We start from the raw sequence: 72089 nt of genomic DNA, 5'->3' as shown, positions 1-72089 counted from the left end.
CTTAGCCCAAGCTTTGCAAGCTAGAGTCACTGGCACGAGCCAGCTGCAGGCTTTTAATTGCAGTGTAGACATACCCTGGGAGATCTGTGCCTTATAAGGCTTTCGTCAGCGTGAGTTTAGGCTGGGCACATTACTGGTGTTGAAAAGCCATAGCGAAGCTATGCTGATCATTCCGTGAGTGCCAATAAAACCATTTGACATCATTACGTTGGGAACACTGGGGCATGGCCACTAGGTAACTCGAGGGGATGGAAGACCACGAGTGGCGATGAAGCCCCCTCGTACTAGGCCCAGGTGTCCTTGGCCCCCCTCCCACCTGGAGGCACTCGCAGCAGCTCTGCGTACTAGGCCCAAGTGTCCTTGGCCCCCCCGCCTGGAGGCACACATAGCAGTTATGCTGAGGATCTGCAACAATATGCTGCGAAGTCAGACTGCCTGAAACTAAGCAAGGCCAAACAGGGCAGATATGGAAGAACAATGCTGAATAAAGCAGCTTTATGTATAGTTTAACAGAGAATCAGGGAACTAGCTGGGAACTGGATTGGCTGGCTATATGGATACTTGGAGCAGCTTGCTATTGGATAAGTATGCTGGGAAAAAGGATGTATAAAAGCCTGTGTAACTTCCTGCTCTGGGTACAGGATTTGAGATTCAAATCTCCCTGTACCTTTTTGAAGCTTCAAATAAACTTTTCTGCTTCTCCACCCCGTTGTGATTATTGGGTGCAGCACACCGGGTAACGAACCAACTCAAGCTGTTGTTCAGCCTCTCGGTACTGGGTGCCGGCAACAGTTATACCCTCATGTATTCTGTATATGCTACTCATTTGAACAAAAATTTACTTTAGGAGTGTTTCTGAGAGTTTTAATGTTTTGCTGGTACTACTTTTATCCTTCTGCACAAGCCCCGAGAGGCTGAAAGATTGTAAATAACAAGTAGAACTGGCCAAAAATGGAAACCTGTTTTTTAAAAAATCAAAGCTTTTTCAATTTTGAAGTGTTCAAGGTGTGCCCATTTTTTTGCTTTTTCAAAAAATATTTTTTCCAATCTCACCGCCAAAAAAAGTTAACAGAAAACATTGAACATGTTATCAATTTTTTCAATTCTCAGTAATGCTTTCCATTAAAAAATATATTAACCATTCAATATTCAAAATGAAATATAAAAGGAAATGTTTTTTAAACAAGACCCTTTTTGAGTGAAAAACATTTTTTGTTTGAAAAATATTCATCATCTGTAATAATACATTTTTCAAAACTCTTCAACTTACCTAAAATAACTTTTATTTAGTCAGTAAAGTTACCATCTTAATATCTGATATCCTGGGCCATTCTATGGCTAGGATCAGGTGCCGTAGCTCATTGAAAAGCTGAGAAATCAAATTCAAGCTACACTTCAGGACCATCTTTAATTCTCATGTGGACATATTTTCAATTCATAAGTGCTGCAAAGGCATAGGGCTTCATTATTGTTAATGTGACGTTTGGCTTGCATTATACTGGGCTGGCTAAATTTCAGGAATTTAAAAAAACTCCCAGCCTTTCCTAGCTTTATTGAAATATTTGTTCTCTGTTATCCTCAGCATGCCATGACCTGTGTAACATGGAATGGTGATTTTTTGACGTACACATTGAAAAGATTTTTTTAGCTCTAAGAATAGTTGTGCTCCAATTTCCTTGAAAATAACTCACTGGGCCAAATCCTTGGCTTTTTGATGTCATTGTCAAAACTCTCATTGACTTTGGCGGGGGGAGGGGGGAATGGAGGGGGAATGGTACCAGGATTTGGCCTACTCAGTTCATTAGTGATGGTGTGAACCCCAAACAGCATTATGCTTCCTTTAAAGAAAGAGTCACTCTCACTTACTGTTTATATACTAACATAATTTCTCACACATTTATTGTGTTACTCTCCTTAATTTGGTGCCATGCTGTGTCCCTGTGGGATGCCACTCAAACACTATGTCAATGATCTCAAAATTGAACTCCAGTGCTTTATTTTACAAATGGCTCCTAGCAGATGTGCGGCACACTTTATTAACTTAAGTACCCATTAGTTGAAAATTTCATTAGTTTGGGGGAAAGGGATCAGTTTTGTCAATAGACCTGGTATGGGTGGATTCTTTGTGTCAACCTGACCCATATCAAAATGGATTATTGTTGTAAGTGAGACAAGTGACCTAATGTTCTGCCTATTATGCACACATGATCTATAACCTTTTAAAATACTAGTGTGGGAAAAGAGCACACTTCAGTGCATCCCCAAACCATGGATTCTTAACAGGTGGCAGTCCTTCTCTTAGCAACATTTGTTATAGGCTGTCTGTGTGAGTGTATGAATTATCAGGGGGTACAGTTTCCAACCAGGTAACCAGGGAAAAATCAGTACAGAGAATGAAACCAGAATAATGAACGGCATAACACACATTTTAATGAGTGTGGAGTGTTGCTGGTGGAACTTTGTCTATAGTGCCATCATCTGACTGAGCAGCAATGTTTCGGCTGAGGCTTTTTAAACTTTGCCAGGATCCTTCACGCTAATAAAGTCATAGATTGTTAAGCTAGATATCATTATAGCAATAACGTAGGGTACATTTTATTCCACTGTTTCAATGTTCTGATACCATGTGCTTCTTGAATGATGGCAGCAGCAGTATTTTCAATCACATTCATTTGACTGTGCTTTACAAGCTGTCTCAGGGCCAACTCAGAGGCTCTATGCAAAGCTATTCAGTTGGGCCACACATTCAAAGACCCAAGATGTAACATGCAGTCTAGTTATTTTATACATGCTTACACACCTGTGCCAAACTCCTTTCTCTGTTTGGATGGGGAACAGGGAATCTACCTAGAACTGGTATGTACATGTGGAAAGAGTTAGTGGAATAATAGACGGATTCCTATTAAGCATGAGTAGGGGGAGCATACAAGATACTACTCCCAGGGTTACTTTAAAGGCCTTAGGTGCTCAAGTTATTACACCAATTGTCCCAGTTAGCTTGTTCACCATACTATGTGGGACTGGCACATGAGCAGTAAGCACACTAATATTAACTTGTTCCTGGGCAGGTGAAGCTTTCATGGCCCAGCAATTCACTGCAGTTTCAGGCATTTTAGCATTGTATGAACTGGTCCTGATCTCTTCCAGAGGTTGCTCAGCTCTGCTATGTTCACAGGATTATATGCTGCCTTCTGCTATGTGCTGCATTTTGAGCTACAGCGCTTTAATGCGACAGAAATAAGCACAAATCTAGGACAGACAGGTAACTAGATAGGTACAGAACGATGCCGGGAAAGGTGGGAGAAGAGGAGAAGCTCTACTGCGTGCTCTGCCAGACAGCGCAATAGCCCCTCCATGCTGCAGGGGCTAGCTTGCTCACAAGTGAAGACAAGGACAGGGAATGCGGAGCAGCATGTTCCTTTGACTGGAAACCTGTCTGCACATCAGTGCTGGCTGAACCAGTCATAGCTCCTGTTGTGTCCAGTACAACAAACCTACAAGGTTTTGGCGCAGCTGCCAATGGGGAACAGATGGTTCCCGATGAAGCTGGGCTGCCATAAGGTAGTGAAGAACCTCCCCATGAAGGGGCTGACTCACCACTAGTACTTCCTTGTGGCCGGGCATGGTATAGCAGTTCTCTTTCCATCAGGTACATCCTGCTGGACATTAATCCTGGCCTGCAGTGGTCTGCCTCTTCCTGTGACTTGGTCCTTTGGCCAGGTCACTTTAAAGTCTCTCTCTTCCAGGGTAGTCAACAAACAAAACCAAGGGGCATTAATACATACACACAAAACAGACTGAGTTCACCAGTAACAGAGGGGAATGGTTCCCTCTCAAGAGGCATCTGTATCTGGGCCTCCTTTTCTTTAGGGAGAGGTCATCAGGCAGCAGTTGGCTGGGGAGCTCCTGAAATCAGTCAGTCCTCTCCTCAGGAGCTGAGTGCTGAAGGTCTGCTCTCTTCCCTGACCTGTCATTAACTGAGCTGGGGCTCTCCCTCTTCACTCTAATCCTGACATTTCTCACAAGTGCAACATGGCCTAGACACCTGAGCCCACATTAGCTCATTAACTCCATGTGTCCAGTGTGGAATTTGTAAACCCCACCAAAGACCCCATAAGGATTAGCATGGAGCCAATTGGCTTCAGCTCAGATGTCACTGACCTTTGTGGGGGTTCTGAGATGCATGAAGATCTCGAGACAACCTCAAATTTAGGGGGTAAAACACATTTTCTATTGGGGGAGGGGAGCAGAAGTTTCCCCTCTGCCCCAAATGAATCAGAGGAAACTCAACACGTTTAAATTTCCAGAGTAAGGTTTTTTCATGTAGAGGAAAATGTGGACGATAGTTTGTACCTTCCCGCTCTTATTTCCAGTGGCTATGTTTCATGGCAGTGTAGTGGAGTCTGGTGGGTGCCTCGCTCAGTTAAATCCTTGACATTAGACAGCATGTTGGTCTGAATGAGATGAAAAATATTGCAGCAGTGGACAAACTGGTGAAAGAAATCATGGTTTTGTAAAAAATGAAAACATATTGGTTTCTCCAATTTTTTCTGTTTCCTCAGTCTGATGAAAAATGTTTCCCCAATTTGGAGGTGAAAATTGTACTCATATTCAATAAGAAAGGTGTACATTTGGGAAACCAACACAGATTTCGCTTGGAACTATGGAAATTAAAGATAGTTCTTTACTGGACTTGGACCAAATCATTGGAATTATAACAACCCCCAAATTTTGTAATGGACAAACTCTGTATTACCACACAGCTCTAGTCAGCAGCTTTCCTCCACTTCATCAGCCTCACAGTTCCTACTCCTCCATTAGTCTAACTCAGTGGTTCTCAAACTTGTTCTATCGCTTGTGCAGGGAAAGCCCCTGGCGGGCCGGGCTGGTTTGTTTACCTGCCGCGTCTGCAGGTTCGGTCGATCGCGGCTCCCAGTGGCTATGGTTCGCTGCTCCAGGCCAATGGGAGCTGCTGGAAGCAACGGCCAGCACTTCCCTCGGCCCGCGCTGCTTCCAGCAGCTCCCATTGGCCTAGAGCAGTGAACCGTGGCCACTGGGAGCTGCGATGGGCCAAACCTGCAGATGCGGCAGGTAAACAAACCAGCCCGGCCCGCCAGGGGCTTTCCCTGCACAAGTGGCGGAACAAGTTTGGGAACCACTGGTCTAACTCATTCTTCTGTGTAGAGGCCTGAGAGTAGGGAGAGTTCCATGGTTCCAGTATGAGTTGATGGCTAAAGGCCAATGGAGAATGTCTGAGAGATTCATTCTGGACACTAAGAAATCAGCTCAGCGTAAGTGTATTATGCGATAATAGCTAGTACTAACAGCAGAACACCAGACAAGCTCTGACATCACTCTTACTCTACTGTCTTGCTCCTGATAGACAAACATCTTACTAAGACTTAATCCTAGTAATTATTTATGCCAACAAGTTGAGGTTCTCACTTCCAAATCATTGACTAAAGCATACCATTCTGCTTAGTACTTCAATGTTGATTAACTGCTTCATTGCAACAGCTTCAATATCTTTTGCTGGGAGGTGCTTCCTCACAATCTGCTCTACTAGGGATGCCAAACGGCATCCTTTCTCTTTCCATGCAAAGCCTAATATGGGCTTTGCAGCACTGCCAGCCCCAAACAACTGAAAGTCCTAAGGGTACTGGTAACATGAACCAGTGTACAATAGGTTATAGGGCCATCTCCTTATTAATGTTGAATATAGTATGATGGAAGTCATGTTGTTTTTTGAAAGATATGTTGGGGAAAAATTGTACTTGTAAATTTTTTTCCCCTTAATTTGAGTCAGCATTGCTCCAAATCTGAATGAAGCTATTTTAACCACATTAACATTAAACCCAAACCAACCTGCTGGTATGCAAATGTTTGAAGGTAGTGGACTCTTCCTGCCCTTGGCAGATTGGATGCAAACATGAACAGTAGGAAAACAGCCTGTGGCTTGTGGCTTTTCTTTGAAAGGTACAAGTTTTTGACACAGTTCAGTGCTGCTCGTGGAAATGTAATAAAAATAAACTATACTGACTGTAAATTCAGAGGACAATTTATTGTGTTTGGAAAGAAGAATAGTTAAGGAAAAGAGAAAGCTGATGGTCAACTTACATGTTGTTGTGCTACTTTCATGTTTGTTTCATGGATTCTCAGATTGTTATCACACCACCCCTCTAAAGACAATGTGGGAAAAGGAGCAGCAAGACATAATAGCACTAGCATTATAAGAGTCCACCTGTACACTGTCTATTCATGGCAAGAAGGGGCAGTACTCTTGAGAGTAAGCCCTTGGCTATTTGGACAGAATGATTCTTTTCTTCTGTTTAGATTCTTTTACACCACACGAGGACCAGCTCTTTGCTCCGTGCGTCCCCAGACATAACTGTGACAGTGTAATGCATTCAGGCCTCAATCCTTCCTCATGCTTCCACACAGCAACACATCTGAGATCACAAATGGGGCAAATACCAGACAGAGGGCCAAATCCTGGCCACAGACAGCAAATTGCAGTACGTAGTAAGTATTGTATTTGAAAAGCTCATTTTATTGTTCTTCCACGTATTCTGTCTATTCTAGGACCACCACCTACTCCACATGTGCAGTCCAGATCCCTGACAGTGGGCCTGGTTTGACCGAAAGTGGGAGTTTTCATTCCAGCTCAGACATTCCAGCAGTCATCGGAAAAATGTAGATCTGGGCTTGCGGAGGAGATTTCGTGACTATCAGTTACTGCCAAGTACTGTACAGTGTTTGAATATGTTTTATATAAAAGCTTGTATATCTTTGTGGCCAATAGGAAACTGTCAAGCTACATGAGCTTTTACACACCTAAAATCAGAGACCAGAATACTAACCCTAATGGTTGGGCACTGGAGATGGGTGAAATTTTCAGACAAACAGTTTTTTTGCTGAAAAATGCAGTTTCAGTTGGCCCAAGAATTTATGAATAGTTTTGACCAGTGTCACGGGGCACACTGCTCACCACCAGACTGGCACCTCCTTCTGGTACTCTGGTGATTAGCTCAAGACTGATACCCCCCTGTCTGCAGTTTGCACACTGTCACTCCGCCTGCCCTCAGCTCCTTCCGCAGCCTCAGGAACCACAGCATCCTCTTTGTGGCTCGGCTCTCTGGCTGTGTCACTGACCGCATTCCCCCCTCCAAGGAAGGTTTAGACCCTCAATAGTCCTGGGCAGTCCTCTCACTCACCCTGTGGCTGGTAGGGGAACCTCGGCCCGCCCTCTACCCTGAGTTCCAGCCCAGGGACCCTCAGCTCAGTAGTCTGGGCCTTCTCTCTCTAGCCTCACTGCTCTGGCCCTGAACTGCTTCCTACTAATGGTTTCTCTTTCTTTCCTAGGCCTACCAGTTCCCCAAAGCCTCCTTTTTCTTCCAAGGGAGTGACTGCAATTTCCACACACTCCTCCCTTTCTCCTGGGAGTGTCTGCTTTTTTCAAGCAACCTCCTCTCCTTTCAGCCTTTTTAGGCCCCACCAATTCCTGACCAGCTGAGCCTCATTAATCAGCTGCCTAATGGGTTAATTGGACCCATTGGGCAGTGGCCATGTGGCCTACATTAAGCCCTGTAGAGTGAGTGTGGGGTAGTCACCCAATCACAGCCAGAAAGAAAAATGTCAGGTTAGGTTCACAAAATGGCTGGAAGAGGAGGAGGTGGCCCCCACCTCTTAAGTTTTGCCTACTGGTCAGGGCACTCACTTTAAGATGTGGGTGAGCCAAGCCAAGTTCTGTTCCCACATTTGCCTGATGTGGAGAAGGGATTTGAATGTGGGTCTACCATCTCCCACACTGCAGGAGAGTGCACTAGCCACTAGGAGATGAGATATCTGGGGGAGAGCTTTATCAGTCTCTCCCATTGAAGCTATTCCACTTTGCATAAAATACTTGAACATTCACTGGGCTAGAGAGAGAGTTAAGTCAGAAAGACTTTATAGCATGGTCGTTCAGACACGCACCTGACATGGGAGACCCAACGTCATGTCCTTGCTCCAATTACTATTTAACTTAATCCTTCTCCCTACTATCCCCTCCTGACTCTAGGCCTGCATTTTGGACTGAACGAGATGTTTTGTTTGACCCAAACTGGACTTTTTGTTTCAGGTCGAACAGACTTTTTTTGATTGTAGGAACTGCCAGTGAACTAAAAAAATCTTTTTTTTTTTGCCCAGCTCTACAGGGGACATCATGTGAATTTGTGAGACACACAGGAAGACATGGGTTCTATACAATTATCTACTTAGGTATCCATCTTTGCTATTCATAATTGAGACGAAATTTTCAAATTACTGAGGACTAAACCATGGCTTAAATTGCCTAGGTGTGGGGAGAAGAAAGGGGAAGAAGACTTTTCTTCTCCCAGGTATACCCATACAGTAACAAGACCAGAGAGCTTTGGTTGGAGTCCTATCTATCACATAGAATCATAGAATATCAGGGTTGGAAGGGACCTCAGGAGGTCACCTAGTCCAACCCCCTGCTCAAAGCAGGACCTAATCCCCAACTAAATCATCCCAGCCAGGGCTTTGTCAAGCCTGACGTTAAAAACCTCTAATGAAGGAGATTCCACCACCTCCCTAGGTAACCCATTCCAGTGCTTCACCACCATCCTAGTGAATTTTTTTTCCTAATATCCAACCTAAACCTCCCCCACTGCAACTTGAGACCATTACTCCTTGTTCTATCATCTGGTACCACTGAGAACAGTCTAAATCCATCCTCTTTGGAACCCCCTTTCAGGTAGTTGAAAGCAGCTATCAAATCCACCCTCATTCTTCTCTTCTGCAAACTAAACAATCCCAGTTCCCTCAGCCTCTCCTCATAAATCATGTGCTCCAGCCCCCTAATCATTTTTGTTGCCCTTCGCTGGACTCTTTCCAATTTATCCACATCCTTCTTGTAGTGTGGGGCCCAAAACTGGACACAGTACTCCAGATGAGGCCTCACCAATGCCGAATAGAGGGGAACGATCACGTCCCTCTATCTACTGGCAATGCTCCTACTTATACGGCCCAAAATGCCATTGGCCTTCTTGGCAACAAGGGCACACTGTTGACTTATATCCAGCTTCTCATCCACCAGAACCCCTAGGTCCTTTTCTGCAGAACTGCTGCTGAGCCACTCGGTCCCTAGTCTGTAGCAATGCATGGGATTCTTCCATCCTAAGTGCAGGACTCTGCACTTGTCCTTGTTGAACCTCATCAGATTCCTTTTGGCCCAATCCTCTAATTTGTCTAGGTCCCTCTGTATCCTATCCCTGCCCTCCAGCGTATCTACCACTCCTCCCAGTTTAGTGTCATCTGCAAACTTGCTGAGGGTGCAATCCACACCATCCTCCAGATCATTAATGAAGATATTGAACAAAACCAGCCCCAGGACCAACCCTTTGGGCACTCGGCTTGATACCGCTGCCAACTAGACACGGAGCCATTGATCATTACCCTTTGAGCCCGATGATCTAGCCAGCTTTCTATTCACTTTATAGTCCTTTCATCCAATCCATACTTCTTTAACTTGCTGGCAAGAATACTGTGGGAGACCATATCAAAAGCTTTGCTAAAGTCAAGGAATAACACATTCACTGCTTTCCCCTCATCCACAGAGCCAGTGCTCTGTGAATCCCTTGAAGACATATAGCCTTCCGGAAAGATCCTTAGTTGTCTAGTGTACAGACTGAAGTCTTTTCAAGTAAGAAGAAGGTTCTCACAGCTGTAAACTCCACCTTGACTTGCTATGAATCATACTGCTCTGCCTTACTGATTATGATTTTATGATTCCTCTGTATTACCTAAGGTGTTTGCACTCTACAGTGTATAGGTGAAAACAGTGTATGTTCCTCAGAAAATGGTGATCACACTTGCTATTAGAGACAGTCCAACTTCAAGTGATTCAGCATTTAGGTTCAGTTATGTTAAGTGTGTCAAATTTTCAAATGTGCCTAAGACATTCAATGGGCTTTGTCACGGTTCCTCCCCCACTCTGAACTCTAGGGTACAGATGTGGGGACCTGCATGAAAAACCTCCTAAGCTTATCTTTACCAGCTTAGGTCAAAACTTCCCCAAGGTACAAAATATTACACCTTGGACTGGCCGCTACCACCACCAAACTAATACTGGTTACTGGGGAAGAGCTGTTTGGACGCGTCCTTCCCCCCAAAATACTTCCCAAAACCTTGCACCCCACTTCCTGGACAAGGTTTGGTAAAAAGCCTCACCAATTTGCTTAGGTGACTACAGACCCAGACCCTTGGATCTTAAGAACAATGAACAATCCTCCCAACACTTGCACCCCCCCTTTCCTGGGAAATGTTGGATAAAAAGCCTCACCAATTTGCATAGGTGACCACAGACCCAAACCCTTGGATCTGAGAACAATGAAAAAGCATTCAGTGTTTTACAAGAAGACTTTTAATAAAAAATAGAAGTAAATAGAAATAAAGAAATCCCCCCTGTAAAATCAGGATGGTAGATATCTTACAGGGTAATTAGATTCAAAAACATAGAGAACCCCTCTAGGCAAAACCTTAAGTTACAAAAAAGATACACAGACAGAAATAGTTATTCTATTCAGCACAATTCTTTTCTCAGCCATTTAAAGAAATCATAATCTAACACATACCTAGCTAGATTACTTACTAAAAGTTCTAAGACTCCATTCCTGTTCTGTCCCTGGCCAAGACGACTACAGACAGACACAGACCCTTTGTTTCTCTCCCTCCTCCCAGCTTTTGAAAGTATCTTGTCTCCTCATTGGTCATTTTGGTCAGGTGCCAGCGAGGTTACCTTTAGCTTCTTAACCCTTTACAGGTGAGAGGAGCTTTCCCCTGGCCAGGAGGGATTTCAAAGGGGTTTACCCTTCCCTTTATATTTATGACAGGCTTCAAAGTCACTTAGGAGTGTTAGAACATTTTTACTCAGCATCACTAGGTTTGGCTGCTTGTCCAAAGCTTATCTGGACTTATCCAAACCTCTTTGCTCTAGAAACCAACCTGGAAATTTCAAAATACTCTTATACTCTCATTAATTGCTTTTATGATTTTCCAGTTAAAATACCACAAGAATAGCCTCTCCTGCAGTATTTCAAGACCTTCTCTCAAGCCCAGCCAAAACCTGGAAGTGGAGAACTACAGCACGATTCACATGCTAGGGCATAGGGGATTGGCTGTGTAAATTTGTATACATCATTTTACCCCTCTTTGTTCCCACCTTTTGTCTTGTCTGTTTAGACTTAGCTTTTGTGGCAAAGATTGTCTCTCTCTGTTCGTTTGAATATGTAGCACATTGAAGGCCCATCACAGATTGATCTGGCTCTGTGGCTTCAGCTTCACTTGTGGCTGGTATAGCTCATCTCGCCGGTGAATGGAATTAAAGGGTAGACACGTGACAAGAATCATGTGCTTACACCAGGCCAGCTGGGAGATCAGAGAAAGCTGAGTTCAGCAGGGGAGAGTAGATCTGAAAGCAATTCTAGTGACAGTTAGGGAAGACTGTAAGTAGGGTGACCTGATGTCCTGATTTTATAGGGACACTCCCAGTATTCGGGGCTTTTTCTTATATAGGTGCCTATTACCACCCCCCACCCCCCGTCCCAATTTTCCACACTTGCTATCTGGTCACCCTAAGTCTAAGGAAAGTAGACTTGGGAGTCATTATTTAATTGAGAGCAAAAAAGCTAGTTGGGAAAGGGCTGATGAAGAGCCCTGGATGGACAGTGTATAGAAAAATGCCCTGGGAAGGAGAAGGCAGGGCAGTTTTATATTTTGGGCAAACAGACCAGTTGTTTATGGAACCCTTAGTAGAGGGTGAGCATGGGCATGGGTTCCCCCATATGGCCACCCTCTGAGGGAGTACAGTGACCCTTGCATACAAGGGGAATAAGGGACTGATTAAAGCCCAGGAGAAGGCCGAAGACAAGGTCACAGAGGACAGACCTTCAGAGGAAGGGCTGTGCCCAGTGGAAGAACCTGGGGAGAGAGATTTGTTTTTGGGTTTATGTTAGACTTTGAGTTAAACTCCAGAAGGCAAGGACTTTGGGATTTAGGCAGAGGGCTACATCGCTTCAGAGATCTGACAGTGCTGGAAGCCAGTGAACGACTAGTACTAACAGGAAACTGAGGTAAGGGCAAGTTCTGATACCAGATTCAGAGAGATCTTGCTACTGGACCTGATCTTCTTCTGAGCCTTTAGGTGTCAATGGAATACATATAAAATGATAATATGCAGACTTCCACTCCACGCACATCCAAAAAAAAGTTAGCTAAGGGTTGGAGTGACATTTTGCAAAATATATTTTGGGTTCAATTCAAATGCTGGAAAAGGGTAAGGTAAATTCTTATTATATCTTCCCCAGTTAACCCTTCATTAGATATAAGACACTAATATCTGTTATATTCAGTAAAGAATTGACTAGCTCTGTGACAGCCAGAGCAAAGCACACGTTAAGCACAAAAATTCACAAGGAGAAACTAATTGATGGACGTAGGAATGGACTGAAAGCCAATTATGTTTAGCAGAAATATGCCTCTGATATCTTCTACCACAGCTGTATCAATTGCATAGTCAAAGGGTAGAATTTGCGAGATAAGAAGAATAGAGCCCTTAGAATATATGTTCAATGATCAGATTAACTGGCAAATGCTGAGTGCTTTTGAAAATTTTGCTCAGTTTCCTTGTTTTCTTAATGTACCTGTTTGCACTTGTTGATTTGCAAAATTCAGTGCAGTAAAGGCAATTAAAAAGTCCACTTACTTAACACACTATTAACACACATACCATACCACAGACACCTGTTCTAAACAGACAAGAAAACTGTGGTTGATTCCGCTAGCCCTTTGTGGTAACTGCCAGTAAATGATGACTTATAAATGGTGACCAGTTGAAATCCATAATGGCTTTTAGCCATGAATGCATTTAGGTGAAGACCTACTCTAATTCTTCTAATAATGGAAACAAATTCTAACAACTCTCATTTGGAGCCAAGTTTATGTGTTTATTTTCAAAACAAAGGCACAATTTCATAAAGTATCGATACTGCTTTAGCCAAATAATTGTAGACATTCCCCCTCTCCTCCTTCCAAAGATGCCTTATCTGGTTGACTGCAAGAGCAACATTCTTAGATTAATCATCCAAAAGCATCTAGTTGAAAGTAGGAATGTATAATGTCAAAACAAAAGATCACATTTATGGAGCATTCCTTTTCCAAAAGCAGTTTACTACATGTGTTGAAGATAAATTACAGTGATGTGGGAGCCAATTTGTACCCATAAAAATCATTTTACAATGGTCACTTTTTCCTGCTTTTCAGTTAGAGTGGGGGTCTAGGATCTTTTGAAAACATGTCAAGCTGAAGAGAGAGATGCCATTAGATGTGACCAATAATTAAATAGTTCCAGTGATACATGGCATATATGTGTCAAAGATCACCCGTGATCATGCTTCAGGGCTGGTCACTGGCCTGAGTCAGGAAGGAATGTATGAGAAACATATCAGCTATAGGCCTCTCTCTGACACAGGGAGTCTGTGCTGAGATTGTCTTTGGCGTAGTTGAGGAAGTGTTGCGAGCAAGGTACATCTACACCACATTTCTACTTCCCTGATACTGGGCTAGCCAGAGCTAAAACTGCCCCTGGTATAACTTAGAGCAACCTTAGTATAACTTAGAGGAGCCCTATCTGCGTTCAGGGTCAGGATCTGGCAGAGCACAATGAACTCCTCCACCTCCCATGTCAAAGAACAGAGAAACAGGTGGGATAGAGGTGCCTACACAAGCTTTGTGGCACTCAGTGATTACCCTATAACAGGGGATTCCTGGGATACTTTCTTAAAGTGGCATTCTGGCTGCTTTGTGCTCCTTCGAAACAACCAAAGCCAAGGTCTGAGCCCAGGCTTTTGAAGCAGGTGGGAGGTTTTTCTGTCCCAGTGTGGCAATTTATCACAAAGAGCTTAGTAAAAGGAAGAGAAAAACTCTTCCAGAGACATAGAATTTTCCTGCCTGTATATGTATGAGGCAAGATTTAGCCCCCCCCCAAACAAACAAAATCTGCATGCCAAATATCCTTGTGAAACCATTAATTCCAAACTCCAGCTAATTAACACCATCAGCAAATGCCTTGTTTCTTGGCAAAATGCACTGAATTTTTTCGACTTTGTCAGTCTCCACACTATTCAACACACCAGTCCTGTTACATAGTAACAACCCTGGAAATGTTCCCGAACGATGCTGAGCATCCTCATCTTGCAGGGTTGGGCCCCAAACTACTAACACTCCATATTTGGAATCCCTTCAGTAGCTGAAAGATGGTGGTGGTTGTTGCTGCATAGGGTTAGGGAACAGAGAATGGGAAAAAAACCCTGACCTCAACTCGTGTGTGCGAAAATACTTCATGATCTATCTTTTTATAGCTATGTTCCAAGCCCTCATTGTTCCCTGTGAAAAACATTGTGGTCTGGATTAATAGAAATGCTGACATTAATTTAGCTACAGCAAAACAAACTGTGCATCTCATATATAATTATATTCCGTGATGGACATCAGGGCTTGCTGTTTCTATGTGGCTGTAGGAAATGGGAATTGTTCACTCCAAAGGTAGGGTGCCTGCAATGAACAATAATCCTAGAAGAGAGCTATGGAGAAGGGGGTCAAGACACAAAGTAATGGAGGAAAAGAAAGAAGAGGTGAAGCAGTTAAGTTTAGCATCAGGATTACCAATATATGCTGCAGGACTTTTTTTTTGTGTCAATCATTGCAGGCTGTGCTTTTACATCGTACACAGCCTTCTTTCTGCAATGACTTTGCTTTTTTCTATGGAAAAAACCTCTTATTAAATAAATCATCTGCCCCCTGTAATCTACTAGTTTGCATGCCATGCTAAACATTAAACCAGATGAAATGGGGCTTAGTTACACACAGTAAGTGGCCAGCATTTTGTGGAGGGTAAATGAGATAGCTGTTTGTTATTTCTAGGGGGGAAAAAATCCTGGACTAAAAAGAAACATCTCTATTAGACAGAGTGGTGTCTTTAAAAAGGTGCATTATGCTTCAGCCAAAAAGTGAAATGGGTGGCAGATTATTTCCAAAGTTAAAAGCAGATGGAGAAACCACAATATAAATTAACTCCTAGCAGCTGTTTAGGCCATTCCTTGGATCATTTATCGGTGTGAGTTTTTTTATATGCTGTATGCTTGGTATGTGTGATGGGGGAAGGGGTTAAATAGAGAGCTTCTGACTGATTTAGCACATGAAGTCCAATGCAAGTTTCTACAACAATGAACATAATGATACTAGAGATAAACCCGTATAACTACTGATTTCTTGTTGTCATTACAGTGTCTCTATCTACTTATCTGGCCTTCAGCACCAGTGTACCTGAGCATTTCACAGTCATTATCCTCATGACAGTCCTTTGAGGAAGGGAAGCATTATCTCCATTTTACAAACAGGATACTGAGGCACAGGCTAGGTTAAGTGACTTGCCCAGAGTTGTACAGAAAGTCTGTGGCTGAGCTAAGACCTGAGCCCACATCCCCTTGCACTTACTCCAGTGTGTGATCTACTAGACCACCATTCCAGTTCCCACATATGTATTTTCCAATATTATCTACAAGATAGATGTAAATAGGTGTAAAGGCGAATAATACATGAGGAACAGGATTGGGATTAAGGTTTTTGGGATAGGCATAAAAATGGTTACGTTCTAAAGACTAGATTATGCAAACTCATACAGGAATATCACACAGGGCCAGACTATGCTCTATAGGCACATCCTTAGGGCATCAGCTCCTGGAGTCATATGTTGAAGGCAGAATCTCAGCTTTCATTTTAAAAAAAATAAGTTTCTAGCCTACACGGTTGTGAAGAAAAGCTTGAAAATACATCCTGAGTCTATCTGATGCAGGGACACCTGTCCAAAACAATAGCTCAGGGAAGTGGGAACTCTCCATACATCTCAATAGGATGTTAACTTCAAAACCCAATTCCCTGGGGCTCTGTCAACACCACTCCAGCAGAGAACACTGTAGGTGGCAGATGAAGAACATAGCAGGCCTAGTTTACCCGCCCCATCAGATGGTCCCGAGCAGCTGGGGTAAATACTGAGGTACTCCCTGCTGCCACCCCTGCTTCCTGGGGCAGGAGGAAGTGGGTATGCCTGCTTCTCCTGATCAGAGCAGGACATGGGGATGGAGCTATGTGAGGCCGTGTGTTGTGGGATGCCTAGAATGCCAAACTGCCATAATCCAGCCCTGTTTACACATGTGAGTAGTCCCAGTGAAAGGAATATTACTGCCTTGATGGAATGATTCTGCAGGAATTGGCCCCAGGTTAATATATAGCTTGACATATGATGATTACAAACCCTGATGAACGGGGGAATAGTGGGCCATGGGAGCCAATAATATTATGTAATTTCTTTGTTCGGCAACGCATGCACCATGGAGGTTCTGAGAGTTGATTTTTCATGAGCGTGGGTGCCACAAGTGCTCCTTTCCTTTTTACGTGAGTGACGTTTCTTTAAGGAAAAGTGAGTATTTGTGTGCTTCACAGAAGTGTTTCTAGCAGTATAATGCAATGTGGAGGTTGCTAGGTGTTGGCGTGGCATTTATAGCACTGGTAAGAAATGCTCAGATCTGCGGTAGTTACATCCACGTTGCTGAGAGCGGAATCAGGGCCTACATTGTCATAGGTTCAGCCAGAATGTCAGGGTATGTACTATGCAGTGATATGGTGTAACTACTTTTTCATTATATGACGATAAATTGAGAAATGGGTGGGGGGGGTATTGAATTCTCATAATTCCAGAGTTCCTCACTCATTCACCACAGAGTTCAGACACATCATGTGCCTTTAATTACCTGAGCACACAGAGCACAGCATCATTCAGCGTGGAGCCCTACAACCCAACCTGAACCCGATGGGACCTGACTGCAAGTGTCTGGTCCAGGGCAGGTTGGGTGGAAAAACCACCAGACCCTTTCGGGCTCAGGTTGGGTCAGCTTGCCTCCTCCGGCTCATGGGGTTGGAGAAGGCTGCATGGCCCGCTCTTGCTGGCCACAGCCACCTTGCTGCGCGAGGTGTGCTGTGGCTGTGGAATGAGTGTGCTGAGGAGCAGCAGTGCCTCTCGCTCTGCAGCACACACAGCACCCCCAGGAGGGGGAAACAGCAGGAGCTGGGCATGCAGCTGCTGGTGTGCACAAACCTCACAGATAGGCGCTGACTCAGATTTACAGGAAGGATTGAGGTCAGGTCAGAAAACGACTCGACCGTCTGAGGCTTGGACTGCGTCAGGTCTAAAAATTAGGCCCAAGCAGACTCTAATTCAGTGCACAAGAGGCAGAGAGTTGCAAGAAGAGTAAGGATATTTTCTTGTATTTAGGGCACTGGAGAAGAACCCCAGAGAGTTGGTTCTATTCCTGGAATCCCTATGTGATATTGGGCAAGACTGTACTGTGACAGATATGGCAATTTCCTGCAATATCCTTGCAAGACCTTATGGTATTAAGTTTATGTGTTATTTTGCACTGGGATTGTATGTAACTTCTCTATGGAAGAGAGGTGACAAATATTGCAACACCATGCAGGAATTGTTTGGAATTAATGGTTTATTTATGATGGCGTTCTACTCCATGGGAGGTGATGGCTGAGAAGCCTGAAGGCTAGAGTGGGTGCCATTGGAGTACTAGGGAATACAGGTACAGTTGCCCTGAATTGTGATATGTTTATGTCACATATGTTTATAACATAATATGACTGCTTAAGGGGGCCAAATTAACAATGCACAGGCAATCTTCATTCTTGCATTTCTCGACTTGTGAATGCATGACATTTCAATATGAATGCTCTTTCCCTAGATGTTTGTATGCAGTATAATAATATAACTTCTCTCAAACAGTGGGATCCCAAAGTGATTCTCAAATTATATATGCACAACAGGCCAAATCCTAGCTCCATTGAACCCAATAGAAGTTTTGCTATTGATTTTAAGTGTCAGGATTCGGCTCTGTATCAGTGAAATGCATCCAACTCTGGGTCTCAGTAGGCGTCCCATGCTCAGAACAAACATAGAATTCCCCTTCATACATTGTATTTTCCTACCTGACTGATACAGTTTCAGGCAGCAGAGTAATATGGAGTTTGGTCTCTTTTACTGAGAAATTAAGTCTCATCTTACACCTTTTGTCTGCAGTCTAATAAAAGATATTACCTCATCCACCTTCTCTCTCAACTTAAACCTTGTAAGGTGTTGATTAATCATAGTGATGGATGCCAAACAAATTGCCATATGCCAGAGACAGATACTATACTCTATGGGCTATTGGTCTATCCACATTCCTATATTCCTTATTTAAAGCTAGTTCTAGGTAACACTGCACAGCCTAAAGTTCAGGAATATTTTTGCTCTCCTGCTTCTTGCAGTGATTTTTCATTTAGGAACACACACGTTTCCTGTCAATGTTATTTCTATGATGACTTGGTTGAGAGCAGGGCATATTGTTCTCTGAATTTCTTTGTAAAATATTTTATTTAATTAAACTTTTACAACCAACTCTGCTCTATGTCTAATACTTGTAAATTATAAAGAAAAGTCCCTTCGGCATTTATGAGAATTCAGATAATAAAAAACTATAGGCAAAGAGAAACAATGTCATTGAGTCCCAGATAGCTGTTCATTCCTGATATGTATCTTCCACATAATGCTATTTAATGAAATATCTAATTTCTCAGTGTACAAACTAGACTCAATAAAAGGACAGGATGGGAGTACTAATATTTCAAGGGATTATATTACTAAAGTTTCATAAATGGAGCAAATTGTACCATAATTTGAATAATTGTGGTATAGTTCAAAATTCTGTAAAATATTACACAGGAAATAAAAGTAAAGTTTGATACAATCTAAAAAAAAAAAAAGCCAGAGAATTTAAAGTTATCCTCAGTTGGTAACATGCTATTGTATGGAAAATTTGTTCATTCTTCCTGTTGTGTACACACACACACACAGAGTGTTTGAAATTATTTCTTTGGTGTGGAAATCTGATGCTATTTATAGTGAGAGCTCTTCTCTGAAAGCAGCATGTTGCTACCAGACACTCCCTAAATCAACCATAGAATGACTGCAAAATGGCTACCACAGAGATTTCATAATTGAGAATTTTAATCTATTCGCTGCAATGCTGTTATGAGACTTGGAAATCACCTTCTAACCTTTCAGCACTGTTGGGTGTGTAAACTATTGTGTTTGCTCTTAGAAAACTTTTGTCTTGCCAAATACACCAGTATTTATGTTAGTTGGCAAATATATTATTCAGTTTACCCATCCCTGACATATTAGGCTTTGTGTAGAATTGTTATCCCTCCCAAGAGCTATAGATGATAGGCAGAAATAAATAGGCATGAGGAAGAAAGAGGAAAGAAAAGTAAAAGAAAAAAGATACAAATCCCCCCCAGGATGTTGATGGTGTCTTTCTATTGCCCTTTGTCTTGTAGATCTTTGCTATGAGGGCAGCAAGTTTCAGGATGTGTTTGGAAAATCTGGTTAGGTTCATACATTTTGGGGGTTGGTGTGACGGGTTAGATAATCTCTGGTAAAATAAAGATCCAGTGACCCACAGGCTTGATATTCCTTATAAATGAATGTGGAAGGGCTTCTTGCAGCCAGGGTCATGAGACTGAATCACAAGTCTGCTAGCACTCAGGCACTCAGTAGATGTCGTGAAAAGGGCTTTTTACAGCAATGTTCTGTGTGAAATTCTGTGGCCTGCGTTGTGCAGGAGGTCAGACTAGATGATCATAATGGTCCCTTCTGACCTAAATATCTATGAATCTATGAATCTTCCCAACTCTCAGGAAGCGAGGGAGGTGGGAAGGTATCCAGATCCTAGGTTAGTCCTATTCAAAGCAAGAACTCCTTTTACAGTTCACAACCCAGCTTTTTTGCTGAGTATTACTGCATTACTTGTCATGACTGAGATCCCTGGGAACACTGGATGGTTCAACTGTTGTAGTTTTACTTTCCAAGGGTAAGTCTTTCCTCCTCACGACTGTATGGATGGATGCACTCGACTGGATGTGGCTGACTCTTTGTTTCTCTGGGTTAGTCTTGCCCATCTGATTCCCATTATTAATGGTATAATTATTAATGGTATCTGATAATGGCATAGCTCACAATTACACCATGGAATGAACCCTGCCTCCAAAAGCATCCTGATCATGGTGGTGTAGAGGCACATGAGAAACGTGTGCTACACAAAACCTCGTATAAAAGCACCCCTTTCCCATGAATAAACGTAGAAAAAAAAACGTGGGGTGAACTAACTACACCAAAATAAACATACTCACAAAATTTCTAGTGACATTTTAAAAGAGTTTATTTTGAATGAGGCAACAAAGAGTAAAAAGCCCATTATTTCAGCTTTTTCTGGGCCTTTTTGGAAGGAGTATCTACAGCGCATTCTAACAGTTGTATATAAACCTGAAAAAAATATGTCCACACGTTCTCTCAGAGATGGAAATATTTTTGAGTGAAGACTCCAGCATTTGAGTTGAAATTTCATATTTTGGTGTTTCTTTCATATGACACCTGACCCCAAGGCCATGGGAGACAATAGTAAAACTCCCTCTGACTCCTATGGTGATCAATGTTGGCAGTAAAACTTGTGAATAATAACGTAGTCATACAATGTGATGAAAAACCTAAAATTTTTCAGTGCAAAAAAAAATCAGAAAAATCCCTAAATTTCTGGGTCACCACATTAGCCCAGAACAATAATTTATTTTTTCCTGAAATTCATGGTCTATTTTTCTAAATAATACTGCTAGATACACGTTTTGTTTATTATTTGTTTTTAACAAAGCATTATATATTTATTTATTAATTTTTATAATTTAGTTGAGGAAACTATCTGACTTTTTTTTTTTTTTACAATGGGAGGAATTTTTCCTTCTTGATTTTAATCCCAGAATTTATTTACTTTCTTCTTTGGTTTGTTTGCAGTGCACATATTCATCTCCTTTTCTTTTTTTTCCAGAGATAACTATGAGGGTAAGTTTTGTGGTTAATTTCTATACTTTGAAATAATTGCATTTGAATTTCCAAGTTGTTCTTTAACAGGTTCACAAATCTGACCTTTATCTGAAACCCTAGCTTTCGAGACTATTTACAAAATTTACTGTATAGTATTGACTTGGTCCAACACACAGTGAAGTCAATGTAAAGGCCTCCATTGTTCCTAATGGATCAGGCTCATGGCCCAAGTAAAACTGGTTATAATGAATAACACCAAAATATAATAAAGAATTCATTTATTGGCTTTTGAAGCACATTAAAATAACCTGCTGTAGATTATTCGGTTTCATTTACAAGTACAAACTCAGACAGTATCTTCCCAAAGTTCCAGTATGTTGATTGCTATCATCTTTTAAATACAGTGTGACACAAACTTGTGATTTTTGCTCTTCTACATGTCCATTCAGGCTTTTACGTGCTGCTGTATATTTTCCATAATCTGCTGAGTATTCAGTTGCTCATCAGCAAGCTGCTGGTCAATAAATGTTTGCAGTTCTATCCATGTCTTGGAGTCTTGGTCCATGCCTTTCTGAATCAACATGCGTGTTATTTCCAATTTTTTTCTGAGTGCCTCCTCATGTTTTTGGGTCATTTGATAAACTGATTGCCAGTCAAATGGTTTAGGCACATCTATTCTAAGCTCTCCTTGACGAACAGCTATGTATGGCCTTATGCTATCAGTTGTCATTTTCTCAAGATGATGGAGAAGTTCTGTGATGTACTGGAGGAACGTAGAGTACTTTTCTATAGTCAGATCAATTAATTTTTGTGTCGCACTAATTAGCCTTTCATAGGCTTCGCTGAGTTGGTGATAGGCATCTTGTATTTTCACTTTGACTAGTTTGTTATATTCAGCAGAACTCCTTTTGGCAGTTTCAGACCAATATCGGATCTTTTCCTGAGCAGCAGAAGAGAGCTCAATGACTTTCTGTTTTCCTTTTCCATCAGCATCAGTAACCAGATCATAATACCTCTGGCCATGGTTTTCCCCAAATTCTCGTACTTGATCAGTCAGACGTGAAACCAAGTCAGCAGTATCTCCAATGTATTTGGCATGCCAGTCCACTAGAGCATCCATTAGATTCTTTAACCAATCTAGTACCTTGTCTTCCACTTCATAGTATTTGACTGACCACCCAACTAAACTTGGATCAAAATATTCTTCCCGCAGTGCTTTTACATATAGAAGAATCTGATGTAGCTTCTCTGAAATCTCTTGAAATGTCTTCTGGCTAAAGTCTTTTAACTGAGAAAGGTGTGTTTTAATATTCTCTGTTAAGGATCTCAATTTTTCTGCATAGTCTGAGTTGATGGTATCACTGTACATCTGTTGTGCTTGAACTTTAATCTCTTCAAAGTTTTTCGATTGTAAGTTTCTAATAATTTCTTCTATGTTTTGGAAAACTTGCTGCACTAATTGTTTCAGTTGCCTAAGCTTTTCTGCAAAGTCAGCCTCCTGAAGAGTAGCAAATATCTGTCTGGCTTTGTTCTGCAAATGTTTTAGCATTTCTTTAATTTGATCAAGCACTTCACTGCCTTTGAGAATTCTGTCAGATGCAGGAACTTTAACTTCCGTCTCATTGACAAATACAATCAAAACGTTGAAATACTCCTGCATTTTTGAAATGCATAGATCAGTAGCTTTTGCTGCCTCCTCTGTAGCCATTACATAGAGTTCTTCACCGGTGTACTTCTCAGCCAGTCCAGGGACCCGGAATTTTGTGATCTTCAGGAATTCGATGGTTGAGTCAATCAGGTGCTTTATCCTCTTGTGGTATTCCCTTATTACCTCCATTGTAGCATCAAAAATCTTTGCTCTTATTTGCTGGTAGTCAATCTGGTCTGCTTGATCTGCTGCTTCTTGATATAACTGTTTAGCTTTGACTGTCATCTCTTGGTATTTCCCAGTGGCCTGGTAGGCAGCTCTTCTAAGGTGAAGATCTATTTCATCTATTTTTCTTGTGGCTAATTGGTATGTTCTTTCAGCCTTGTTTTGCATGATGTTCTTCAGCTTTAGGGTGGCAGCACTAATTCCCATTCCTGTATGCTCATGGTGGTACTTGTTAATACTGTTATAGAGAGCCTCCGTCATTGTAGGTACCTTTTCTTTTAGACTGCTCAGCATGTCTGTAGCAGCAGCATCGTTCCAGTTAGTTTTGATCTGAATCAGGTCAGGTTTCTTGAATGATATCTCACTTTTTAATATGTCAATTTCATTCTGAGAGGCAGGCTGAAAATCCAAAATGGTATAAGTGAAAAAATAGATTCCAATTCAAACAAATAAAATATTATTACATGCTACTTCTGTTCTAAAAACATGACCCTAAATTATAGAGAGATTTTAGATAGGCATTTTCTTATCTTGCATTCAATTCATTTTAATATAAACTCAGTTTTGTCTATCATGTGTCTGCATGTCTTTAAATGCTGTATTGGATTAAATTCTGTCCTTACACCTAAAAATAGTGGGATAAGAAAGTAAATCAGGGCAGAATTTGGTCTCATTATTTTTTATAACATCTTTCTGATTCCTTTGTCTTACCTGTTAATTGTATCAAAGCAAGATGCAAGAATTACTTGGTAAGGTGTCAGTTCTGCTCATTCACTAAGCATGTCATACTAGTGTTAAGATTCTATTTAATTATTTTACATGATGAATTGAAAGAGATCCACTGTCTTACTACAAAAGCATTACAAGTCTGTGATCCTCCAGTGCTTTAAATCAACAAGACTACTAGCATAAATGTTACTCAGTATGATTAAGGGTTGCTAAATCAGACCCTAAGAAAGTAAATGCCTTTCCCTGATTTCAATTTTACACAAGTTAAATTGTGAGTTTTATGTGATATCTAAATTAACATATCACAGTCTTGGAATATTAAGTCTCTAATTTTGAAGTTATTGTGGTAGACTTTCAGGAATGGCATTTTTTGTTGCCAAACCCAATAAGTGGCTGTTAGCTCTGTGCCTCACAAGATACCTGCGATGTGTTAACGATTCCACACAAGATCCTTGACAGGGAGCTAGAACTTAGGCTCAGTATCTCATTACCATCACTTCTAGGTTGCTGTTTCTAGTTTGGGCATTTGTACAGTAATTACAAGTACAGTAGAACCTCAATTTTATGAACACCGATCTTACATATGACCAGTTATGCAATCCATTTTCCCCAACAGAAGAAAAATCACATAACAAGAGATGTCAATGAAGAACAAATCAACATCCCTTCACATTCCCACACCTTCAATGCATTGGAAATTGCTTTGCAGTGATTTGAAGGACAAAGAGGAAGTAGTGCAGTGCATTATAGAGCAACGTATGCACCATACCTGCTGTACCGACTCAATCCTCAGTTAGTTCATAAAATAATCTGATGGTTGTACAGTGGTTTATACACAATTAGTCTGATGCCCTCTGTCCACTGCCTAATGGATGCATATTTGTGCTCTCAAGGCTCTGCCAAGGCTAAATAGATAGGGCGCTTGAACGATTTTCTTACCTCTAAAAGTGTTTACAGAGATATTACTTCCAGAATGGGGTTAAGTCATATTGATGAGATTGGATGGAGTAAAGGAAGCTCACATTGCATGGTTTATGGTATGTTTTCCTTGGACAGAGGTCAGTTTTCAAAACTATCACTCTAACCCCTTTAGTAAGCATTACAGTCACTTTAAAAGGTAAAATCCCAAGCCCCATTGTGTCTTTTTGCTTCATTTCAAGCCTTGCCTACCTGTTGAGTTTGGTAGTAAATTTTCCCCTGGAGAATATCTGTGTCCATCTCAACACGAAAACCCAGGGTGCCCGCAGAAGGTGAAGATACTGATGAGGAGATCCTGTGGCTATCTCCCCAATAACGCATCTGAACATCGGTAAAGGTTGGGCTGATGATATTTAGTGATACAGTCTGGGCCAAGACTCTGATATAACCAAGAACAAACAGTGTTTAAGAAACGAGTGAATGCTAAGTTACAGGGCAGCCCCTAAAGAAATACATATTGCAGTATGTTTTCGTACAGTATCTCTCGTGATTAATACAAGTATAAACAAAGCCAAAGCAAGCAAAAGAAAACTAAGAGTTTTACTATCAACATTTTATCTTGGGACTCTGACTAGCACATATGCAAATTCAGGGTCATATCCTACACTGTTTTCTCAGGCAAAACTCCATACTGAGGTTGGTCAGGAGTTTTGCTTGAATTAGGACTGCAAAATAGGCCCTTAATGTTGTTGGCTGATTCTTATGGCTTATAAAGTCAGATTTTTACGAACTAGTAAACTACTTCTTTTTCCATCTGTGTACTGCAGGCACAAATAAGTGTAGGTAAAAATGTTGTGCCCACAGTTATTGATACTTGTGGTCACTGTTACTAAGCAGATGAAATCAGGTAGTTGGACATCCAGGTCACTGTAATTCTGAGCATAAATGATTGTGGGTGAAAAATTAGGTTTCCAATGACTTGTGCTCACAGAAACAGAGCCTCAGTGGAGGCTGTGCTGAAAAGCAGGATCTTTGATTATAGGAAAACCTTAGTTACATCTCACCAGTTATGTGAAATGGCAGGCTATTCAGAACAATCAGATGCAAAAAGAGTGTTTTCCAGATTCCCAGTTATCTAATGGGAGTGGAGTGGTGAGGGTGAGGGAGCAAAGGGAGAACACTTATTCTTTATAATTACCACAAAGTGCTTTGTAGGAATTAGGTTTCTAAGTCATAGTGTGTCTCTTGTCATTTTGTCTATTATAAACCATGTCACCTGAACAAATCTTTACCTAAATCCTTGCATGGTCAGATCTTCCTTGTACTCCACACTCATGTCACGATGTGAAAAGCTGCCTGTTGCCTTTGTCACAAACACATCACCTTCATATCTGGTAGTTGCTACAGCTGCAAAAGAGAGATTTCGCATTGTCTGAATTTCTGGAATCACTGCAGAAACCACATCACATGGTATCCTGTATTTCAGCTGGATACATAACTGTGGTTCCACAGTCACACACCACTGTGTGGTAAGAAGTTAGATGCCCAAAATACAAAATACAAAAGGATATGCATGTATCTGTTTTGTCCCAGACATTTTAAAATGCAAGGTATGTACTGTAGCTAGAAAAGTAGGGAAAAATAGGGAAATTAAAATTGGGAAGTTTATAATTCCTTCTTCATGTCTTTTATTGTAATTTGGATATAAAAGGCCCTTTTGCTTAGCTTTTTGCCCTTGATACGGAATATAAATTGAGTTTTCTCTTCTACAGCATGTCATGTTAAATTTACCTCATGTTTTTACTATAACTTTGACGTTTGGTAGCGCTCAGAAAAGTGGCTCTAAAAATGTTTTTGTGGCATTCCGAGTGTGTGTTTCAATAATTTTTAAATCAAATGTGCTCAGTTTCCAAGCAAAAAGATGGGTATTTTTTTAACTGCCAGCCTTACAAACTGAGCTTGGGATCAGTCAAGCTGGATTCTGCATTACTACCAGTGATAGAGCCTCACTAATCCAGAGCCCTTTCAAGTCAATGAAAAGATTGCTACAGAACAAATTATGCCCTTAGTTAAACCTGTGCAACCCTCTGAGCTTTTGGATGATTTGTACAGGTATAAAAGATTGAACCTTTAATTGAGACTTACTAAAAATAAATGGGTTGATGATGTGCAAGAAGGAACAGAAACTAGCTCTCTTTCTTTTAGCTGTACTGACTAAGCAGAGCTAACAGGAGTGAGAAGATATAAAGTTATGTTGTCACTAAACTGAACACAGAGAAGGAAAAGGGATCCTCTTTTACATCCCTCTTTCACAGTACAACTGCACTTCAAACACAAAATAATATTTGGAAAAAAAATAATGTTAACATTTTCAACTCAAATTTTGGAGTATGAAATTCCAAAGTTCATCTTACCTTCCAGGTCATATTCCAGGAACTGTAGTGTTGAACTGGAGGTAGAATCAATGGAATATCTAAAAGAGTCCGTGTTGTTTTTCAGGTCTGTTTTCCAGGTGACATTATACAATGGTGAAGCAACTCTGAAAGATCCAGTCAAAGCACCGAATGCAGGGAAATAAATTCCAGCAGGCAAAGACATTTTGAGAGGTGGGATCTCTATTTTCTGCTCAGGAATTGTAATTGTTGGCAAGTCAAAGTCTGCAATCTTATTAGCCACTTCACTCAGATCCACATACATATTACCAAGGGAAATGCTTTTTGGAAGAGTGAACTGAGATAGAGTTATTTGGTACTGAGGTACTGTCACCTCAAAGTAAGGAATTTTATATTCTTCCAGTGTAATGTACTTGTTTCCTACATCTACTTTGGGGAATCTCATTCTTGGCAGAGAGGGTAAATTGATGTCAAAAGGCATTATGCTTAGCATGTGTGGAACTTTTATATTTCTCAAGTCAATGGTATACGGTGGAACTTGCAGGGTTGTGAAAGGAACTTGAAATTCTGGAGTTGTGAGAACTGGATTTGGAGCTTCTAGTTGCATCTCAGGAACAGTGATTGTGAAGCCGTCAGCCAGTCTGTTCACATATATAGGGAAAAAGTAACCATCTTCACTTTTTGTATAAACTATGGATGCAGAAGTATTTAAGTACTGCTTCTTGTTAGCACTTGTAGTGAGGTCCAGTTTCAAGATATCCCATAAACTCTTTTCATAAACTGGAAACACAATGTTCCTGAGGAAATTGACCTGTCCTTCCAAAGATCCAGAAATGTCAAATTGTGCCTTTGATTTTTCATTTGATAACTGCATATCATGACTGAGAGATAATGACTGAATTTGGCCTTCACCCTTCCAGCCAAGTTTCTGGTTTTCAGTGTTGATGTTCATTAAGACTTCCTGATTAACTGAAGCTATGTCCAGGAAGGAATTTGGTTGAGTAGCTTGTAGCTGAAGAGATGCTGACATACTCCAAGGAACCAGTTCTAAGGTTACTTTGCAGCTCTGAGTCCCTCTAGTTCTCAGAAGAGGGGTACACTGTGCATAGTTTTCCCCATTGTGCTCCCAGACTGCATAAACACGATGTGTAGATGCTTCAACAGCCACTTTTTCTGTCATTTCCACATTCCAGATTCCATCTGCTTTAGAATTAGCCTCCAGCTTGACTGAGGAGCGAGCTCCATTAGAGTTCAGGTAGGTATTTGCCTCATGGATTAGCATCCCAGAAAATGGATTTAGGGTGTATAACATTCCATTGATATTTCCTTTTGTTGCTGTTTCTACAGAAATGTAAGATGTAAGACTTTCTAGAGTAAGTTTGTGATCAACTGCACCTTTAGCACTGGCACCATATCTAAGAGTATGAAAATCATAATTTAAATTCATTGCTGAGGAAACAGTAGGCTTGGACTTAGTGTTTCCTGTAAGCTCTTGCTTGAAATTTATTTTAAAAACTGGCATGCTGATCTTTGCATTTGTTGTCACGGAAGCTTCCATGTTCCTCTTTGTGAGGCTAACAGTGCTGTCATGCTTTCCTTCCACAAATTTATTATTACTCAGGGACAATGCTGTGGCCAGTTTCAAACCCCTTTTCCTCGTCAGGCTTGTTGTAGCATCTAAATTAAACTGCAGTGCATCAATGACAGAAGAAGACGAGGAACTGAAGCGAGCAACAACATCGGACTGGTTGAAAAGCCCAACATTTGTATTCAAGGTAATCACACTGGATTTAAATGAAAAGTCATAGGTAATGTTTCCCAAGGCAGGAATCAAGATATGGTTTGATGGGCTGTGCACTGTTAATTTAGGAAGCTTAAGTGTGCGCAGATCTTTGGGGACATGAAGGACTGGCATCTCCAGCGACGGTAGGACTAATGTGTAAGATGGTACTGAAAACCCAATAAGTGGGACGGTGAAGCCTGTTGTGCTTATTTCTTTGGGGATCACATAACCAAATGCTGGCAGCTCTGCCATAAAGGGAGACACCTCGATGTTCACAATAGGAATGGTATATCCAGGAATCCTGAAAGTCCGTGGTAGTTTGTTGACTGAAGTTTCTACTTTATATTTGTCAAACTCTATCTTGGCTTTGTTATATGAACTGGTGAGAAAATCTAATGCATTGTCCCTTCCTTTCTCAAAATGTCTATTGAAGAAGATGATGTACTGATTAATTGCTTCATGCACTGCTTTTAAGGGAAGAGGGAGTGAGTGCATGTCTTTGTTCTTCTTATATTGGGCATTCAGATTTAAATCAAATGATTGCTTTGTAGTCTTCAATAAATCCTTCAGGCCTGTCTGTTCCCAAAGTGAATACCCTTTCATCATCTGAGAAGTTTTGATTCCAACATAAGGAATGTGAAGTTCAGGAATTGATAGAGGAATATTTAGGAAGTCCAGGTTGGCTTCACCATTCATTTCCACACGAGCTTCAATCTTGTCTTCAGTGTTCCCAGCAGACATGCTGTGGGAATATTTGTACTGATTGAACCTGCCATTAGCTTGCCAGTGGATTTGCTGAACAGAGGAACTGAGCACCAGACCATAATTATTCAGAAATTCAATTTTTCCAGTCACCTTCAATGGAAAACTAACTTTCACATTCCCATCATTGTTTGTTGATATGCTAACTTCAAAGGGCTGCACCAACAAGGCAATATTATTATTTATGGTTCCAGCAACTCTCCCATTGAGCTTAGCCTCATGATTTCCTTTTATTTCTACTTTCATCGTTGCTAGCTGCCCTGTGCCTTGTACACTTAAATTGCTATGACCCACATATTGCGACTCAACTTCAGACTGAAGCTGAAGTGTTGCATAATTTAGGAGACCACATTCATAATTCACTTTCTGGTTGATCTTCAAGTATTTATCATTTATCCTGTTTTCAGCAGCAAATGCAATAAAGGGACCCTCAATCGTAAAAGTGGCACGGGAGTCATGGGTGCCTTCATCAGAGAAATCAGGAAAAGCCCATTTCCAGTTTCCTTTACCACTGGAAGTAAATGATATGTGTCCTGCTTCTACCTCTGTTATCATGTCATTCATCAGATCAGCCTGGCTGGAGAGATCAGCTTGCGGAATATTCAGTCTGTGAGAATATGTTGTCTTGCTCTGCATCAAAATTTTCCTCTGTAGCCGGACTAGTAAGTTGTTGTGTACTTCCATCAAATTCTTTGTAGTACGTAAGCTTGTAGTAGTTTCAGCTTTCCCCTGTACAGAAGTCCCTAAAAATATCACTTCACTGTTGTGATCAACTTTAAGGAGTTTATGGGTGACCTTCATGGTTTCTTTAAGGATCAGTTGCTGCATCTCAGGGGCTGAGAGGCGTGCATCTGCGTTCACAGTGAAAGCAAGGAAATCTAATCTGGATGTTGCTTGAGCTGAAACAGTGGCTACAAATTCTGGGCTGTTTACGGAAGCTGTAGTGTTCTGAATGTCAGCAAGAGTGGACAGTGTGAAGAATGGAGAAGCTATTCTGAAAGTACCAGACAGTTTGCCGAATGTAGGGACAGTGACTGTGTGTGGAATACGTGGCAGCTGGTATGCCGGTATCTGAATGTTAGGAATCTGGAACTCATTTAGATTGAGTTTAGGGATCAAGAATTCAGGTATTTGTGGCTCAGGTATATAAATTTCTGGGAAAGAAATGTCAGAAAAAAGCATATCTTTCATCTTTAGTTCTCTAAAATACATGTCAGGTACTGGCAACTGAAATTCACTGGACATCATTTGGTCTATTGTTTTCACAATCCTCAGTTTGATTTCATTCAGGTCAATTGTATAGGAAGGAATCTTATAGGTATTTAGAATAGTAAATTCTGGGGTAGTAAACCTGACTGGAATTTGTATGTCTTTAAGTTTCTTTATGTGGATCTGATAAGAGGGGATATGCAGGTCAGTTAATGGAACTATGAAATCTGGTGTTTGAAATGTCGCTTCCCGGAGAGCTCGGAGACTGACTTCAAAGGCAGGTATGTTGACTATGCTGGTTCTGATTTCAGGAACATTGAAACCTGTTTCAACAAACACATTCACTTTTTCAGCCCAGTTTTTTACATCATACTGCTCAGCTAAAAGAGCAATCTTCTTAGAAGCAATGTTCCATTGGTCAGAAATATATGCAACAATGGTATTGTAGAACTGGCTTGCCTTCTGAAGATATCTCTGGCATTCTTTTGGAATGTCCATTTGATAAATCCTGTCTCGTAGATCTTCCAGGTTTTCATTTAGCTTGACTTTCAGATCAGCAAACGCTGTTGAACTTAGGAGGTCCCTGAACCAATCAATGACTGCTGTAAGCTTGGTGTCTCCTAATTGTTCTATGAATTTTGAAACTGCAGCATTGACATCCTTCATATACTGTTTTAATGCTTCTGCTTTCTGTGGGAGTTCTAGGGTTCTGAGTTCATCATTGATTTTCTGGGTAATTTCCCGGATTTTGTTGTTTGTTTGATCTACAAACTGATTATAGTCAAAATACTTTAGCTGGCTTATAACCATGTCAAGGAACTTGTTGACTTCATCCATCAATTTTTGATAATCAAATGCTTGTACTTGCTTGACAGCATCATCAATAATACTAACAATTTTATCAAAGAATGATCTTATGTCAATTTTTTTCAGGGAAACAGTTAGCTTTTGGACAGTTTCTTTCACTTTATATTGGTCAGACAATTGTATCATCCTGTCCATTAGAAACTGAGCCTGCTTGTCAATCTCATACTTCATGATCATGTCATGCATTTTGCCTCGGAAAGCACTGATCTTCTCAGCAACTTCATAATCCTCCATCAAATTTAGGAGAATATCTTTAATTTGTTCAATAATTTCATTCATTTTTTGAACTGGTAATGAACTCCTGATTTTTTCTAAAAGCTTTTTAATGTCAACAGACTGTACCTGTTGTTTCAAATTTTCTGCAATATGTTTGGCATCAATCTTGTGAATCTGACTCTTGAGCTGTTCTAGCTTTCCTTGTACCTGAGCGATGATTTTGTACTCAGCATCCATATTTTGAATCCAGGCTTTTGCACTGCTTTCTATTTTGCTTGGGTCATACTGAGAAATAATGGACTGTAAGTTTTGAATAGTGTTAATCGTCGTTGCACTGATTTTATACTGTTGATCCAGAACTTTAATTTTTTCAACTATTTGGTCAATCAGTTTTTCAATAGCTGTTCTAATGTCATACTGATCATAATTATCTCTGATATGTTGCTCAATTTGTATCAGGTAAATTTGCAGCTGAGACAGTGCTTCCTGCAAATTGATTCTGGCATTTTCCAGTGCACTCTGGAGGTCATCAGCTGTTATTCTATAGTCCTTTGTGAAAGCAACCAATTTCTCTTTCATGCCGTTAACCTTGCTTTTGAAATCTAATTTGTTCATGTAGTCATTAATCTGCCGTGGGAGCTTATCCATAGTTGCCCTGTATTTCCTCATATAATGATCTATATTTATGCTTTTAAAGTACCTTTGTATAGACTGCAGTTTGGATAGAATCGCACCCCTGATTTGTTCAAAGTAAGCGGGCAGGTATTCTAGGAATGGCAGGTTGATAACATGCTCGTCCTTGTTCTTATCATATTTCACAGAGCCAGAGATGCTGAATTCTTGAGGTTGTTCCACGGCATCCCTCAGACCTAAAACATCAATTAAATTAATTGGTTCAGGCATTAATGGTATTTGAATTGGTGAGTCCATTAAAGTGAGGTCAGCTAAAGCTTGTCCTCTAAGTTCGACACCAGTTTTTTCGGCATCATTGTAAGCACCGAGGTCCTGTGTGTATACATTATTGTTCACTTGACTCTTCAATTTCCAGGCACTTGACTGCTCTGATGGAGTGAAAAGCATATGGATTTTATTATCAAGTAATGTAGTGTATTTTTTTCCAGTAGTTAGGCTGTGGCTGGTAGATCCTTTGTAATCATGGGAGAAAGTGAAAGCCAGGGGCTCTGCCTTAAACAGGAATTTGCTGTATAGTTGTCCAGTATGTTCTCCCATAGCAAATAGTCTCCCATCACCAGTGGTGTGTACATCAGCAGTGACAGTAAATGGGGCCATAGCAGAACGTACTACATTGGTGAAATGCAGGGATTTTGCATCACAGTTTGTATAGATAGTAATGGAAGAAGCAAGCCCTGCAACATCCAGGTTAATTTTGTGGATGAGTGCTGTGCCTTGAATTTTTGCAGCTGTGTCTGTTTTAATATTTGCAGCCAGATCAGCGTAAGTGATGGTGTATGTATGCTTCACTTCATCTGTTCCGTAGGCCCCCCTCACATTACCAGTCAGCGTCAGCTTCAGTGGCTCCAGTCGCAACTGTGCTTTGTTGGTTATACCAGTTTCATTGTATTTTAAGTCATTGTTCAATTTAGCTGTGAGTGAATAGGGCTGCAGTTGTAGGTCAAAATAATGCTTGTGGGACTTGTCAGGGCTGATGGTATTGTCTAATTTTGAAGTAAATGTTAAGGATAAGCCAGGAATGTTTAGCTCATTCACGTGCTCAAGATTCATTTCCTTGTATGATCCTACCAAGTTATTTGAAAACTTGAGTCCTTCTCTATTAACTCTAAAGTTTAAGACGTTTTTGCTGTCCACGCCCAGAATTGTGCTCTGATATACACTTCCTAGTGCTATTTCTATTAGGGCCATTCTTCCATCTACACTGAATTGTGCATTGTGTTTACCATAGCGTCCCTTAGCAGTAACTGCCAAGGTGCCTCCAGAAGCATCAATTCTAGCATTCATTTCTTTCTGCAACATTAGTGGATTAAACTGCAGGTTTGTGGTTGCGCTGCTGGCCAAACCATCCTGGTTAATCCTTAATGTAGACTTATGTGCTGCTCGGTTTCTTTGATCATTCACAGTAACATCACAATTTAGTTCAAGACCCTGGGAATTAAGGGAACCTGAAAGAAGGGTGTAATACCGGTTTTCTTTGTAAGTTGCTTGGTATTCAGAGCGAACTGAAGCCATCTGCTTTGCCAAAATTAATTCAAACTTGTTGAGACCCGCAAGGTTTTGGTATCTTCCATTTGTTTCTGACTTCACATTCAGCTGGCTCTTTTCATACTTCAGTGAAGCTGTGTTTGTTATGATACCACTCTGAATATTAGAGACTGAAGTGACTGACAGTACATCACCAGTTCGCTTGCCAGTTATCTGGTTGGTAGCGTGAAGGTAAGACGAGTCAAACGTCAGATTGGATTTCCCAGTTAACTCATGGCTGTTTTTGTTATAGGTGCTTGAGAGAGTGTAAATTCCTTTAGCAAAGGCTGAAGCAACTCTTAGAGCCCCTTCCATTTGTACTTTGTTGATATTCAAATTATTTTTCTGGCTGAAATCCGTATCTGTAGAAAAGGAGAACTGAGTGCCCAGAGTGCTAGATGCCGCAAGTGAGACGGTCTGTTTTACAGTGAGAGTAGGTTCATATTTGTTTGTCCTGATATATTTAAAATTTGAATCTAGGAGTCTGTGCTGTAGGGAACTTTCATATGTGCAATCAAATGTATTCTGATCATAAAATGCTTCTCCAGAACCTGGAATAGGAGATTGGGAAGGGGGAAGACAGAAGATATAAAGGTATAATAAATATCTTACATTTACTTACAAGACAAAATGATATATTATGTATGATATCATTAAGCTTTCAGAATTGCATATTATTTTGTTCAAAAAGCAAACACTGTTTTGGTAAAGTAAATGCTAAACATTTCTATACTACTGGATGTTTGATATCTGGGGCTAAATTTTCAAAAAACAGCCTTTAAATTAACTCTCATTGTGATATTACATATAAATCTATAAGATGAAATAGGCCAAACCATTGTTTACACTTGAAATGAACAAATTATATGCCAAACAAATCATCCAAATCAGTGTTTATGACACATCTCTTTCATTGTCTTCAACTTTATTATGCTTCATGCTGGGATTTTCAAAAAAGCTTAACGGTGTTAGGCAGCTAACTCCCATTGAAATTTAGATTTAGGTGCCGAGCTCCCTTTGAAAATCCCAGTTTCATGACCCAATCCTTAGAGTAGCTAACGGTCTAGAGCACACATTGACCTCTCAAATAGGAGTTTGAGTTAATTCAATAGGAATTTGTGGAACCTAGCTCCTTTCAAGATCAGATCCTTGGGCTGTGATTTCTTCAGGGCAAGGTCTTTGTTGACATACATATATGTTTTTGTATATATACGTATAGGCACACATACACACACACTATGGTGCTGTATACAATAATTAACAATAATAATAGCAATACAACTGCACCTGCCTATTTGCATGGAAACCTGTTTGTGCACATAAAAGTGTTTGTGATTTAGCTAACTGAACTGCATGCACAAATAACTGCAAACACTAACATAGGCCCTGATTCTGAAAGCACTTAGGATTCCCACTGAACTTAATGGGACTATTCATATGCTTAAGTATTTTCAGGAGCAGGGCTTCAGAGGCTGGGTTGGGGCCCCTTGGAAAATTTGGATCTGAAATTATTATTAAACTATCTGGATTTATTTTTAGCACCTAATTAAATAAATTTCATATTACATATTTTAAAAAGAAGAAAAGATTTGAGTTTACACAAACATTTTTTTAAATAAATAGTTTGAAAACGAATGTGCTTTTCATAGTACATATAAAATATAGATATTTTAAAAGTAGATTTAAAAGTATAATACTATTAACAAAAATTCTTACCTTGCACATTGTATGAAAGTAGGTCGAAAACGGAATCAGCTTTCATCAGATAACTAGTTCTCATACTGGAAACATTATCTGTGGTGTTAGCCACTGTATAAGATGCAGACCAGTTGTAATAATTGCTATATACATTTGTAGAAACCTCTAACTTGCCCAGTAAAGGCACACGGAGTTGGTAGGACTCTGGAACAGTAAATAGTGGAAGTCGGTACTCCTGAGATGGCACATTTATTCCAATTGATTTCATTACCAACTGAGGTGTTTTTACGGTCTTTGGCAGACTTATGTCATGCGATGATCTTCCGCCAAATGGCAATGGGATGTTAATTATAACATTGTCCTTGTTCCAAATATATTTGATCCGGCCATCACTGTAACACAAAAATTACCCACTACGTAAAACTCTATGAAACACACAAAAGTAGTTATTATTAATAATGATAATGAGGTAATTCATATATACATTAATTTTAAGGGAAGAAAGAACCATTATGATCAAATAGTCTGAGCTCAGCACTCCACATACATTCACTAATTAAACCTTTTCCCCCAAAGATAAATTGACTAGACCATGCTGGTTGCTTCTCTAATGAGTTTTTCCAAGGAAGTTAAACACAAGACTCTTATTTTGCTCCTTATTTTCTACTCTAATGAATACTTTGCACCTGCCATTTGAGGATATTAATCTGCTTTATGAACATTAATGAACAGAGATGTTGGTATGGGAATGGGTGTCAGAGACAGAGTGATGAAGGTATAATATGCATTTTATAAATGAGGAAACTGAGGCAAAGACAGAAAAAGTCTTTTGACCAAGGTCACATTCTATATAAAAAAGACTACACTTTCCTAACTCCCAGAATAATGCCCTAAGTGCTCCAATTGGTGTGTCTTGATTTGAAACCCTTCCTCTCTGATGTCATTGCCACACTTATGCAATAGAATCATAGAATCATAGAATATCAAGGTTGGAAGGGACCCCAGAAGGTCATCTAGTCCAACCCCCTGCTCGAAGCAGGACCAATTCCCAGTTAAATCATCCCAGCCAGGGCTTTGTCAAGCCTGACCTTAAAAACCTCTAAGGAAGGAGATTCTACCACCTCCCTAGGTAACGCATTCCAGTGTTTCACCACCCTCTTAGTGAAAAAGTTTTTCCTAATATCCAATCTAAACCTCCCCCACTGCAACTTGAGACCATTACTCCTCGTTCTGTCATCTGCTAATGTCATCTGCAATATGGTATTTGGAATAGTAGAAAAAGGGATCTGTTCATATTCATGTGAATAAAAGTGATATGTTTGTAGAGTATTACATCAAGGACTTCATTATTATTATTATTATATTCTATGATAGTTCCTGGTTATTTGAATATCTCAAAATTTAATTAATTTTAGAAGACATTATTTATTCATCCAAAAATTCATACTGGAAAGTGTGTTGATCATTACACACTACTCATTACTCATCTTTCAATACCTGTTATTGTTTTTCTTTAAAAGTTCCAGCCATCCAATCAGAAACAATACCATGTGACCGTGAAAAACTGACTGGCGGCTGTAAACAGGGAAGTTTGGTGGTAGTGTGGGATATTGTTATGCACAGAGAAAAATGAGAAGAAATTGCATTGTAATTTATAAGATCTGTACTTTTGGCAAGTTCTTTTTGTTGTTGTTTGTCTGTATCTGTTTCTCTAACCTGGCTGTAGATTATACGATGTTTGGGACAGAGACTGTCTGCTATTTTACGTGTGCTCCGTGGCTGGAACAACCAGGGTTGGAATCTCTTTGTGCTACCAGAATATTAATACTTATAATTTAATGCTCCATTGCACAGCACAAATAATGAATACCAAATAGTCAAAGTGAAGTTTCTAACACACATGGGCTGAAATTGTTTGAATAAACTGTTCTGTGAATACTAACAAATAATAGATACATTTGCTGAAATCAAGACAGATTCATAAATAATTTGCAAACAGTAAAAAAGGGCTATATTCACAAGCATTATTTGTAATGAATTATTCTATCAGCTGTACTTGATTAAGGTTGTTGTTCTCTACATACCAATAAGGACCACTCCAGAATTGGAGAAAATATTGACCAAGTCCATTGGCACATATGACTGTCTACAAAACAGTTTTACTGAAGCACAAGAATTGGAAATGTATTAGAACCTTGGGGTATCAGAAAATATGTTATATAAGATATGGTCCTAAATGTCAGTCAGGTACCAAAGGGGTGAATATGGTGCAAACTTCAAGACAGATAGATTAGCTAGGCAGAATGTGTGCTGTTGAATGGAAGTGAATGGCACCAAGGAGCAATCTGAAAGTCATGGAATCCCAAATACAAAGTTGTGATTTTTAAGAAATGGCCAATAAACCAGAGGCACTGAATCTGAAATGGTTAACAAAAATGTAGTGTAGGGCAGCAGAATTACCCACTGTTATAATAATGGGCATAGTTGGTAAGACCATAGGAGAAAGATCACTTGGTTCCCAACCCATATTCTGACCACGAACAGACTGAAAGCAATGAAGATGCTTTTGCCTAATATTAGCTTCACGTTACCACAGTGAAAGAAAGCATAAGAAAAACAATTCATTTTCTGCTAAGGGATATGGAGTGCATGATATATTTATATGTGATGGGCCAGATCATCAGCTGGTATAAACTGGCTTCAGTGGAGCTATGGCAAATGTCACTAGCTGAGGCTCGGCCCCTGCATATTAAATATATATGCCATTTAGTAAACATAATTATATATCTCTGCTCTTACAATTCTTTGTTATGGTCATTATGTGCTATTGTCTAAAACAAAATCCAATCATATTTTAAATAAAAAATACATGACCAAATTTCCAGTTTCAGTTCCCTGTGGTGACTGTTCTTATTTCTCCATTTACCTTTTCAGGAAGAGTTCTTCTGGAATGGTAATATCAGGCAGCCCCATTGTCTGAATGTTCAGTTCTTGCAGTCCATTTAGCTTATCTTGTAAAGTTTGGGCAAAGGGAACATCCTTGGATGCCTTCTGCAGCCAGGTACGGGTTGCCTGCAATGACACAGTGGATGTGTTTTCCAGAGTAGTATGAAATAATTGTTAGCTTTAAGCCAGTGGGACTACCCATGTGTTTAAAGTTAAGCACATGATTGTGTGCTTTTCTGGAGAGGAGCAGATAGACCTGATAATGCAACTCTTCCACACACAAGTGACTATTTACACAAGCAGTCCCAGTAAAATGTGTTGGACTGCTCTTCAGGGTTGCATGATCAAGCTATAATATTTTTAAAATAAATATTCACACTTACCACGATGAATTGTGAGACAATGTGCCGCAATGTCATATCTGTATTGGCCACTTTCCGGTCCAGCAGCTCATTGGCATGCTTCTGTAAAGCCTTCGGGTAGTCTGCAAAGTCAACAGGGAAGTTGGCAGACATCTTTTTCACTGCCGTGCTGGTGCCTGAATTCCACTCTAGTTCAATCTTCTCATTATCTGAAAATCATGAATTCGGGGTTGGAGGGAGGATAAAAATTAACAAAATCACGTTACTCTTGTATGGCTCACCGTGTATAGAGAAGTACTAGATAACGCATGTAACAGGAGATTACATATATGGTTTTCACATATGGGTGAAGTTTCTATGTCATGATAAATGCCCATACCGTATCTGAAAACAACTCTCTCTGAAATTGAGTTCCCATAAGTTGTTGCAGATGAATCCATCTGAAGAGAAACCCTGTTCAGTGAATGATGAAGCAATGCTTCAGTTCTGAGTTCAGTCCGTAGGCGAGGGATAGAAATGACACCTCCCAGCATTGCATCTTTCTTCCCATCATATCTGTGAAAGCAAAATAGTAGCAAATGTGAATGTCACCTGTTTGGGTACACTATGGAGCAATTATAGCATTTAAAACTGCAAAAAGGAATTCTGGGTGGTACAAAGAATGAGTTTATTTGGACCTAGGAACTTGACCCTTGAGCTATGGAGTGCTCTGAATTCCCATTGATTACGGAAAATTATTATAATACTATTGTGGAGCTCTTTCTGTCCAGGTATATATGGGCCAAATACTAAAATCCTTACTCAGGATAAACTCCCAATGATATCAATAGTAGTTTTATCTAACAACTGAGTAAGCACTAAAGCATTTGGCCCGCTATGGGCAAGAGTCTACTACTGAGTCAGATCTTCCTCTAGCTTAAGGATTGTTACGCCACTGTAACTTTGCTGACTTGAGTAGACTTGATCGTGATTTTACGTTGGTGTAAATGAAAGGGAATCAAGGTACTTGAACTTTGTTAATGCCACTGGTGTTACAGGCAGCTCTGCATGAGGAAGATCCCTGGGGCAGCATCAAGGTAAGAGAATTCTGTTGAAGAATGAAGGGTATTAAAGAAAGTGAGCAGTTCACTGTGGCTCTGGGACAATTTTAGGATGAAGGGAAAACTGCCATTAATTATAAACTCTTCCATAGATGCTACAGGAAATATTCTTACCATGAAGAGTGGGGATTCTTACAGATAGCTCTCTGATGTTTTTATTCTTATTATGTATTGAGTGCCAATGGCACACTTGACACTCTACCAGTATAACAGAAGATATGGGAATTACCTCAAAGAATTTGTAACCAAAATTATATATGCCATATATAGTGTGAAGGATCCATTCTGAAGCTGGATTATACTTACTTTCTTTTTATTTATCTGTGGTGGATTATAGATGAATGGCTTTATGGTAGAAGTGTGTTTTAAAGAGGGATTTGAACGAAGAGAGAGAGAGAAGTCAGATGGTGCATGTAGATGATGGACAATCTCTGTGTATCTAGAACAGGGGTTGGCAACCTTCAGCATGTGGCCCATCAGGGTAATCCACTGGTGGGCTGCGAGACATTTTTTACATTGACCGCCTTCAGGCATGGCCCCCCGCAGCTCCCAGTGGATGCAGTTCGCCGTTCCCAGCCAATGGGAGCTCTGGGAAGTAGTAGCCAGCACGTCCCTGTGGCCACTGGAAGCTGGGGGGGCAAACTGTGGCCACTGGAAGCTAGGGGGAGCCAGGCCTATAGACGGTCACTGTAAACAAAATGTCTCATGGTCCACCAGCGGATTACCTTGATGGACTGCGTACCGAAGGTTGCCGACCCCTGACCTGGAAGAACGTACTCCTGAAAACCCTACTGTTAATAAAATATTCAGTTACCTCATTTCAAAATATTCGGAATGTCTTACAGGGTCTTGGGATTACCTTATGCGACCAGTAAGAGTAACTTCAGGAATCTTCTTGTTACTGATGTCTAAGATAAAGGTATATGCCCTCATTTCCAGAGTAGATTCATCATTGACTCTGAAGTTGGTACCAAAGTCGATATCAAATTTTGGAATTTGCACATCACTGGTCAAAATCTTCTTGTCTCTGTTGTATCTGAAGGTCAGTGTGGCCTCAGTTTGTCTTGCACCTGAAAAATGAAACATTAATGATGTCTTTTTAGGCTTTTATAGAAGGAAGGATGAAAAAAATGAGCATCTGAAAATAGCATTACCCCAAATATCTAAAGCAGACAGTGAAGAGAACAATTTGAGTACACAAGTTGAAATTTGCTCTCCTTGTTCTTTCAAATTTCTAAGGATTCCATCCAACCTACTGGAGTCTCTGTATTGTCTCTAATGACCTCTCTGCTTGCTCTCTCTCTTTATCTATCACTGATCTCCTTCAGTTTGTCTCTCCATACAATCTGATATTGGTGCAACTCTTTTTCTGTAACAGATTTTCAGTATTTCTGTGCATTATTGACTAACCATTTATTTTCATATTTCACCTAACAATGTATCTTTTCTCTTGCTTATAGGGTAATTTCCCTTCTTTATTGCTTTCATGTATCAATGTAATTTTATTATTTAACACAGTAAAACATTTTGAGATGCAAAATATAGTTATGGTCCTTCAAACACCTGTGCACTGGAACTATTCATGTACATAAAACTGAGGACATGCATTTGCAGGTTTGGGTACAAAAATTGTTTTGTATTGTATGTTGTAAATAGCAATGCTAATTTTGTTAATCTGATTTTTCTTAATGGCAATGTCATAATTCAAAGATGAGCTAAATCTGATTGTTCTTTAGATTCTTACCTTTTGCCTCAGTGGTAAATTTCAAAGTGTCTACCAGGTCATTTCCCTCTCTCTGTAGCCCATAGTTAGCATTTGCAGAGTATTCCTGTACTTGTCCTGTAGGCTGTATTTCAATTTCAATCCTAGAGAATTCATAATGGGAAAAAGGTAATCTATATTAGTAACTAACAAATCCAATTAGTATAGCAAAAGGTAAAAATCACCTCAATTCCCATCCATCTTGTTTCTGAGTTGATCCTGCCTGTCTTTTATTAAAGTACATGAAAAAAAAAGCAATATGTACTGTAGCCATAAGGGGGACGGTTGACTTTTGTGGGATAGACAAAAAATAGATACAGTGAAGGATGACATGACTGACCTGGTTTCTCCAGTCAGTGGGTAGTATGGTGCTGCATCTGTGTAGCTGGCATTAGAGTAAGCTACTTTAGTACAGTAATTTAGACCAACAAAGAAAGGTTTGCAAGATGTCCACGACTCTCTGTTCTCAATCAGAGGTGGAATCACTTCAGTTTTGGTTGGAGAAACCAAATGTAATGTATTACTGGAAAAGAAAAATAAGCCTAGTTATTCTCAAGACATGTATCTAAATATTACTGTTATTTGATAAATCCTATTTATTTATGAGATTAGTTTTCAAGTGAAAACCTTCTGAAAAAATATACCTATTACAAGCTTAAGAAAGCCCTGGCTGGGATGATTTAGTTGGTGTTGGTACTGCTTTGAGCAGGGTGTTGCCCTAGATGACCTCCTGAGGTCCCTTCCAACCCTGATATTCTATGATTTTGTGAATACAGGGCTTTGGAAATAGCAAATAGTGAGAACATGATAAAATTATTTATTAATAATTATTATATAATAAATAACCTGCATGCATACAGATCCTTTCATCTTGGAATCTCAAAGTGGTTATGATAATTAATTAAACCCCCCATCACATAGATATGTATTGCTATTACCAGCATTTTATAAAAGGGGAAATTGAGGCATAAACAGGTTATGTGTCTTGGCAAATACTATGAAAATGAGTAACAAATTCAGGAATCTTTCAAGCCTTACTCCCAGTCCTTAGTCTGCTCTGACTACTACGTTACACCGAGAAGGAAGTTATCGTAGCTTTACAGTAGCGGTCATTTTCCAGAATAGCAAAAAAGAAACAAACAAATAAAGAAAGAAATCCAAAACAAAAACAAAAAAAGCCTATCACCATCAAAATAAAATCCAGTACAATATTTATCATTCAGAAGCAAAAAAGCAAGAAGGAAAGGAGGATGCAATCTTGAAAGAGCCAATATTCTTATCCAGATCCAAATACCTGAAGCTGAAGAGCTTGGTAGGGTCCTTTGGAGCAGGAATGCTGAGTTTTAATTGTCCGGCTCTCAAACCAACCCGGGCTTCAATTCCAGACTCATGGTATATGTTGGAGATCATCTGCACGCCACTTCTAGCAAATGCTGGGATGTTTACTCCCACATGAGTTATAAACTCAATTGCCATCGAGGGTTTAAGGACCAGGTCTGCTTGCATCTATGGGGCAAAGAGAAAATGATATATTTCATTCCCCAAAGAACATCGTTTAGTTCTGATAATATCAATATAAGAGTAATGTTCTCATTCTTATTGATGGACTAGATCTAGATATTGGTACATTAATTTATCAAATTATGTTGTTATTCAGTAAAGTTTGGTCCCTAAGGGTATGTCTATACTACTCACCGGATCGGCGAGCAGTGATCGATCCAGCAGGGGTCGATTTATCGCATCTAGATCGACCCCCGAGCACTCTCCCATTGATTCCTATACTCCACCACCGCGAGAGGTACAGGCAGAGTCGACAGGGGAGTGTCAGCAGTCAACTCACCGCAGTGAAGACACCACGGTGAGTAGGTCTAAGTACGTTGACTTCAGCTATGTTATTCACAAAGCTGAAGTTGCATAACTCAGATCGATCTGCCCCCCCTACCCCAGTGTAGACCAGGCCTAAGACACACTATAGAATCTGAAGGAAAAGGGAAGTGATATTTGTGGGGAAGCAAATATGGGGGGAGATAACTCAGGGACAGTGAACTTGCTTTTTGTTGAAGCTGTTCCCACTGCAGAGAGACTTTGAATAAAAAATGGCTGTTTGGAGAGCCTCACACAATTTAAATCCAGTCAGAAGAGACTTTTCTACAGTGGGAGGATTATACTAAGCTCCAGTGAGTAAAAGGTTTGACAAATAGGAATGGGTCCAAAGATCTATCTAAACTTTCCCAATGTATAAGACCACTCAGGCTCAAGGTTTTAATTTGGCTGATAACCAAAATAGGGGCCAGATGCAAAATCTGGATGCAGATTCAAACATTTACAACCCCAAATTTCAGAGATGTTTGGATTGGAGATTTTGTTTCAAACCTATTTCTGGTGACTCAGGATTTCAGAGAAGTTAGCCTGTTAACTTGGGTTAACTTGGATGAATAATCTTAGATAGATATATAAAACCCAGGTATATTTTAATATTTGTTTTGTTCAATTTATTATTTTAATATTGCCCTCACCCAATGACAACCTGGAAGCTTTGTAATTAATAATTTAATCTTTGTTTCTGGAATATTCTTTATTGTCTTTGACAATCTGCTGATATCTCTGGTTTTTGCCCAAAGGAGATGGCACACTTGTTAGGGGAATGTAATATCGTGACAGGAATTAAGACTCACATTCTTTGGTTGAATCTTCACCCCAGCCTTGGCTCCAGGAGTTGCAATTCCAGACAAAGCAACTTGGAGCTGCAATCCTGCTCCAGTTGGGAGCTCAAATTCATTGTCCATAAAGATGTAGTGAACAAATAAGTCACCCTCTGTACCTTTTGAGATGGCCTGCACAATCTGTGAATCAAATAAGGAAACACTGAATAATGAAGTACTTTAATATAGGCTTTGTGACATTAAAATGAATCCTAGGATGAGGTATAAAGGACCTTTTAAAAATATCCTTTAATCATAATCACGTAATCTAAGACTATAATTCTTATACAGTACAGAGACCAAGACTGCACAAAAATATTACTTTATGAGGCACAAATAAAAACATTCACAAAGAACATTTATCAAAATCTGGCTTTTAAGAAAAATTAATACAATAATTTCTTCACCTAAATCTGAGGAAACAATAATGACCACCTGCTTATATGGTGATAGGCGTAATATAATTACTTAGGTGGATCAGATTAGGTAGAAGGGTGAAATCCTAGCATCACTGAAGTCAACGGTAAAACTCCGACTGACTTCAGTGGGGTCAGGATTTCACCCAATATCCCTAAAGTGCAATACATTTTCTTTCCTTTTTAATATTATAAAATATTAAAAAAATTTCCTCTATACTCTACCTCCATAATTAACAAATTAGCAAAATAGCCATAGACAAGCATTAAGATTTTAGTGATTACTCCCATGTTGGTCTCAATCCTGCAATGGGATCCTTTGGAGTCAGTAGGTGCATATTTGTGTCTCAGCAGACTCCCACTGGCTTCTCTGGGACTCTGCATGGATCTCATTGTTGGATTGGATCCCCGGCATGTGAAATCAAATGGAATAAAGATACAGAGATAATCATGATATTGAAGGCATTGTTGTGAATCTCACATTCTTCTGTTGTCGAGATGCACAATTAGATGGATTTGTTCCAATGGGAGTTAGGCACCTAAATAACTTTGGGGATAGGGCCTTTGTCTTTTTTTGGCTAAATTTTGACACTACATTTTAAATAATTTTCTTTTTAAGTGACTAGTACTCCATTCAAATATCTGCTTTATTTGGAAGATAAATATAAAAATATCTGATAGAAAAACCTAATGTGAAATATTTTCATTCTGCACTTGAGAAACATACCTTTTCTGGAATAGCCTGCAGAGTTTTAATGCTCTTTAAAATCACATTTCCCATTAGCTTGAAATCGTTGAGTTTCATGTACCCAAGTTCTTCTCCCAGGATTCGGAGGTAGGCCCTAGCTTCAGGAACTTCTTTGTTTCCCATTTCTTTTATCAGTTTTTCAAAGTTCAGCATTATTCCTTTCATCACATCCTGAGAATTCAACAAAAAAGTACCTCAAAATGAAATCCCCTTGTAACAAGCCTGAGAATTTGATACACCTAGTACAATTACATAATGGCTTCCAGCTGATCTGCACACATAGCCTGATTGTAGACAGAACTCAGGAACTTTGGTTCTTAAAACAAAGGATTCTATGAAATGCAATAAAGGAAAATCACCTTTAGTTAGGTGTAACTAGGGATTTTTAACTTCTGTAAGTTAACCACGAGAGGGCAATGGTCCAGATATACAATACATTACACATACCGGAAAGTACTCCACACAGATTTATGTGTGTGCTAAATATTAATAAAACACTGTCCAAAGAACAGTCTGAAAGTATACCTGATCCTGTCTGTCATTCTTGGAGTAACCAAAATAGTCAAAGAGCACCTTGGAGACATGCTCTGGAACTCTGCCGTCAATCCAGTACAAAGCCTTACTGGCACTGTCGGGAAAGAACCCTTTCTGCCCAAACAATGCTTCTAGCGTTGGCTCAAAACTCTTCCCATCCATGCCAATCTGAAACACAACAAAACAATATAATGACTGAGACAGATTCCCTGCTTCTAGGGAGTTTTACAGCAAAGAGACTCTCTGGTGAACAAATGGTACATTTTCAAATGTACACTGCAATTACAGAAAGCTATAGAGAAGATGCATGCATGCAGCTGGGGGGCAAAGCATTTGATCTCTCTTTGGGTGAAATTCACCCCCACGCACAGCATCAGCACAAGACCTATGAATTGCTTACATCCCTCCAAAACCGTAATATGAGTGCTCAAGTGTGACATTAGTGTGACAATGCACTTCAAATGGGGCTGTTGCATAGGGGTGAATTTTACGCTTAATGAGATCTTGAATGACTCAACCTAAGCCTGAAATGCTTCCAGACATGATGGTAATGGGTGCCAAGAAAGGGCCAGTCCGATCCAAAGCCCACTGAAGTCAATGGTAGGGCTCCTTTTGACGTCAATGGGGTTTAGATCAGGATCTTAGTGCTTGTAAAAATAAAATATTTAGTCACTGCAAGTCAGTATAAGCAAACAGAAAGAAAATATGTAAAAACTGAGTAACAGTGTAAGGATTTGACATCTGTTGTACCTCAAAGATATCCACTGGGCTAAGTCCATACAACTGCAGAGTAGTTTTTAGCATGGTTTCTTTAGGAATGTAGGTGTTTGGATCAAAGATCAGATTTCCTTCTACTTTGGCTGAGACAGGATCATGCCCGGGCAGGGAAATACGTTTGGAAATCTGATAATTTTGTGAAAACTTTCTGAAGTCATTGGCTGCTGGAATCTGAGATCCTTTAAGAGCTTCTTGTACTTTGTTTTTAAGACTAAGAAAAAAGGAAATTAATTGGAATACAATTAGTAAACATTCCAGAAATCAGTTAGTCTTCAAACAATAATGATTTCTTCTGCCACCTGTCTTGATTGTACTTAGTGAATGCTCTGTACTTGTTCATGTAGTAAAAGCAAGGGTAAGAGCCAGGACCTCAGTGGGTGTAAGCTGGCATATCTGTATTGAAGCCACTGATTTACAGCAGCTGATTATCTGGCCCTCTGACTTAAAATTGTTTTAATAAGGCTATTTCAGTTCATGATTAGTCTTTGGAAAAAAGCACAGAATAGGATCATCTGAATTCCGATTAGGGTTATAACTTTGTTCCTATGTCAACAACGTACAATTTAATTGTACTTACTCATCGATGCCTACTTCCTCAGAGTCCAAGATGTTGGCAATGTGGGTAGCGACAAAGCTTTTCACTTGTTCACTTTTGTCCCTTAGGAGCGCTCTAATGATCTTGTTGAGATCAGATGCGGAAGGGCCTTTCATCAGCATGAGATAGGCTGCCAGACGTTTGTCAACTGGAGCATCGGCATTTTGGAAGGCTTTAAGAAGCACAGCACGGTCCTGTACCAACAATGAAAGGTACATTAGTGCACTGATAATCTGGCTAGCAGATGATATTGCCAAGTCTCTGATTGAAACATGTTGGGTCAAATTATTTCCTTAAATCACACCCATGTAACTTTGTTGCAACTTTACTGGCGTTATAGAGCAGGGAAACCCCTTATTTCTAGGACTGGTAAAAAAAATCATTAAAACTTTGTTTTGATGGAAATTTTCATGAACAAAATCTGCTTTTGTCAAAACTGAAATTCATTTTGGTTTCTGTCAACTGAAAATGAAAACTGTTGCTTGTTGTTTGTTGAAAACCCAAACATTTTTAGTTTTTATTTTATCAACAAAAGGCCAAAAACTTCTGAAGAAAACTTTAGATGAAAAATGAAAAGGTTTTTGCTTGACATTTTTCTTAGGGAAAAATAAATTATTTTCCAACCAGCTCTACTTATTTCATATATATTGCATAGTAATTCTGATTACTTCACCTTCACAGTACACAAGAAAAACAATCTCTGAAATGTTTGGGGTGATGTACAACATCTTAACAACTATTTAAAACATGAAAAAAGGTCCTGTCTTGTAGGCTGTAAGCTCTTTGGAGCTAGAACGGGCTTTTTCTTCATTTCTGTAAAGTGTTTAGCACGATGCATCCCCAGTGTGATTGAAACAAATCTTCTGATGCTGCTGTAGTGCAAATACAAATAATGCCTAACTCTTATACTGTGCTTTTCATCCATAGATCTCAAAGCACTTTACCAAGGAGGTCAGTACCGTTATCCCCATTGTACAGATGGAGAAAATGAGGCACAGAGAGGCTGACTTGCCCAAGGTCACTCAGAAGGCCAGTGGTAGAACCAGGAACAGAACCCAGGTGGTTGTCTAGTGAATTACCCACTAGGCAACACTACCACAACAAATAACCACCCAGTAAAAGCAATGAGCCTGATTCTTCTCCTCTCACTATAATTAAACCTGGGTAAGTCAGAGGTAACTCTCTTGAAGTCATTGGGCCACATCATCATTGTAATTACTTCATTGAAGACCCCATCCAATAGCAATGGACAGATCCAATTCTCGTCTCACGTAATTAAACCTGTGTAAAACAGGTGCAACACAATGGAGCTATGCCGATTTACACAAACTAAAGATCTGGCCCATTGGTTATATCAGCAGAAAGCTGCTGTAAGAGGAGTATCAGACCCAGTAAAATCAAGGAAGGGGTTCGAAAGAAAGGCAGGCGAATAGATAATGGGGGAACAGCATAAAATATTCATGGATGGAGAAAACCTGCTTTGTTTAATCATTAACTTGAAGCATACAACTGAGATGAGCTAGAACTGTACAAATTCTTAAAGATTGATTTACCTCATCAGTGATAGTCATTCTTCTCAGTGCCTGGATGGCTGCTTTCTGAACAGAAAGTGACGCAACTTCACTTTTGATACATGTCTTCAGAGCAGATTTCAGGTTCGGATTAGCAACCTCCATTGCCTTGCCCATGTTTCCAATAGCCTGTGGATTATGAAAACAAGGCAATAAATATATTTCCCCAGTCAATAAGAATGCTATACTGCACGCTGTGATTTTAAAATAATAGCTTATATAAAGAGAGAGGGAAATTAAAATACCCTAAGTGTGAGGTAGGTTAACTCGTCATTCCCAGAGCACTCATTGCCAATCATTGACTCCATAAAGTTTGCAACATCCGTTATTTCCTGTGTCACAGTTTTCTTGTCTTCATAGAATCTAAGGGAAGACAGAAATGAACCAAAAACCATTAGAAACACCTTACTTAGGTGTGTGTAGGGAATCCTTTTCTAAGTCAATTTGCACAAACATAGCAATCTGAATGATTAAATCTCCAAGTAATGACTTCTGTCAGAGTTTGTCCTAACATTTTCCCTGTACACGTATATGCACATATACTCACTTGGTAACAGCATGGCTTAGAGCATAAAAAGTAGCTCGACTTTGCTGGTACTGGGCCATGTTAAGAATTTCCCGTATTCTTTTGGTACATGGAAAAGGCAGGAGTCCAAGGCTGTATGTGACTGCATCCATCACCAGAGGATCGACATTTCCAGTTCTTATTATCTGAAGTATAGAACCGAAGCAATCTGGAGTACCACACTGAATCAGACCCTGCACTGTGATGGAACTGAAAGGGAAAGAGATTATGGACATTAGCCCAATGTTCTTGAGTATATGTCCATGTTGCATATTAGAAAGAAACATCCAGCCAGTGTGTTACAACTATATTCAAATGAAGATAGATAATTTCTACAACTGAGAAATGTTTTTAGGTCTCTATGGAGTCATGAAATTCAAATCAGAACTTCATGAAATTGGAGTGTCTCAGAGTAAGAGTTTTCCAGTCAGGTCCACTGTAGAGACTAGTCCACAACCTGAAGTTCAAATCTAGATCCAAACTTCCACAAAGTCCAGAGGAGGGTTTGGAACTGGGGTTTTGGTTCAGGCGTATCCTTCTCCATCCCTGTCTGTATCATTGATATCTTTTATATCTATGTATTCTGTGTCTGTATCTAGATTTGTATGCGTTCTAGTGTGAGTGATATATACATATATCGCTGTGTGTCTCTAAATATATCACACAAATGGCCATTAAAATCAGTTAAAATCATATTATTTTTACAAATTATGCTAATATCATAACCAGCTATGGACAACAAAAGGTTTATTACATTACTGTTATTGTTATTATTCATTATTTTTATTATTGTAGCACTTAGGAGCCCAATTCATGGACCAAGAACCTATTGTGCTAGGCGCTGTACAAACACAGAACACCCAAGACATGTAGTCACATGTTTCTCTCTCTGACTATCTCACCCTCCTCACATCCACAAACCAATCACAATCCTCAGTGATACAGTGTAATATAATGAGTTAAACAGGGGTGGGCAAACTTTTTGGCCCAAGGGCCACACTGGGGTTGCAAAAACTGTATGGACGGCCGGGTAGGAAAGGCTGTGCCTCCCCAAACAGCCTGGCCCCCACCCTGTATACGCCCCCTCCCACTTCCCACCCCCTGACTGCCCCCCTCAGAATCATAGAATCATAGAATATCAGGGTTGGAAGGGACCTCAGGAGGTCATCTAGTCTAACCCCCTGCTCAAAAGCAGGACCCATCCCCAATTAAATCATCCAGGCCAGGGCTTTGTCAAGCCTGACCTTAAAAACTTCTAAGGAAGGAGATTCCACCACCTCCCTAGGCAACGCATTCCAGTGTTTCACCACCCTCCTAGTGAAAAAGTTTTTCCTAATATCCAACCTAAACCTCCCCCACTGCAACTTGAGACCATTACTCCTTGTTCTGTCCTCTTCCACCACCAAGAATAGTCTAGAACCATCCTCTCTGGAATCACCTCTCAGGTAGTTGAAAGCAGCTATCAAATCCCCCCTCATTCTTCTCTTCCGCAGACTAAACAATCCCAGTTCCCTCAGCCTCTCCTCATAAGTCATGTGTTCCAGTCCCCTAATCATTTTTGTTGCCCTTCGCTGGACTCTTTCCAATTTATCCACATCCTTCTTGTAGCGTGGGGCCCAAAACTGTACACAGTACTCCAGATGAGGCCTCACCAATGTCGAATAGAGGGGAACGATCACGTCCCTCCATCTGCTCGCTATGCCCCTACTTATACATCCCAAAATGCCATTGGCCTTCTTGGCAACAAGGGCACACTGCTGACTCATATCCAGCTTCTCGTCCATTGTCACCCCTAGGTCCTTTTCCGCAGAACTGCTGCCTAGCCATTTGGTCCCTAGTCTGTAGCGGTGCATTGGGTTCTTCCGTCCTAAGTGCAGGACCCTGCACTTATCCTTATTGAACCTCATCAGATTTCTTTTGGCCCAATCCTCCAATTTGTCTAGGTCCCTCTGTATCCTATTCCTGCCCTCCAGCATATCTACCACTCCTCCCAGTTTAGTATCATCCGCAAATTTGCTGAGAGTGCAATCCACACCATCCTCCAGATCATTTATGAAGATATTGAACAAAACCGGCCCCAGGACCAACCCCTGGGGCACTCCACTTGACACCGGCTGCCAACTAGACATGGAGCCATTGATCACTACCTGTTGAGCCTGACAATCTAGCCAACTTTCTACCCACCTTATAGTGCATTCATGCAGCCCATACTTCTTTAACTTGCTGACAAGAATACTGTGGGAGACCGTGTCAAAAGCTTTGCTAAAGTCAAGAAACAATACATCCACTGCTTTCCCTTCATCCACAGAACCAGTAATCTCATCATAGAAGGCGATTAGATTAGTCAGGCATGACCTTCCCTTGGTGAATCCATGCTGACTGTTCCTGACATGGATTCACTTCCCTTGGTGAATCCATGCTGACTGTTCCTGACATGGATTCACTTCCCTTGGTGAATCCATGCTGACATGCCTTTTTCCAGTCATCCGGGACTTCCCCCGTTCGCCACGAGTTTTCAAAGATAATGGCCAATGGCTCTGCAATCACAGCCGCCAGTTCCTTTAGCACTCTCGGATGCAACTCGTCCGGCCCCATGGACTTGTGCACGTCCAGCTTTTCTAAATAGTCCCTAACCACCTCTTTCTCCACAGAGGGCTGGCCATCTATTCCCCATGTTGTGATGCCCAGCGCAGCAGTCTGGGAGCTGACCTTGTTCATGAAGACAGAGGCAAAAAAAGCATTGAGTACATTAGCTTTTTCCACATCCTCTGTCACTAGGTTGCCTCCCTCATTCATTAAGGGGCCCACACTTTCCTTGGCTTTCTTCTTGTTGCCAACATACCTGAAGAAACCCTTCTTGTTACTCTTAACATCTCTCGCTAGCTGCAGCTCCAGGTGCGATTTGGCCCTCCTAATTTCATTCCTACATGCCCGAGCAATATTTTTATACTCTTCCCCGGTCATATGTCCAACCTTCCACTTCTTGTAAGCTTCTTTTTTATGCTTAAGATCCGCTAGGATTTCACCGTTAAGCCAAGCTGGTCGCCTGCCATATTTACTATTCTTTCGACACATCGGGATGGTTTGTCCCTGTAACCTCAACAGGGATTCCTTGAAATACAGCCAGCTCTCCTGGACTCCTTTCCCCTTCATGTTAGAACCTCCAACCCATCCAATCCCCCCTGCCCCTTGTCCCCTAACCGCCCCCTCCCAGGATCTCCCGCCCTTAACCGCCCCCTGGGATCCTACCCCCATCCAACCCCCCTGCTCCCAGTCCCCCAACCCCTATGCACACCCTTGCCCCCTGACAGGCCCCCTGGGACCCCACGCATATCCTACCTCCCCCCGCTCCCCATCCCCTGACTCCTATCCACACACCCGCCCCCTGACAGGCCCCCCGGGACCCCATGCTTATCCAAGCCCCCATGTTCCCTGTCCCCTGACCGCCCCCCGCCCACTGCCCCATCCAACCGCCCCCTGCTCCCTGTCCCCTGACTGCCTTGGGACTCCCCGCCCTTTATCCACCCCCCAAGACCTGTCACCATGCTGCTCAGAGCAGCATGTCTGGCAACTGCGCCCCCTGGCTGGAGCTAGACACGCTGCCACACTGCCCTGCTGGAGCACGCAGCCCCGCCACACCAAGTGCTGCCCGTGTGGTAGCGTGGCTGTGGGGGAGGACAGACAGCAGGGGAAGGGCCAGGGCCTAGCCTCCCCGGCCAGGAGCTCAAGGGCAGGGCAGGAGGGTCCCATGGGCTGGATGTGGCCCGCGGGCCATAGTTTGCCCACCTCTGAGTTAAACGAAGGCTGCGTTTTCCTGTGTATGTGTAAATGGAATAAAATGCAGCCAGGAGGGAAATGGTGGAGCAGTAGATTTGTGGCCCAGTCCTGGACCTCCAAAAATGTGCTCTCCGCAACTGGAGATTTGGTAGTGGTAGCAGCTCATGCCAGGGCTTGTAATCAGTGTATTTTAACACATCTATTCCCTGAATAGCTTAAAAGTCTAATCTAATTTACCTATTCATGGGACTGTGGGGGGAGGGGAGGAGTCACAGGGGGACTGCTGATGTCTTTGATAAAGGCTTATTATGCAGTTATGCAGCATTTATTACACGACCATTTGAGGGACAATTGGTACAAGTTCTGGATTTGATCCCATATAATACCGAGCAGTATGGTTTACACGTAGGAGTCTTCTCCCCCCGAAATATACTAGGATTTATATATATCAAAATAACAGTTAATGAGAAAATGAAAAATATTACTACCTTGTGGAAGGCAAGAATAAACCTGTTGAAGAAAATTATTACCCCACTGGACTTGTTTGTTTGTGGGATAACATTTAAATAGCGTTCTGTGTCTCTCCCTCAAACACACACACTCTTAGCAGTCTTTCCCAGTCGCCAACTATTACAGCATTTTAAGATATTACTTTAGGCTATGATTAAAACTGTTTACAGGAGAACATCACCTCTGGAATTAAATTTGCGTTCACATTACCAGGCATTGTGTTTACACAATGCGAGAGCTACACTTTTTATACATTACCTTGAGGTCTCCATCATCTTCAGTACAAGAGACCCTAGCGTGTCATTGTGCAAGCCTCTAAGTCCAGTTACAAATTTGTAAAAAAGACTTGCTCTCTGCTGGTTCTGCTGGGAGGCTGACAACTTCTGCAGTTCCTGGAGGACCTTCAGCACAGTGTCCCCATGCCGGAAGGATTTGGTATCTGCACTTTCCAAGGAAAGACTTTTCTTTTCCAGTTTATCTAACAAACAGGAAAAGCATTATTTCTTTCTGTAAGCACTGTGATCTCAAACCCCACACTGGGCAACCAGGGATTATGGAGCTGCTCTGGGCTCAGCTAGCCCCACCCTGCCACACTTGCAAGACATGAACAGACTGGAGGAGGAGTTGAAAGGGAGCAGAACAGTTCACTGGTGGAAGACCAGGGAAGAGAGTGGACCTGCAATTTGCAGCTCCTGAGGAAAGGGCTGAGGGAAGGTAGGACCTCTCCCAACAACAACTTCCTGAGGGAAGGGAAGACTGTTAGAGGGCTTTCCCTTCACCCTCTCCCCTGATTCTTGTCACGCAGACAGAAAGCAGAAGATCAGAAGTCTGAAGTGCAGGCAATTCGATGTTTATTGGGGTTAGTGCCAAGCAATCATATTCATAGCTCTACACGCTGGCAGAGTCTGTTTCTCAGTGTTCCGTTCCCAGCTCTGACACCACAGAGCCTTTACTCCATGTCCCCCTTCCCAGCTCTGATTCCACAGAGCCTTGCCTGTGTCCCCATTCCCCTATTACCCATCCCCACCTCCTCCTCCTTAGCAGGCCCAAATATACCTGGAGTGCACACCCCTAGTCACACCCCTTACAACTTATGGTCCTGTTTTGTTTTCGAGGGTCGTGAGCTGGGGTCTTCATTCCATCCCTTTTGTACCCCACGGAAGGGGTAAGGAGTGAGTTTGTGCTCTGGCCAAGGCCAGGCCTTTCTTCGGATTTTAGTGTTTCTTATACCTCCCTCTACAACCCCCATTGCCCCTCCTAACTGGTTGCTTGACCTTGCCTTGAGATAAGGAGTTGAGGCAGTCTTCAAGTGTGCGCTCATCTATTACATCCCCACCATGCCCAGTAACACTTTAGCTGTATCCCTTATCTTTTCTCATTGTACTAAAAGCCCCATCTGGTTGTGGGAAATGCAACACAGTCTCTTTGTTCATTCTTCTTCACACATATTAGTATAAGATATGAGTTTCAAAACGTCAAACTCAAAATTCTATGTCAGGCTGACAAACAAGCCTAGATACTAACAAGGACCTGCTTCAAATGCACCGTGAGGGAGAGGCATTTCCTTCTCATTCTCATATGAACTCAGTTTGTTTGTGTTAATTCCCCTTGTGCTATCTGTAGTCTACTCTGACAGGCGAGAGACTGGAGACTGACCTGGCCAGGGGGCCAAGTCACACGAAGAGGCAGCTGCTACCCTGAGAGAGATAGAGAGCACTGCTGTGCAAAGCACAGCCATGAGGAAGTGCCCAGTGCTGAGCTGACCCCCTTCACACCTTCTTCTCACAGACTTCAAATTTTGAACCATAGTGGGGTGGTAGGAAGTTGCCCAGGGAGGGCAGCCTTAAGGATTTCTTGGATGTCAGACCTTTGATAGCCCTCACAGGGCCCTGAGCTGGAGCCTGGTGGAGTGGGAGGGCCCAGGCTCCCCTACACTCCCCAACCACCGCATATCTAAGGGCCTAAATCCTGACCATTAGGCAACACTGCCCACAAGAGCAAGACATCACAGAGACATTTTAGTTTCTGACTCCTTAAAGCATCCTTCCTGTTTAAATAACAGGATCTTTATGAAGTTTTATATAGGTACTGATGTAGCTGAATAGTGCATTTGTTTCCCCATATCTAGAATTATTTCACGTATAGGTGAGTACACACCATTGCTTTTTCCTGAAAGTGATATCCTGCTTTTTTTATCGTAGGTGGTTATGCATTTCTTAACAAAGCTAATCTAACTTGATCAGTGGACATGTTTTATGAGGAGCGCATGCTGAGATGGGAAGCCAGAAATGTGCCACGGTGAAACTGAAAAATGTTTCAGTACTGCAGACCTACCTTCATCAAAGTTTCTGCTGTTGATTTTGGGGGTTTCGACAAGTTTCAGAGTTTGCGTGACTTGTGTCATCATACCATACTGATTTCTAGTAAATAAAAGAAAAACACAGTCCTTTAGTTGTGGCTGAATTAGTTGTGCTGAATCCTGCCCGCCATTGCATGGGCAGTAAAACAGGGCAGAATTTGACCTATTATCATTCATTATGACTATTTACAAAGGAAGGGTAACGATATATAACATGCCACCTACTTGTACGAGGAAGGCAGAAACAGGTGTTTTTCTCTGCAGTCTACTTCAGCCACATGCCTTCTCCTTGAATCTACAGTGTATTGACAGGATTGACTGCTGCTAAGCAGGGTGGATAATGGGCTGTTCTGTAAAACATAGTTAGAGGAACATTTGGCATATTTTGTTGTAGTAAAACAAGCACATTTCTGATCGCTATGGTTACTGGGCTACAATATTAACAGTTACAGCACATTGGGAGTGGTGCTGCTGTTTGGTTCATAATTAAATCACATCCTTGTCTAAAGAAAAACTGTGCCAATATCTCAGTCCATATCCTGCAGTCTCTTCACAGCCACCACTCCTGCAGATATCTTGTCCTAAGTGTCAGTGAAGTTATTATGGTGTTTGCCTGAGAATGTACCGTAGGACTGAGCCCTTATAACCTACAGGACAGGACATGGCCTTATCAGTGCTTAATTTCATAGAATCATAGAATATCAGGGTTGGAAGGGACCTCAGGAGGTCATCTAGTCCAACCCCCTGCTCAAAGCAGGACCAACACCAACTAAATCATCCCAGCCAGGGCTTTGTCAAGCCTGACCTTAAAAACTTCTAAGGAAGGAGATTCCACCACCTCCCTAGGTAACATATTCCAGTGTTTCACCACCCTCCTAGTGAAAAAGTTTTTCCTAATATCCAACCTAAATCTCCCCCACTGCAACTTGAGACCATTACTCCTTGTTCTGTCATCTGCTACCACTGAGAACAGTCTAGAGCCATCCTCTCTGGAACCCCCTTTCAGGTAGTTGAAAGCAGCTATCAAATCCTCCCTCATTCTTCTCTTTTGTAGACTAAACATCCCCAGTTCCCTCAGCCTCTCCTCATAAGTCATGTGTTCCAGTCCCCTAATCATTTTTGTTGCCCTCCGCTGGACGCTTTCCAATTTTTCCACATCCTTCTTGTAGTGTGGGGCCCAAAATGGACACAGTACTCCAGATGAGGCCTCACCAGTGTCGAATAGAGGGGAACGATCACGTCCCTCGATCTGCTGGCAATGCCCCTACTTATACATCCTAAAATGCCATTGGCCTTCTTGGCAACAAGGGCACACTGCTGACTCATATCCAGCTTCTCGTCCACTGTAACCCCTAGGTCCTTTTCTACAGAACTGCTGCCGAGCCATTTGGTCCCTAGTCTGTAGCGGTGCATTGGATTCTTCCGTCCTAAGTGCAAGACTCTGCACTTGTCCTTGTTGAACCTCATCAGGTTTCTTTTGGCCCAATCCTCCAATTTGTCTAGGTCCCTTTGTATCCTATCCCTACCCTCCAGCGTATCTACCTCTCCTCCCAGTTTAGTGTCATCTGCAAACTTGCTGAGGGTGCATTTGTCATGAAAGAAGTTGCCTGGGCTCAAGCAATTAGGTGTTAGGGCTCAAGTAATGTTTTTACATTCATTACTGATGCAGCAAACCCAGAGGTGCCAGAGCTATGAACTGTCAAGCCTAAAGGTGCCCACACTCAGCCCTGGCAAGCTCTGGCACAAATTAAGCACTGGCCCTTATCATTATGAAGTAATTTGCAATGGTTAGAATAATTTAGACACTTTAAAATAGTGGATGTACTTCACAGTCCTCCTATGGTTACAAATGGTTTAAAGATTTCCATCAAGAACAAACATTAAAAGTATAAGCACGGGAGCATTCGGTACCAGGAACAAATCTTCCAGCGCGTGTGTGTGCACGTTTGCACTCAGCCTACTTGCATGCACAAATACCCTGATCTGCTTCTGAGGATGGGGCTTGTCAAAGGATTTATCTTGGTGCATGCAGAAACCTCAGCATGCACATCAAGCTACTTGCATGCATATGCTGGTTACATACAATGTACATATGCATGTTGGAAGATTTGGCCAATAAAGTTTAATGGGCTATCTAGAAAACCTTGGGCCTGATCTGACAAGGTGCCTCACACCTGACAGTACTAAGCCCATGGGAAAGTGTGATTACATATATATATATATATATATATATATATATATATATAATCAGTTATTCCCAACTAGTGTCTTAAAAAACCAAACCAAACCAAACCAAACCAACCAACCAACCAACCAAACAAAAAACCCACATCACTTTGCAGTATTTGTGAGAACAATGTGAAAGAAGTTGAGATGATATTCATTTCCCAAAGTTCAGATTTTTCTATTGACTTCCACTAATGGCAGGAAGCAAAGGCAGAGGGTCAGATTCTGAAGAACTAAAATAATATAATGAAGCACTTTCTTAAATAACATTATGCCCTGCTATACCTACCAGTCCCTTTATGAGGGCAATTGGGCTGACATAGTCTCTGATGGGATTGAAGTTATCGCAGGTTTTCAAGTTTCTATTAATTGAAATAACTGATGCTGTGTTCCCTTTTCTATCCTTGACTTCAACTTCACTGTCGCACTTCCCATATATGGTATCCTGGAGAGCGGAGAAAATTAACATCATTGTTCATGTTACCAAATGAGTTCAAGTCTAGTCTGAAATCCCATTGTCTGAGTAAGAACTTCAGAACAGGGCCCACTTAGTGGGTTTTGCTGCATTTGTTAAAGAAGTAAATTAACTTTTGCTCAGCTTCCTACCATGGAGATTGTTTTTAGGTTGTCTTCTGTTTCCATTGGCACAATAAGTGCTGAGATGATCCCCCTCTTGATGTTAAGAATGTTCATTGGTTCATTCTTCTCTGAATACAGCTGGACCTTCTTCCCATCCTGAGTGCTAAATTTCAGTTCATATCTGCCCCCCAAAAAAATAGTAGGTGTGAGACAAAAATAAAAACAAGCTAGCCAAGAGCTTACCATCTTGATTATTGCCAAATGCTCCATGTACGTCTAGATATAGAATTATTCACTTGTATTAATGTGGCTCCCCAAAGCCCCAATCAAGATTGGGCTCCATTGTGCCAAGGACTGTACAAATACACACATTCCAAATAATTTAAAACAGCATTTAAAATATTCCCTAATAAACCACTTTCTGCATCTCTCCCTTCCCTTTTTTTCATGAGAAATAGTGAGCTTGGGCTCTCTGCTTATTATTTTATATTGCTCCGTTCTTTCCCCCAATTCTGTATAGTCTGTATAGACTATCCCCAACCATGACTCTACCTGGTATTATTAGTTTCTCTTTGAATACTGAGTAGGAAACTACTGACCATTAATACCTCCTCAGTTCTGGTGTATACCGTACACTTAAAGAATAAGATGTTATAAACTTTGAGGACATTCAATGAAGAGGAACAAGAATGATTTGTGGTCTGGAAAACCTAATTTATAGTGACAGGATTAAGGAGCTGAGTCTATTGAGTTTATTGTAGAGAAGGCTAAGGGTAAACTTGATGGATCTGTAAGTACCTATACAGGGAGAAGATTTCTGATATTAGAGGGCTCTTTAATCTAGTGTACAGATGCATAACAAAATCCAATGGCTGGTAGCTAAATTTAGACAAATTCAGAGAGGAAATAAGATGTGATGTTTTCAAAGTAAGGGTAATTAACTATTGGAACAGATTACCATCACTGGAGGTCTTTAAATCAAGACTGGATATCTTTCTAACAAATATGCTTTAGCTCCTAAACCTCAAGTTATTTTGCTGGATGCAAGAATCCCTGGGTGCAATTCTATGGCCTGTGATGTGCAGAACAGGGTAATAGCATTAGGGACATCTTCAGGAAGGGCATTCCATGCATAAAGGGAGGCATTGAACAAGTGTGAAGGTTCATGTGGAGAAATGGACAAGCAAGCAATGGAAGCTGGTTTCACTGGTGGACCAGAGGGGGCAGACACAATAACTTACCAGTGCAGGTAAGTAGGGAGGAGCTAAGTTGGGAAGGACATTAAAGGTCAGTAGCAGAAGCCTGGGCTGTTTGCTTAGGTGGGCTAATGTTACTTTGTGCCGTGTAAGCCGAGCAAAGTAGTCTGAAAGTGGCTGGAGACGTCCATTTGACAACTCCTCATGTTCAGGGGAACTTTCCTCTGGTAGAAAACTCAGAGTGGACTACACTGACTCCTACACCAGCACTCCCCACACTCCTGATATGAGGGAGAGAAGGGAGCAGGCTGTGAACATTCCAGCGTCAGAGTGTGGATGGGATGATTTCTGCTACACCCAGGCTTTCAGTGACACAATTCAAGGCTGTCGCCATGCAGCCCCAAATTGTGCCACAGCCAGGTGGCTCTGAATCAAGGAGTTGCAACTAGCTCCTGCTCTCTCAGCATCACAGTTCATTCCCGAGTCTGGGACAGCACTGCCATACATCGCCCCTTCTAAAGGACAGGGCAGGTTGTAAAGTCATAGTCTATCCCGAATTAAATAAGAATGGGTTTGTTAGCAAAGGCTCTAGTAAGTTTTTGCTCACTGGGCCATGGCTCTGGCAAAGTCATCCGAGTTCTTTGACTTTTTCAGGAGACTCTTTCCCTCAGCATCCACACCGAACATCTCTCGCAGGGTACATTGGCTTGTCTTCAGGATGAAGCTACACAGCTGTGGGACCTCCAGCTCAACCTGAAAACATACACAGCACATGTTTTCTCCTTCTCTCACTATCACTCCTGCAGAACTATGTGGTTCTTATTTTTAAAGATACAGGAGATGTTCTTAAATTTATTTTTAAAGTAACACTGTGTGCACCGTGCACTTGTATAGCAGTTTTTGTGTGAAGATCGAAGAGTGCTTTAAGTAATCTTACAATATCCAGGTGGAGTAAAGGTCATATAGATTTGTAGAGAACCTAGCATGTAGGGATCCTGGTCTATGACTTGGGCCCCTAAGAGCTATGGAAATATGAATAATTAATAATATATTCCTTATATTAACGATGGGTAAACTGAGAGACAGGCACGTTATGTGACTTTCTCATGATCACATAGTAAGTCAATGGCAAAGAATGGAACAAGTACCCAGGTCGCCTGCTCCACCCATTTCACCAAACTACATATGAATCAATTCCTCACTTCGGGCTGGTAGAGAATTTTCAGTTAAAACTATTTTTCAACAGAATGTTGGGTTTTCAATTGAATATCTTTTTTGTTGAAAAACTGTCTGCTTTCCATGGAAAACTGATTTTTTATTAAAAAAATGAATGCTCCAAACCCAAAATACTTCTATTTGGATATGCTGTCTCATGGGAATGGTAGTTTGGTTGGCTCACTTCCCTATTCTCCTCTAAGGACTGGGTTCCCCAGCCGGGTTTTATCTCCTCAGATACATCATGGCCATTCAACTCCCATGATGCACAGCCTATCCTCACCAATAGGGGAGAATAGTCCAACCAGGGAGCCCAACTTGTAGAAGAAAATGGGAGCACAAGGCATCCAAACTACAACACCCATAAGGCACTGCAGTGACATTCTGGAATAGAAATATTTTGGCTAAAATAGTTTGGATTTTGGCCAAAATATTTCAGATTTAGATTTTTTTTGCCAAAAATTCAAAATTTGCCACAGGGTGGGAGGACCATTTATCCAACCAGCTCTTTCTGCAGTTCTGTTTACACAAGCTGAGGATACAGACCTTAGACTCTCAAATCTTTTTAAAAGAGAGACAGCATATTATCTCTGAAAATATGCACAATGGACCAAGTCCTTTTTGCTCTATTCTGGTCCTACTGATATCTATAGAACTACTTAACTAAGGAAAGTGAGTATGACATGGTCCAACATTATTATAAAGTCCAGAATTATTATTAATCAAATAATATTATAACTACAGCTGGTCAAAAAGTGAGAATTTTTTTGCAAAAACTTTTTTGTCAGAAAATGTTGAAATTTGAAATGGTATGACCAGAGTATTTATGGGTATTCTTAAAGTAATGATAATAACATGTGACCTTACTCCCATTGACTTTAATTGGAGCAGAATCAGGCCTCTAATTTATAAGATTTCTCACATATGGAATGTGTCAAAAGTGAGTACATTTCAAGCAGAACAAGCATGAAGATGACTAATGAGAAACACTGAACATTTGCTCCACACCATACTGCATGCTAGATGCAAAGACCAGCAATATTCACTGTAAACCAGCAATCTGCAGTGTGGTCTTGACATTGGCTTCAAAACTTGTGAAGAAATTTGAGCATTATACAGAGGAGTATTTAGTTACTGGACAGAACACTGTAACACCCAAAAGCTATTTGCCCAGTTACTCAGTTAATGAAGTAATATTGTGAAATGTGACATTTTGAGGAAGTTGGAAGGAGAATAGCATAGGTTATCGGGCTAATGGCCTATGGAGCCTTTCACCCCTAGGATACCAGATCCTGACCCAGGAAGATGATAACTGAAAGTTGTCATCACCTGGTGAGTATTCAGTGTGCTGCATGAAATCAATTGATCAATTAGCAGTCTCAGTTTAGGCTCTAGTGGATAAGTGTTGAATGCTTCTATTGGCAGACCCAGAGGAAAAGCCAAATACTGAATGAGCCATGCACTGAGTTACCAACTCTGCTATTTCTTCTCTAGGAGTAGAAAAGCCTGGTCAGGTTCGAGGTGCATTGGCAGGAGTGAAGAAACTCTGCCAATCTTGCCACTGCCTTTTCTGTCGGAAAATAAAGGGCTTCAGACTTCAGGGCTGTCAAATGTGTGCATTTCACAAGCACTACATTCACTAAATACAAAATGGAGGGGGAAGGGAGATGGAGGCCATAGGAAGTATGGGGGAGGAGTTTCCAATTGTTAATCCCCATGTTGCCCATTATCTTTTTTCTGATTGAAGTCAGTTCTTTCTTCCTCTTTCCTTACCTTGCAGTTAATTTTAGAGCCACTTCGTGAATCTGCTGTTCCTTTCACTCCACTTGCTATTTCTGCTTCATAGGTGTAAATGTATTTTCTGAGATGTTTAAATCTGGTTGCATCTTCTGCAATTAGAAAAACAAATACATTTTTATGAACAGCACAGACAGATGCATATTTAGATCATCACAATACAGTTCAAGATAGCATTGTGCAAACTGGAAATAATGCCAGAAATGAGGGAAATATTACAATATCCCTATGGCTGATTTCTTCTTTGGTTTTGTACATAAGTTGGGGTTTTTTTAAGATAAATCTGTAGAAGAGATATGGTAAGTTGTGATTATTTGAAGCCTTTAAATCAAGATAGGATGTTTTTTTCCAAAATATGTACTATATTGCTCAAACAGAAATATGTGCTCAAACAGAAATTATGGCCTTGATGCACAAATTATTGGATCCTTTGTCTTGTATTATACAACATGTCAGCTTAGACAATCATAATGATCCCTTCTGGCTTTAAAGTCTATGCATCTCAGATTTTTTTCCCCATTAAAGTCAATGGTAAGCACATTTGGGAATGTAGGCCCCATCGGAAGAAAATGTAAGGGATAAATGAAGCTATGCAAAGGAAAGATAGCAAGAATAATAAAAGGCCAATATGGCTCCATCGGGAGCTCTTTAAAGTCATGGAAATCAAAAAGAAATTCTACAAAAAGTGGAAACATGAATGAATTGCTAAGGAGGAGTAAAAAGAATAGCCCAAGCATGTAGGGACAAAATCAGAAAGGCTAAGGCACAAAATAAGTTACACCTAGCAAGGGACATAAAATGCAATAAACAGAGGTTCTTTAAATATATTAGGAGGAAGAGAAAGATGAAGGAAAGTGTAGGTCCTCCACTTAGTGGAGAAGGAGAACTAAAACTCATGACATCAGGAAGGCTGAGGTGTTTAATGCCTATTTTGTTTCAGTGTTCATTAAAAAGGTTAATGGTGATGAGATACTCAACACAATTAATATTAACACGGGGGAAGGAATGCAGGCCAAAATAGGGAAAGAACAGGTTAAAGAATGTTTAGATAAATTAGATATATCCAAGTCAATATGGCTTGAGGAAAACTTGGAACTGTTAGCAATTATGTTTGAGAACTCACGGATGATGGATGAAGTCCCAGAGGACTGGAGTAGGGCTAACATAGTACCTATCTTCAAAAAGATGAGCAAAAAGGACTTGGGGAATTATAGACCAGTGTGCCTAACTTAATACCTGGAAAGATACTTAAACATTTTTTGAACAATATAATTATGAGCACCCAGAGAATAATAGGTTTATAAGGAATAGCCAGCATGGATTTGTCAACAATAAATCATACCAAACCAACCTAACTTCCTTCTTTGACAGGGTTACTGGCCTAAAGGATAGGGTAGAAGCTGTAGATGTGATATATCTTGATTTTAGGAAGGCTTTTGATACAGTCCCAGATAACATTCTCATAAGCAAATGAGGGAAATGTGGTCTAGATGAAATTACTATAAGATAGGTGCAAAATTAGTTGAAAGACCATACTTAAAGAGTCAGGTTTCAGAGTAGCAGCTGTGTTAGTCTGTATCTGCAAAAAGAAAAGGAGGACTTGTGGCCCGTTAGAGACTAACAGGCCACTTTTGGATAGCATCCACTTTGGCCTGTAGGGGGCTGATAGTTCTTTGACCCACCTGGTGTCCAAGGTAGGTCGTTATCAATGGTTCACTGTCAAACTGGGAGGTAATATCTAGTGGGTCCCACAGGGTTCTGTCCTGGGTCTGACCCTATTCAATATTTTTAGGTTTGACAGAATCAATTTTTTTTATAATTTTGATGGATAATATAAATATTTATTTTAAGCATTTTTTAAAAATATTTAAATTTTCAGTTTTGCAAAATTATGGGTGTTAAACCATTTAAAAAAATGGTTTAAATTTGCACAGTTGTTACATGAAATTAAGGGGATATTTAGACAATAATTATTTAATGACATTTGATATTGAGATTTTAAAAAGTTAAAGCATTATAGCTATTAAAATACAAATTGTCAACATTGCATGTCAAAATACACAAAGTAAATATCCTTAAATCAAACTCTAATAAATTCTCAAGCAGCTCTTTTCTTACTTTGCCTATTGGTAAATTTAGAATATTATGGATGGGAATATTTTTTCATTGGTTTCTGTGTGTATGGTCAAATTGAAAAAAATTAAATCTAAATCCTTCCAAATTTAAATATTTTTGTTAATGACTTGGATGATGGAGTGGAGAGTATGCTTATAAAATGTGCAGGTGACACCAAAATTGGAGGGGTTGCAAGCACTTTGAAAGACAGGATTAGAATTCAAAATGACCTTGATGAATTAGAGAATTGTTCTGAAGTCAGTAAGATGAAATTCAATAAAGACAAGTGCAAAGTACTATACAAATGCACAGCTACAAAATGGGGAATAACTAGCTAGCCAGTAATACTATTGTAAAGGATCTGGGGGTTATTGTAGATCAAAAATTGAATGCGTCAGCTATGTGATGCAGTTTCAAAAATCCTAATATCGCTCTGGGGTGTTGTATGTAAGTCACGGGAAGTAACTCTCCTGCTCTGCTCAGCACTGGTTAAGCCTCAGCTGGACTACTGTATCCAGTTCTGGGCACCACACTTTAAGAATGATGTGGACAAATTGGAGAGAGTCCAGAGGAGAGCAATAAAAATAAGAAAAGGTTTTAAAAACCTGACCTATGAGAAAACTGGGCATGTTTAGTCTTGAGAAAAGAAAACTGAAGGGAGACCTGATAATAGTCTTAAAATATGCTAACAGCTGTTGTAAAGAGGACTGTGATCAATTTCCAACCCTGATATTCTATGAGTCTATGATTCTATGATTCTCCATGTCCACTGAATATTGGAAAAGAAAAAAAGGGGCTTAATCTGCAGCAAAAAAGATTTAAACTAGATATTAGGAAAATTGTTCTAACTATATCTGTAAGTAAGTTTTAGAATAGGCTTCCAAGGGAGGTTGTGCAGTCCCCATCATTGGAAGCTTTTAAGAACATATTGGACAAACATGTGTCAGGGATGGTCTAGGTTTACTTGGTCCTGCCTCAGCACAGCGGGCGGGACTTAAAGGCCTCTCAATATCCCTTCCAGCCCCACCTTTTTATGATTCTATGCAGACAATTAATTAGATTGTTTTTAAAAAGCATGTATTGGGTTTCTTTAAAAGTGGTGTTTGCTTCCTTGCTAACAACAGAGTTCAGCTCAAATTTGTGCAGTCACAATTCAAAGAAAACTATAAGTGCCAATTTGTCCAGGAATTTCACATGGTTGACATTTACAAAGATAAATGTGGAAATGGAGTGGAAAAAACCAACCCCCAAACCAGAATCCCTAATTCTAATTCTGTGAGAATCTAAAGAACCGTCCTCCTGTCCAAAAGTTTCTATGAGTTTTCTGGGAACATGAGATATTTTTCTGAGTCAAACTCACATCTGAGTTCATGGACTCCCTGGAGTTCTTCCTTTTTATGTTAGTGGACATTTTTTTTTTATGTGTACAGGACCCAGATCAGGCCTGTGCACTGTTTAAGTCCTTGAGACAACATCAGGCAGGAGGAAATGTGTTTAGAAGCCTCTCCTAAGAGCTCAGAGGACTTAAGTGGCAGACAGGCCTTGTGCTGGGTCTCTTCACACTGGAGAATTTCACCTATCTGTCCCTACTACCTGCAAAAGAGATTCAGATTTAACAATATTATTATTTATTATCTGTATTGTGGTAGCGCCTAGGAGAGGAGCCCTAGTCATGGACCAGGACCCCATTGTGCTAGGTGCTGTATAACACAGAGCAAAAATGATGCCATGAACAGCATACTGAATTCTGCTTACAGATAAAATGAAAAATCAGTGAGGTTACGTAGATGTAGATGAAAGCAGAATATCCTTCACTGTCTCACAGGGATATGAGATCTTCCAGTGGCAGGCCTGGAAATTGTGGGCCAAATTCTGTTCACAGATAACTGCCATTGTGTCTGCAGGCTGAACTGGAAACTAACCCTGATCCTCCTTGGGAGGAAGGAAAGTCAACTTCATCTTGGCGTAAGCACACATACTCCAGTGAAATCAAGAGTTTTGTCTCTTTATGCCAGCACTGTGTTTGGCTCAGTGAAGTGTATTATATTCTCAGCCATGCTCCTGTAACACATTTTATCATGTCAGCAGGGAATATCTCAATAGAATCTGGTGGGATTTTGACTGCTTTCTTTATATTTTGGTACAAGAATTACGCTTTAGAGGGGAAAAGAGAGATTTTAAAAGCAAGCTATACATCTTAGAAGAGGAATATATGACACAGACTAAGCTATGGAAGTGCGAACTGAATAATTTCAAATCAGAGAGCCAAATCCTCAGCTGGTGTAAATCAGCATAGACCTGTTGAAGTCAAGCTGTGCCAGTTTACACCAGCTAAGGATCTGGCCAAGAGTTTACTCTGACATCATTGGGGTTGTAAATGAGAGTAGAATTTTGCTGTAAGTATCCTCTTTTTTCCTTGGATTTCCAGAGTCTGTAAGCCTTACCTATTTTCCCTTTGATGTCAAGTATTTTATTTTAGACACCATTAATTTAATTATTAATAAATATGAATATGATAGCAATAAATACTTAATATGATATAGTTCTCTTCATCCCCAATGATTTAACTAATCTGATCAGCCAATTATATTAATTACAATCATACAAACAGTTTGAAGGCTATCCATGTAAACTTCAGCTATCTTACACTCCACCATACTATAATTGTTTGTATACTTTCATCAATTCTCACAATACTGATATCTGTTGTATTAATTCTAGGAGACATAATTTCTCTCTAACTACTGCTTCATTTCCAGGGTTTAACATGAACCTTATCTGTTATAAAAGGAATAAATAATGATGGAAATAGTAAATAAAAATAAAGTTGAGAAATTGACAGTGAAACCCAGAAAAAACTCTCTGAATTGTCTCAGATGGATGAATTAATCCTGATCACCTGTAGATGGTGCTAGAGTGTCAAATAAGAAAAAGCAAAAGCTTATCAAAGACAAAGATCAAAACAACTCATGGACACTGACCCTCCAGAGGAACGTTCTGTATCCAAGCAAGCTGTCAGGGCCAACCAGGGTCCATTACAAAGGTTGTGCATAAAGTCAGCATTTCCTGTTTCTTGACTAGGTTGGTTTAATAAATTATTATCCCGGCTGACAGAGTTATTGACATAAAGTATTCTGTAGGTATTTAGTTAGCTATATGAGTCAAATACTTGGGTGTAGCAATAACCGAAAGGAGTAAATCAGGAGTGAGATTACCAGTGTACATTGAAATGAAATGCATACGATTTCCCTGTTAAATCTTCAAAGTCAGAGAAAGGGGACTTCCAAAATAATGGATCTTGAAAATCAATCAAGCAAATAAATGTGGTATTTCTTTTTGGAAAGTTTTTTTAAAATTCAAAGCGATAATCATTGCTTTTCAGGCTGATGAAAAGTCTTAAAATTCATAGGGCTAAGTCCCTGAGACCCTGTAATTCCTGAAGTCAACAGGAGTTTTGCCTGAGTAAACATCTGTTTTAAAGGAAGAGATATATGGAAATGGAAAACCAAAAACCAAAAACCTGAACTTTGGGAGGTATAGTCAGTTAAAACAATAGTAGAGCAAAAGGAATACAAAGGGAGAACCCTTACTTGAACAAGCTGGATTTCCATTTTCAGGCCCATCTTCTGTAAAAAAGCAAAGCATAAAATAAAACTTTTACAAATGATTAATATCAAACAAATAAAATAGAAATTCATATGTACATTCTGCATCACAGTCCAGAGATGGATATGCAGACACAGTGGGGCCTCACTAATTTGTACTAACAATTAAGGGCTTAGTTCTGCAAACACTGAGGTAAAAGGCAAAATTCCCATCTACTTAAATGGTAAAGTCGAGCATTAAAAAAACACTGCAAATGACTGAATTTTGTGAATTAGCAAGCAAGGGCCTGATCCTCAGATCACTGAACTCAGTAGCAAAGTGCTCCTTGATATTAATGGTGTATGATCAGGCACTAAATGTACAACATAATAATAAAAAGAATTGTTGATAGATGACAAACAGACCAAATGCATCACAGAATATGCTTTCTTTACGACACTAAAAATTCTAGGTTAGTTTTAAATTATGAAAATATTGAATAGTAGACTAATAACTGTACGGCGGTAATATTTCCTTTGTAAAAATAATGATAGTGTTGCTATATGAGACCTCTGTACAACTCTCTGCTATTACATCTTGACTAAGAAGCAGGGAGAGACCTCTGTTTTTGTGTCTGAATTATAAAATTTGTGGACTGGCGAAAAGTAGATAAGTAAGAGGCAGCTGTATTGATGACAGAGGGTAAACATATTTGTTGAAAAAGGTGTTTAATTTAATCGATATTTGGATTGCATAAAGCTATGCATTCACTTAAGGTTAGTTTGAATACTGAGACTTTATTCTTCCATGCACCCTGATTCAAAGCCCACAGTCCTTTCTTTGACTTAACTGATCAGACTCATATTGTTTTGCATTAGAAAAAAAGTTACTTATTTCACATAATCTAATAAAAACAACAATACTAGTAACAATATATAGGACCAAATACATCCTTAGTGTAACTCCGGTGAAGTCAATAAAGGCACATTGGGGGTGAATATTATCATTACCTGCATATAGGACCAGATCCTGCTAAACACCCATTTATTTCAATGGTGAAGGATTAAACCCATAGTTCTATCCTCCTGAAGGATCCCAAAACATTTTACAAACTATGGTACCATTGAACAATCTAAACAGACACTCCTAGGCCAGGAAGGAGTTATCTTACAACTCCACCACACCACGTTCATTTTTTTCCCCAAATTATACCAGGTCTATCTTTACTGAACTGAACCAAAATTACTACAGAGCTACTGTCATCTTTTAATACAAATCACTATTTCACATACAGTGCCTCCTACCAGACACATCATGTTTTATCACTCATATCCCATCACACTTGCAGTAAAACATATTAGCAACACCCACACGAAATCTGCAGAATACTATAAAATGTCTCCTCGCAGGTGAGCAATGATCACTGTAAAGAAAAGCAGCTAGGCAAAAATAAAGGACGATGATACCACTACACTTGTCAAATAAATTAAAAATAAACCAGAGAAATGGTGACATTTCCAACTTTTCCTTTATGGATTTAATCTGGATCCTGCTATTAGGACACACTCCCCAAAAGGGAATAGATTTCATATTTCCCATCCTTGGCTTCTCTGATTCTGTGATTCATAGTCCCATAGATTTTTCCCTCCCTGATATTTTAATAGATTTTCACATAAAGCTGCAAAAAGCTACTTACGAGTGAGCACATCACTGCTGAGCAGCAACAGCAGCAGCAGCCAGAGCTGCAGAGGGCCCATGGTGAGCACCGGACCCTATTGCTGCTGTCCCCTCAGTTCTTCTCCTTCCTCCCTTCACCTCCTCTACCCAAGTTTCAGGGAGAGAATGAGCCTCCTCACTTGGCCCTGCATTTATATAGTCTGTTGCAAGCAGCTGAGCCAAATCGTTTAGAAAGTTCAGAGCAAATTGCAAAAGGTCCAAAGGTTAGAGTCCTGGATCCTCTTTGCAATGCGGCAGAAGGCTCAGCCTGGGCTGCTGAGGCCCCAGCATGCAGAAGAAGACTGAACATTTATCTGTAGTAAATGATTGTGCCACTTCAATTGTATTTTTCGGTCTTTAACTGACTTTTAACAGCAGAAGATAATATTACAACAAAAGGGGTTTCCTCCTTTTAGCAAGAAATAAAGTAAATCATGTAAATTACTGCTGGGGCAAGCTAGCACTACAGAACTTTGAATTAGTATGGAGGCTGAGGGCTTGAATGGTACTTATACATGAGAGCAATTAGATTATTGTGCAATTTAGGCATCTTCTCTTTACTTAATGTGAACATGCTGTCATGTGCCCAGAAGAGGCAGTACAATCAATAAAAGAAAAGGAGTACTAGTGGCACCTTAGAGACTAACCAATTTATTTGAGCATAAGCTTTCGTGAGCTACAGCTCACTTCATCGGATGCACACCTTTTCTTTTTGCGAATACAGACTAACACGGCTGTTACTCTGAAACCTGTCATAGAACAATCAATGTTACTGATGCCCTTTGTAGGGCAAAAATTTCCTTCATACCTTGCTAAAAAGCAGATGCATTTCAGACAGGCTGGTAATATCCAGGCACGAGAGGCCATATTAAATGCTGGGATTAGAAAATTCAGTATTCTTGCTGGTTTCAGTTAGCCCAGATTTTTAGAGATCATCGCCTTGTTTGGTAACAACAACAAAGAAATGAGAGGTTTCAGAGTAAGCAGCCGTGTTCGTCTGAATCCGCAAAAAGAACAGAAGTACTTGTGGCACCTTAGAGACTAACAAATTTATTAGAGCATAAGCTCACGAAAGCTTATGCTCTAATAAATTTGTTAGTCTCTAAGGTGCCTCAAGTACTCCTGTTCTTTTTAAAGAAATGAGAAGTAATGATAAGAAATGATCATTATTATTCAGAAAACTAAATGAAGGAAATTGAAAACTGTACAGTATTCATGAACATTTAAGTGTATATTA

The 72089-nt window shown here is 40.4% G+C and overlaps 1 protein-coding gene across 1 annotated transcript; it reads right to left on the bottom strand.

Annotated features, from left to right (window-relative positions):
- Positions 1 to 20353: 20353 nt before the first annotated feature.
- Positions 20354 to 70959, bottom strand: APOB (apolipoprotein B). The gene is made up of 29 exons (XM_084623137.1): positions 70833 to 70959; positions 69142 to 69177; positions 63413 to 63528; positions 61032 to 61177; positions 59256 to 59409; positions 58939 to 59094; positions 56649 to 56773; positions 56399 to 56484; positions 54323 to 54542; positions 49760 to 49987; positions 49458 to 49575; positions 49195 to 49341; positions 47624 to 47835; positions 47020 to 47257; positions 46261 to 46437; positions 45715 to 45906; positions 44545 to 44712; positions 43164 to 43375; positions 42210 to 42392; positions 41852 to 41973; positions 40967 to 41177; positions 39387 to 39562; positions 39029 to 39216; positions 38626 to 38771; positions 35718 to 36091; positions 26969 to 34552; positions 25847 to 25961; positions 24807 to 24993; positions 20354 to 23306 (listed from the first exon to the last, which is right to left on the bottom strand). Exons 1-29 carry the CDS (start codon positions 70891 to 70893, stop codon positions 21480 to 21482), a joined length of 13905 nt encoding a protein of 4634 aa, XP_084479263.1. The 5' UTR covers positions 70894 to 70959; the 3' UTR covers positions 20354 to 21479.
- Between the last annotated feature and the right edge of the window lie 1130 nt (positions 70960 to 72089).

The sequence above is a fragment of the Lepidochelys olivacea genome, assembly GCF_965140295.1.
Source record: "Lepidochelys olivacea isolate rLepOli2 genome assembly, chromosome: 3".
NCBI classification, from domain to species: domain Eukaryota; kingdom Metazoa; phylum Chordata; order Testudines; family Cheloniidae; genus Lepidochelys; species Lepidochelys olivacea.
The sequence above is the reverse complement of the archived record's forward strand: the minus strand, read 5'-3'. Positions and strand labels throughout refer to the sequence as shown.

Coding starts and splice junctions, on each gene's coding strand:
- APOB (XM_084623137.1), bottom strand. CDS start 70,893: ATGGGCCCTCTGCAGCTCTGGCTGCTGCTGCTGTTGCTGCTCAGCAGT. Junction 63,529..69,141: donor TGGAAATCCAGCTTGTTCAA/GTAAGGGTTCTC, acceptor TTCTAATTGCAG/AAGATGCAACCAGATTTAAA. Junction 45,907..46,260: donor AGAATGACAGACAGGATCAG/GTATACTTTCAG, acceptor TTGAATTCTCAG/GATGTGATGAAAGGAATAAT.